This window comes from Lepisma saccharinum, chromosome 20 (assembly GCF_977018435.1).
Source record: "Lepisma saccharinum chromosome 20, izLepSacc3.1, whole genome shotgun sequence".
Taxonomy (NCBI): Eukaryota; Metazoa; Arthropoda; class Insecta; order Zygentoma; family Lepismatidae; genus Lepisma; species Lepisma saccharinum.
Genome location: NC_139248.1, coordinates 4698742 through 4770830, shown reverse-complemented (window position 1 = coordinate 4770830; position 72089 = coordinate 4698742). Strand labels below are relative to the sequence as shown.

The 72089-nt window shown below is 38.1% G+C and overlaps 1 protein-coding gene across 2 annotated transcripts; it reads right to left on the bottom strand.

Moving 5' to 3' along the window:
- Positions 1 to 40127: 40127 nt before the first annotated feature.
- LOC146003664 (uncharacterized) lies at positions 40128 to 62227 on the bottom strand. 2 transcript variants are annotated; one of them, XM_083142017.1, is made up of 4 exons: positions 62002 to 62227; positions 56433 to 56594; positions 53196 to 54007; positions 40128 to 44712 (listed from the first exon to the last, which is right to left on the bottom strand). In XM_083142017.1, exons 1-4 carry the CDS (start codon positions 62146 to 62148, stop codon positions 43380 to 43382), a joined length of 2454 nt encoding a protein of 817 aa, XP_082998143.1. In that variant the 5' UTR covers positions 62149 to 62227; the 3' UTR covers positions 40128 to 43379. The 2 variants fall into 2 exon arrangements, with proteins under 2 accessions (XP_082998143.1, XP_082998144.1); XM_083142018.1 differs by having other exon boundaries at positions 53196 to 54004.
- Between the last annotated feature and the right edge of the window lie 9862 nt (positions 62228 to 72089).

The window sequence follows — 72089 nt, the reverse complement described above, 5'->3', positions numbered from 1 at the left end:
TATGATCAAAGTAATAAATAATAAAAAAATAAAACTTCATCTTCGCCTTGCTTCCTCCAGATACGCACGAAATTATATCGACCTTTTTAAGTGGGTCCACACTGCAATACCAGGAAAGAAGAAGACATGCGGAATTTTATGTTTGATTGATAAATTTTAAAAAAATAGATTTCGCTTTTCTTCACTTCGCAATGATGATATGATGAAAGTGATGAATGGACACTCACAAAAATACCCATGCTCAGACCGGGATTCGAATCCGGGACCACTGCATCATAGCGCACTGCGATAACCACTCCGTGAGTAATTTGATGTGCCACTTTCTTTATTATATCACATTTTTTACATAGCTGTCATCTTCAAATAATGCAATGTATCTAAAATAACCATTTTTAATTTGTTCTAATTAATAACGAGTATTCACAATCACTACCATACCGAGGTGACCAAATTTTAATCAGTTTTGTAGGTTTGGAAAAAATCTATCGAATTACTGAATCAATATTATCATGGACGTCCGCAGGATTTTTTCCAGGGAGGGGCAAGGAAGGTATTTTTTTCGGGGGGGGGGCAAAAAAGTCACATTTTCCCCCAAAAGAGTGTTGTTCCCTAAGAAAACATTGCTTAAATTTGAATTTATGGTGTTCATGCAATAATTAACACATATTATTGTGGCTAAAATGAAATTTTATGTGTGAAATACATAATTTTTGGTTGACTTTCATTTTCCAGGGGGGCCACGGCCCCCCTTGCCCCCCTTCCGGACGCCAATGGATATTATTAGTGGTTATTGCTATTTACAAGTTCTCTTCCAACATATAAATTTTCACTATCAGTTATGCAGTTCTTATGATTAACTTGCATGAATTTCAAAGAGGAAGAATGGGGTGGAAAGAAATCTTGACTCGAGGGTGTCAGAGACCTACGTACAATGAGGCAGCCAAAAAGAAGAAAATTGCAAATAATCCAGTAGTAATCTATTTTTAAATCCACATGCTAAAATAGGCTAATTGTCACTAGATCTCCATTTTAAACTGTAGTCCTAACGAGTGTGCATTGGCCTTCCACTGGAAATCGAACCCAGGACTACTTAATACAGAAATAACTCCGTCAACCGTATCATTTTATCATAAAATAAGATGCGTCCATTTACATAAGAGGTGGATTACACTATTATTATGATTGGCCAATGGATGTCCACAGAATTTTTTCCAAGGAAGGGCAAGCATGGTAATTTTTCCAGGGGGGGCAAACTAGACATATTTCCCCCTTAATAGTGCTGCCCCCTCAAAGAATCACTGATAAAAATTGAAGCTCTCATGTTCCTACAACACCCACCCTTCCAATAATTAACATAAATTACTGTGAATGAAATGCAATATATGTGTGTAATGTATAAGTTTATGGTAAGATCAATTTTCCATGGGGGGAAATGTCACTTTCTCCCCCTTCCGGACGCTCATGGATTGGCCGCCTGAGATTTAAACTATTTATTTCACGTACGGACAAAAATATTTGAGACTTGTATAAATCAACGTCGTTGTTCGCGGAGTTATCTGTTTTGATAAAAAATGAAGCCTTGTGGAGTTAAAATTACTACCTCAACTTTCGAAGTGGTATGAACTGTTGATACTCTATTTGTGGAAAGTAATCAAGACTGATTTGACTCATTGTTATATTGCAAGTCGATTATCTGCTAGTTTTGTGACCAATGGTGACGGTGAGGTTGAACACTAAACACTAAAAGGAATATCTTGACTGCGGTTACAGGCACCAGAGACTCATTTGCCTCCAAGAATACAATTTCCAGAGTGTATTATTCAGGAGGGAGGTTGACATTTGAGTGTGTTCGAAACGGTCACACTAACAGCACAAATAATCTGTGAAAAAGATACGAATTACTGGATACGATGATTATGTTTGATGAATTCCTTGCTTTCAAATCGCTTTCTACACAAGGTAAGAGGGAGATCTCGAGTGAAAGAGGGAGAAAGACAGAGAGGGGGGATACATGTTAGTCAAACTCACATAATGCCTTACGTTTGTACTGCCCACCCTAATTTATCAATATACAGCTTCTGCCCACCCGGTCGAAAAATTCTGGCGCCGCCACTGATGAAGCGACTAATCGCAAAGGACATAATCAGCTCAGATCCTATTACTTCTTCATGGTATGTGACGTAAAGTTCCCGCCCAACCGTTTGACGGCGTTAGTGGCTATCACATCTCCTTTTCCACAGCCTGTAGTACACATCCTCATCTAGACATTGTTCTTGTTCTGGTGTTTAATATCTGCATACTGCAACACTGTCGTTTTGTCATTTCACGTGACTTTACATTGAAGTGATGGATTCACTTGGCCGGTCACACGTCATCGCAAGCAAAAACTTCAACCGTTACCATGGTTTTGGGCCAGGGCTGGGGAGAACGAACGATCTTTTCTGACGTCATTACAGGAATGTATCTCATATGCAATTTCAACATTTGTTTCTTCCTCTAGCCACTGGTCAAAAAGTTTTTCTTGCGCACGTAGTGATAATCTATTCAAGCACGTTATGGGTTCTGTGTAACTATTGTGGTAGCCTGTACCCGGGAGTCAAAAGGTAATGAAAAGTCATGTATTTCTTTGCGGAACCTTGAAGACAATGATGAACAGAAAACGCATTTTATTTAGAATTCCGTTGACTTTTTTTATTTTACTTTTTGGCCATGTTTCCGTATTTTATACTTTTTACTGTTATCAAGATTTTTTTAACTGCATTCATATTTGCTTCACCCAGAATTTTGCAACGGATTTTTTTAAATCAACTACAGAAATTAATTTAAATTAAAGACTTAACGCTGCAGGTAACTACAATTAAAAAGGATAATAACACTTGATTGTATCTTCGTTCTTGTCTTCAGAATTTAAACAATCAAACATCCGGAAGTGTCCAGTGGCGTAGCAGCCGCCACCGCAAATTCCGCGATGCGGGTGGGGGGGAGGCAACTGCAGGGGCCTCGCTATGTTCTCTCTCTGTGATCCTGAAATTTTATATAATCCCAGAAATTCAGCAGTTAGTGTCACTTATTTAAAAATGGATTTACGAAACAGAAAGTTGGTTCCCAGTAACATATCATATGACGACGTCTGCGATAATAAGCAGTGGTGTGTTGTCTCAGCCAGAGGGCTCCGGGCAACTTGACACTATGGGTCTCCTCCAAAATTCAGAATTATGTTATTTGCTCATAGATGGCAATCGATAGCAAACTTCTCTAATATCATGCCTTTTTGTGGTTTTCGAAATAATAGTGTAGTGTAGCGTAGTACAGTTGTAAATCGATTCACAAGATTCAGTTCCTCAACCGGTCGATGCCTTAATGTTACACAATACCTAAACAAACAAACTTGATAATTTATGACCTTTTTTATTACCAGTAATATTACGTGATATTTAAAATGTAACTTCCCACCAAATATTCTCAAGGGGATCCCCAAGCCTCAGTATGAGATTGAAATAAGATCTGAGATAAATTTCCCACAACGTTTACACCTCTTATGTTTTACTTCAAAGGGGCCCAAAAACTCAGGATGTTGAGCCCAGGGGCAATTTTCCCTTTGCCCTTAGGTCCAGTCGCCCCAATTCCGCCACGCAGGATACACAACGTATACAGTGCTCAAAGTGCTCCAATCCCTCCAATCGGCATCTCATTGAGTGACAAATTTTCAGTGAATAAAATCCAATAAAATCCAGTCGCTGCTTAATTTTCTATCTTTCAAGACTTGAGTCCGTTGCTATTTCTTCGCAGCAGATTACAATTGACCTTTTGATGTTGGGTCACCATCGACAATCTAGATGTCCAGTTCATCCCCCGTAACTGAAATGAATGTTTGCTTGAGTATATAACTCACTGTTAGTATTATAAGCGTAATGTGAACGGCATTTACGATGAACCTTGGTCTGGCATAGCCAGAGGATGGCTTTTTTTTGGGGCTAAAAGGGCATCCACCTCCAAGTCCAATAAGTCCAAAAAAAGAGTGTTTACTATCTTTTAAACAATTTACCCAAACAGTATTTTTTTAAATATATGTATTATATGTAACCTACATTTAAAGAAGAAAAACGTTTCGAACAAAAAATACAAAGATTCACGAGCAAAATAGTTGGCTGTATGAAGCCTCCACCCTCCTTAAAAAAAAAAAGAAAGAATCCTGGCTGTGCCACCATGTTGAATGAGAAAATATTTCTAATTTCATCGTCCAGTTGTTTATGAGAGATTCAAACCACCCTTATTTAGTTTCGACAAACTACTAAACTGAAGTAGAATGACAGCACTTCGTTCCTACACGTCAGCAAAAATTTGATACGGCTGGTGTTATGTTACATCCGGTCGTAGCGGGCCACGAGCGGTTTTATTGTTGAGTCAGCAGAACGTGTCTGATCACGTTGAAGACATCGGAAGCGGTGGGGGGAGGGGGTCAATGGATTTGTCACGTTGTTTCTTGATGTATGCTAACCTAACACGTGCATATGTTTGTGTGTGTGTGTGTGTGTGTGTGGAGGAAATGCGCGCGCAACCATTGCGTATGATGGAAAGACATGAAGAAATGATTTAAAGATGGCGCCGAAGGTGCTGTACCCCCCGAAAGCTTAGCGGCTAAGGTTATTGCTCTGTAAAACAAGAGGCGTCGAGGGTTCGATTCCTGGTAGAGTCAATATTGATCGATTGATAGATTGAGTTAGTTTTTTTAAGTCCGTTTTATGCACGGTAAAACTAATCAGGATTGGACCTACAGTTGAAAAGTGGTGATTCGGACCACTATGTGCCTCCACCGAGTATCGAACCTGGGACCCTTTGATTACAAGGCGACGATGTCAATATTGAATGGTCTCGATTAGTCTGTGTGTAAATAAAGGCAACAAAATGGTTGAGTTCGAAAATCGAGTTGGGTTAGTGGTTAATGTTGTCACCTGGCAATGAAGAGGTCGCGGGTTCGATTCTCTAGGTAGTTAAATTAGGCCAATTGTTTAGTCCCGCCATTATAGGTCCCCGATTAGTCCATCTGTGCATAAATAGTGTTTGAATAAAATCAATATGGTGGCCTTGGGTTAGTGGTTATTGTTGTCGCCTGGTAATGAAGAGGTCGCGGGTTCGATTTTCTAGGTAGTTAAATGAGGCCAATTGTTTTGTTCCGCCATTATAGGTTCCCGATTAGTCCATCTGTGCATAAATAGTATTTCAATAAAATCAAAATGGCGGCCGCGTTTTGTGTTTAGCGGCGGCGGCGGCGGGGCGGCGCGGCGCGGGGGGTGTTTTTTATTCCGCGAGATGTTTTAACCAAGTGGTTGAAGGTTCGATTCCCAATGTTGGTGAAAATTGGATATTCAATTGTATTTGTTTAAAAGTTCCGATTAGCTTTTTGTACACAAAGAGAAAATGAACTAATTGGAAATAGGATGTTTATGCTGTAATGAAAAGGTCCCCGGGTTCGATTCACAATGTCAAATTGGCTGATAATGATGTTGTTTTTAAAATAAAAAAAAAAGAAGTGTGAATAAATTAGAATCTGTTGTTTTGCCGTGTGGGGCCCCAGTAACGATTATCTTAAATGCATAAAGAGTAAGTAAAATAAGCAAGATGGCCGTCACTATTGTTTTGTGATCAAAGAGGAGTCACAGGTTCGATTCAATCAAAGGAGGCAACATTCTATGTTTCAATTCCATGTAAAAATCTAAAGTCATGTTTCGATTAACCTCAATGCATAAAGAGGAATTAAACAAAAACAAGCAAAATGGCGACAGATGTGATAAAAGAAAAATTGAATTAGTTTTTTTTATAGTGACAAGAAAAAATAGCGAATCACTGTTAGAAATAGAATGAAAATAAAGATACTTGCCTTTGCGTGTCCAGCGCTGTGCAGAAAAGCTCTCATGCTTTATCTCCGACAAGTCCACAATACACAATTTTTTTATTGTATAGTTAATTATTAATGTTGTTATTAACACAAATTCTTACAAGTGTGAAGAAAAGCTCTCATGCTTTATCTCCGACAAGTCCACAATTCACACTTTGTCATTATATAGTTAATTATTAATGTTGTTATTAACACCGATTTTTACCAGTGTGAAGAAAAGCTCTCATGCTTTATCTTCGACAAGTCCACAATACACATTTTTTCATTATATAGTTAATTATTAATGTTGTTATTAACGATTGTTACCAGTAAAAATATAAACCATGAGGATTTTTAAAGGGGTGATAAATGAAAAAAAAAGCCAAGACATATATTTTATCCCTGTTTATTACCAATATTTACAAAATTCAAAAGAGCCGCACACACACACACACACATACATATGTAAAATGTTTATATTGTGTCACCAGTTTATCAGCATGTTATTTAACAAGTTTTTATTCTTCAAGTTTGTTCACTCACCCACATAAGGAATTGTGTCACTATCATATCCATTTTCTGCTGCAACCACTGAATTAAAATGTTTCACTATTTTTTCCACAAGCATGTTCTCGCAAAAAAGAAACACTTCTTTGGAAAGTCTTTTTCCGTCGATGTTTTGTATAGACAAAGGCTCAGGTTTTGTACATCCATGTAGATGGGAAAGCACAAACTTCTCCTTATTACATGCATGGACAGGGGAAATATCTGTGCAACCGAAACATTGTTCGCGAAGGTCGAGAATGCAAGATTCCACACAGTTTCCAAAATATGATTTCAGATACGGCGACACTGTTTCACACATAACTTTCGCATGCTCGATGCACACAAATATCTTCATAAAGTTCCGCCACGAACTTTCTGCGATGAACACTATCTCCAGGGAACCGTAAGCTGGTTTTTTTCTTATAATGATCTGACGACGATTGTACAGTGTGGTTATCAGCAATTCATGTTGCGCACTTAGTGGGTAGGAAACACGAGGCTGCTCACCTGGAATAGCGATGTAATTGTCGATTACTGGAAACAATTCCTGAAGAGCGTGCCACTCCTGCAACTGTAGTTCAACACCGGCCGCCCCGCTTCTGTGTAGCCTGACCACAGGTTGGAAATCCAGATGAGAGGAAAGTCCGATTGAGATAACCTTTGTTTTCGAAGCATTCAAATAGTAGACGTGATCAAATAATATCGACTGGCGTATAAGACTAGTTACTTGTTTTTGTTCTTCAGGTAAATGCTGATCGCTCTCTTTCTGAAGAACCCCCTTGAAATTAGTGTACGGTTGAAATCTTTTTTTCAGCGGCATCGAAATAGAGGATTCCATGACTAAGAACTGCGAGATACTGCATGTAGCAGCGTGCAGATATACATTTGAAGAAATGCGTGGGTGTGTTTTTGAGACGCATACGCGCGTAGCAAACCAAGCATGTGCTGGACAAAAAAGGTGGAGGGGGCGGGGCGTTACAAAGATCAATGGTGAGAGAAAAATCAGCAGAATATCATAAACGTCATATTGAGGAAATATTGGATAACAAATATTAATTAATTTAATTAAAGCATCAACCGCATTGTCGATCTGAAATTAGGTTTATAGACAGGGGGCACAATGGAAAATATCGACGATGTTCTAGTATTGGATTGTTTCTGTATTTCCATCGGTATAATCCTCCACCACATTTGAAGCATACTGTTTTATCCTGTTTTTGAATGTAAAATAATCCTGCTTCGGACAGAGCTTCTACAAACGGGAATTCTTTTGATTGCCAGTTTCTGAAAGAGGACAATCTAGCATTGAAAGATCCCATCTCTGGATATTGCGTCATTGTTCTGTAAAGACACAAAACAAAATAAAGATTATAAGTAAGCTGTTGTAAACTGTAACGCTACAAAATTATTAATATACTATTAGGACTATATGTAACTTGTATAAAATTTCAAACAGTATTTACTGTCAATATGTTCTAGTATACGTACCGAGTATTATAAATTTAATTTACGAGTCAGCAAATAAGTTGTTATAATATTGTCGTTTTTTATCGGTACTGGGAATAAAATTTGAAATTTATGCATGGGTTTACCAGAGGCTCTATGGAATAAATACAGAAAACAGTAATGCCCACAGTACACAGACCCGTAACTTTGTATCTGATGAGTGTTGTACGTATAGAATTTAGAGTTACTTTCCAAAAATCGCAAATGGTTATGCACATGTGGAGGTTTTCCGTAACTATCAAAAAATCCCCCCCGGGAGTTACTGTCTATGTAAATTGCTACCCAATGCTTCCCGGGGCTATCTTTGGGGTCTGTATTTACAATCAACGCTGCTGGTAGTTCCACATGTACAGGTAATTCATTAGCTGCGAAAACCCCAACATGATGATTGTCAAAGGCTCTATTTGATATTAACCCGTGAAGCAAATTTAAAGTCGACAGCATTGCTGGACACTAAATAGTAATATTGTGCAACTCACCTTTTTATACTTCAAAGTAGACGGTACACGTCACAGTAGATTCCAGAACCAATTTGATCTGGGCTACCAAGCTGTTTATCGTTGTTGAAACAATGGAGAGCTATCTAACACAACGCTGATGCTCGGAATATGTAGGCGGGGTTTACAAACGCGCATGCGTACAATGCTATCTGGCATTTGTTGTGCTGTTGTAAAATGAATTTTGTACTATAAGAAAATTGTCTGTATCTGTGTGTCTGTGTGTGTGTGTGTATATATATATATATATATATATATATATATATATATATATATATATACACAGACACACACGCATATTTATTTATTGATGAAGTGTATATATATATATAATAGAATACAATATAATATATATATATGTAATTTGAAGATACAACATATCAGTAAAATCTAACAACTAGAAAAATATTCATAACATTCGACTTTTATATTATATGTAATTTAAAACATTCTTCACAGTTTGAGAAATGGAGTGCTTGTGGAAACACCCGTTCTCTGCAATATTGGCTGGTCCATCAGGATGTGGAAAGACATATTTTGTGAAGCATTTTCTCCAGTGTTTACCCCAAATGGTAAATGTAAAATTCAACAATATTTTGGTGTGCTACGGGGAATGGCAATCTGCATACAATGATTTCCCTGGTTTTGTACAATTTCGGGAAGGAATGCCTAATATTGACCAATTTGTGCCAAATTCTGGACCTCATCTTATTATTATCGATGATCAGATGATGGAATGCGATCAGAGTCACAGATTTATTTACAAAAGGGTGTCATCATCGTGATATTAGTCTTTTCTTTATCACTCAAAATCTATTCCATCAGGGAAAAGGGAATAGGGATATATCTTTAAATAGTCATTATATTGTATGCTTCAAAAATCCAAGAGACAGAGCCCAAATTAATTATTTATCTAGACAAGTATACCCGGAGAATCCAAATTTTATAAAAGATGCATATTACAATGCCACCGCTGAACCCCATGGATATTTGCTGTTTGATCTGAAGCAGAACACTCCGGAAGAAGTACGTTTTCGGTCGCGGATATTTCCCGACGATGATATCAATTATGTATATATTCCTACAAAAAAAGCAAGCATAATCACTAGTCGTTTATTCTGTCATCATGGCTCCAAGAGTGAAACACGCTAAAGTGCTCCAAGTTTTGTCGGATGCTAAACCAGCACTTCGCACAGCGATATTACAAGCTGCTGATTCTTCCTTAGTTAATTCAATCTGTGAGTGTTGTTACAATGTTCTAAAAGGGAATGTTCCTCTTTCAACACCTCAGAAAACAAGATTGAGCCGGTACAAGAAGGTGATACGTAATCTCTCTGCCAAAGGACACTCTACAAAGCAGAAGAAACAGATACTAGTGCAACACGGAGGATTTCTACCTGCGTTATTAGCCCCTTTAATAGGAGGTGTGTTATCAAGTTTATTTAAGTGAAAAAAATCTGAACATGGAGCATGCCAAAAAAATGGTTATAATACCTCAAGAATTTATGGATAACATGAGACATCCTGTTATGTCTGCACCGTCTACATCCTTATCGCAATTGGATCAGGATATGCAAGTAATTTTGAATCTCAAAGGTCTTTCGGATGATGAAAAATGGAATCGTTACAGTATTGTGCTCCAAAAATTTCTGTCTATTACTCGAAAACAAAGAGAACCTGTGTCGCTACCGATTACAGAATCTACTGAGAAGTTGACTGATATAAAAGAAGAAATTCTAGCTGCTACACCCAGCATGTATCGTAGAAAAGCCGAACTGTTGTATGAACGTCTTTTACATAATAGTAATATTGATTGGGATAAATATGGGGCAGTTTTTATTAACAATAATAAAATTGAAGGCTCAAATATTGTCGATCTAGTATCGGATATAATTCGACCACGAAAAACAAGCAATCCTGCTGGGTGGCAACTATTCAATAGAGCTCTGGCGTTATCTAATATTCCTCAAGAATATATTGGAAACCCCCGGAGACAGGAGTTTATTCTACAGATTGTTTTTGGCAACCCCGGACGCCATGTTCCGCTGTCCGGAGCTAACCAAGAAGAGGCACAAGAATTAACAGAAGAAGAAGAAGAAGAAAAGGAACCAATTTCTTTTGTATCATCATTTCCAGGGCACAGACGTAAACGTACTGTTCCAGTTTGGTCAAGATACAAACCATGAGCGAAAAAATATTAGAGAATGTCTGGTACAATCCATCTCATCCAGCATCCTATTCTACAGCTTCAACACTATGGAAAGCTGTAAAAAAATCCATACCATTGTCAACAATCAAACATTGGTTGACAAAGCAAACTGCATACACTTTGCATAGACCTGTAAAGCGTCGATTTCCGAGAAACTTTTATTTTGTGCATAATATCGATGACCAATGGCAGGCTGACTTGAATGACATGCAGAGTTTGCGGAATCACAACAAAGGGTACAGATATATACTCACAGTTATCGATATGTTTAGCAGGCATGCTTGGGCTGTCCCTGTAAAAAATAAAACTGGTGTATGTATAAAAAAGGCTTTCCAGCAAATTTTCAAACAAAGCAAAAGAAAACCTTTGAAATTACAAACTGACAAAGGCCGTGAGTTTACCAACAGCATTGTGCAGGAATATCTCAAAAAACAAAATGTAATTTATTTTACAACAAAGAATCCTGATATTAAAGCTAGTATTGTTGAAAGATTCAACAGAACTTTAAAGGAACGCATGTGGAAGTATTTTACTAAGCAAAGAACCAGCTGTTATGTTAATGTACTCCCAAAGCTTTTGAAAGCTTATAATCATAAAATTCACTCGAGTATTAAAATGGCACCAGCAGATGTTACTCCTGAGAAGGTTTTGAAAGTATGGCACAATATGTATGACAAAAAACTCAAATCTGATTCATCTCCACTATTGTCATTGAAGATGCCATTCAAAATAGGAGATACAGTGAGAATAACAAAAACCAAAAAACGCTTTGACAAAGGTTACATGGAAAATTGGAGAAGAGAAATATTTGTGGTGGAACGTATTTTGAAAAGAAATCCTCAAGTGTATGAATTAAAAGATCTACAAGGACATAAAATCGATGGAACATTTTATACGGAAGAGTTGCAATTGGTCCGCTTACCGGATATGCATGAAATTGATAAAATCCTTGCGACCAAAGGTAAAGGAGCCAGTAAAAAGTTGTTAGTTCATTGGAAAGGTTACTCCAGATTATTTGACAGTTGGATTAGCGCATCGTTTTTGGAGTCAAAAAAAGAGAGAGAGAGGCATAAATTTTTGTAGGTATTCTCATCAGTGGTACAAATAACCTTCATAACACATCATGAGAAAAGCAAACGCTTTCTACCTTACTTTGCCTAGTAACAGTTCCATGAAATATTTCCCAAGTAATACTCTAACTAATTACACCACAAAGCTTCAGAACCGTGTGGAGTTGGACACCAACAAATGGGAGATGGCATTGGTAGAAGTGCATTATCCTTATTCAATACTAAACATTACAAGATTTAACAACTATATTCAATATAAATCTATGGATGATGTCAAATGGAACGAACTTCGAATATCCGAAGGCTATTACGCATCTATAAACAGCATTGTTGCAGAAATCAATAAATATTCTGAAACATTAAATTTTAGTCTCCGAAATCATCCTGCGTACAAACATGTGACTGTTGATATATCTACCAAGCAGAAAAACATAAATGTACGATTGTCACCTCAACTGGCACGGATATTAGGTTTTAAACCGACCGATGATCTATCAGAAGTAAAAATTGGACGCTCGCCTCCAAATGTTGTGAGAGAAATTCCTTCCCAGATGTATATTTACACAGATATTGCGGAATCACATATGGTGGGAGATGCTGTCGCCCCTCTATTACGTATTATAAACATTAATCCTATGGAACATACTTTTGGAAGTGATGGTGTGCAAATTTTCGATTCACCACATTACATCCCAGTGCAGAAACATAATTTCGAACAAATAGAAATTGACTTAAGGGATAGCACTGGTGCACACACCCCATTCTCCTTCGGACTAGTGTGTTTGAAACTTCATTTTAGACGTTGTGGTGAAAAGCTCTGATTATGAATGACCGATATTTTCAATACTACCATCAACAAGCTGGATCTGGTGTGGTAACATATATTACGGTGCTGCCTATCAAAAAGGACATGGCATTGGAAGTTTTCTTGGAGGACTTTTTCGGTCAGCTTTGCCTCTTATCAAAAAAGGAGCGAAAGCTGTAGGGAAAGAAATGTTAAAAACAGGGGTTAATGTGTTAGGTCATGTTGTAGACAAAACATCCCTAAAACAGTCACTACAATCCAGAATTTCGGATGCCAGATCAAATCTTAAAAGAAAAGCTGAAACAAAGCTAAAGGAAATGATTGGTTCAGGTTATCAGGGGCATAAACATTTCAAAAGGAATCACTCTGCTTCGGGACAGCGAACTGGAAGGATCGCTCAGAGAAAGAAGAGATCCAGTACCAATACAAACACCAAGAAAACAACCAAACGCAACCGTAAGAAAATTCAAATAACATCAGATATTTTTGATTAGATATGGCGCTAATTAGGAAGAAATCATGTGAGTGTTTTAAAAGTGAATTGGATATTTTCTCGGTAAAACCTACTCAGACAAGCATCTTAGAACACCACACCATCGGATACAAACCTGTTAGTTCTCTGGCAGATAATGCCCCCACCGAGTTTGTAATACCTGGACATGGTGATGATTATATGGATTTAGCACACACAATGTTGAATATAGATGCCAGAATTGTAAAAGCGAATGGTCAGTTATTGCTACCCACAGATAAAACAATTGGACCTGTCAATGATTTTCTCAATGCAATGTTCAGCGAAGTACAAATCTACTTAAATAACAAACTCATCTCGTTTCCATCTCACATGCACCCATACAGGTCTTATTTTGAAAAAGCACTGAACTATGACATATCTGCAAAATCATCTCATCTCCAAAGTGCATTGTGGTACAAAGATACAGCAGGCGCTTTTGATAACGTTTCGGAAGACAACAAAGGCTTTACAAAACGTAACCAACTAACAAAACAGAGTAAAACATTTGATATGTTTGGTTACTTGCATTCTGATATTTTCAATCAAGAGAAATTTTTGATCAATGGAGTGGAAATGCGAATAAAACTGATTCCTTCGAAAAACACTTTCTGCTTGATGGGATTAGATGACAGTGAAGGCAAAGTGGAAATTCTGGATGCTACACTATATGCAGTGATGTGCGTCTACGCGTAAACAACGATAGTCTACATTCTACACGTAGACAATTTTATATACGTAGATTACGTAATCTATGTAAACAACATGGCGAAAGGTGATAACTTAGCAAAGGGCGTCGTGGAATTAAAAGAAAATTATACTGCGTATCAGTTGCTGATGTGCGAAGAGAACTTTTCATACTCTTTCTTCCAAATTCGAATAATTTCTCACCTAGGAAAAAACTAATATAGGAAATATTCTAGTGTTTTATTGTAAAAAGACCACTCTTGCCTCACGACTGCCATCTGTTGTTGTTTTTTGCATACTATTTATCTTCTTCCATAGTTCATGATTGAAGAAATTTTGTTGTACAAGCAAATAGGATTCTTTTCTGTTCGTTAAGAACCAATATAGTTGAAAATGTCACTTTCCTTTCATGAAAGCCTTGAAAATTAATTTTAATGCACTGTAGATTGTCTACGTAGTCTATGTAAACTACAACCCAATGTAATCTACGCGTAGATTACGTGTAGACAACGCATGTAGACGTAAACTTATAGTCTACGGCACATCACTGACTATATGTGAGAAAAGTATCGGTCAGTTCATCCATCAAACTTAGTCACAATCGCATATTGCAAAAACATACAGCAAAATACCCTCTAACAAGAGTACAACTTAAAGCTGTAACTATTCCAAAAGATATTGTTTCAAAAACAATTGACAATGTGATACTTGGACGTCTTCCGAAACGATTAGTTGTGGGGTTTGTTACCAACGATGCATTCAACGGCACTCTGTCTACAAACCCATTCAATTTTCAACATTTCAATTACAACTTCTTTACTTTATATGTTGATGGAGTCCAAATTCCCGGCAAACCACTTCAACCAGACTTTGAAAACAACAAGTACATAACAGCATATCACACATTATTCTCTGGAACAGGGATACACTATATGGATGAAGGAAACAATATATCGCGTGAGGAATACCCCCAGGGATACGCATTACTTGTTTTCGATATAACACCAGACGCAGCTGCAAGTGCCATATCCCACTGCAGTCTTCAACGGCAAGGGGCTGTTAGCTTGGAAGTGCACTTCAAATCGGCTTTGGAATCTACTGTGACTTGTGTTATCTACTCTGAATTTGACGCTCTCATGGAAATTAATAATCAAAGAGATATTCATCTGGATTAATTGTATAACAAGGTGAGTTGCACAATATTACTATTTAGTGTCCAGCAATGCTGTCGACTTTAAATTTGCTTCACGGGTTAATATCAAATAGAGCCTTTGACAATCATCATGTTGGGGTTTTCGCAGCTAATGAATTACCTGTACATGTTGAACTACCAGCAGCGTTGATTGTAAATACAGACCCCAAAGATAGCCCCGGGAAGCACTGGGTAGCAATTTACATAGAGAGTAACTCCCGGGGGGAATTTTTTGATAGTTACGGAAAACCTCCACATGTGCATAACCATTTGCGATTTTTGGAAAGTAACTCTAAATTCTATACGTACAACACTCATCAGATACAAAGTTACGGGTCTGTGTACTGTGGGCATTACTGTTTTCTGTATTTATTCCATAGAGCCTCTGGTAAACCCATGCATAAATTTCAAATTTTATTCCCAGTACCGATAAAAAACGACAATATTATAACAACTTATTTGCTGACTCGTAAATTAAATTTATAATACTCGGTACGTATACTAGAAAATATTGACAGTAAATACTGTTTGAAATTTTATACAAGTTACATATAGTCCTAATAGTATATTAATAATTTTGTAGCGTTACAGTTTACAACAATTAAGAATAATGCTAAAATATTTTTCAAAACTGCTAAAGAGATAGGTTTGGAAGTTAACAAAGAGAAAACTAAATATATGCTTACAGGCCGAAACCAAGTGTTAGGTAATAATCAAAATCTAATTATTGATAACAACTCGTTTGAACCAGTTTCCAAATTCAAATACTTAGGAGTAATATTAACAAATGAAAATTATATTAAAGAGGAAATAAAAAGTAGGCTTAATTCAGGAAATGCATGTTACTTCTCTGTTCATAAACTTTTGTCTTCTCGTTTAATATCTAAGAAACTAAAAGTTAAAATATACAAAACAGTAATTTTGCCTGTAGTATTATATGGGTGTGAAACTTGGTCCCTTACATTGAAAGAGGAACATAAATTGAGAGTATTTGAAAATAAAATCCTTAGGAAAATCTTTGGACCTAAAAGGGATGAGGAGACAGGTGAGTGGAGAAGGTTACATAATTTAGAACTACATAATTTGTACTCATGTCCAGATATTATTAGAATAATTAAATCAAGAAGACTTAGGTGGGCAGGACATGTGGCACGAATGGGAGAGGAAAGAGGAGTTTACAGGATTCTTGTTCGGAAACCAGATGGTAAGAGACCTGTAGGAAGGCCAAGACGAAGATGGAGGGACAACGTTGAGATGGACCTAAAGGAAATCGGTAGGGATGGAAAAGAGTATATAGAACTTGCTCAAGATAGGAACAGATGGAAGGCCTGTGTTGCTGCAGCCATGAACCTTCGGGTTTAAGAAGGCTAGAGAGTTAGTTAGTTAGTTACAGTTTACAACAGCTTACTTATAATCTTTATTTTGTTTTGTGTCTTTACAGAACAATGACGCAATATCCAGAGATGGGATCTTTCAATGCTAGATTGTCCTCTTTCAGAAACTGGCAATCAAAAGAATTCCCGTTTGTAGAAGCTCTGTCCGAAGCAGGATTATTTTACATTCAAAAACAGGATAAAACAGTATGCTTCAAATGTGGTGGAGGATTATACCGATGGAAATACAGAAACAATCCAATACTAGAACATCGTCGATATTTTCCATTGTGCCCCCTGTCTATAAACCTAATTTCAGATCGACAATGCGGTTGATGCTTTAATTAAATTAATTAATATTTGTTATCCAATATTTCCTCAATATGACGTTTATGATATTCTGCTGATTTTTCTCTCACCATTGATCTTTGTAACGCCCCGCCCCCTCCACCTTTTTTGTCCAGCACATGCTTGGTTTGCTACGCGCGTATGCGTCTCAAAAACACACCCACGCATTTCTTCAAATGTATATCTGCACGCTGCTACATGCAGTATCTCGCAGTTCTTAGTCATGGAATCCTCTATTTCGATGCCGCTGAAAAAAAGATTTCAACCGTACACTAATTTCAAGGGGGTTCTTCAGAAAGAGAGCGATCAGCATTTACCTGAAGAACAAAAACAAGTAACTAGTCTTATACGCCAGTCGATATTATTTGATCACGTCTACTATTTGAATGCTTCGAAAACAAAGGTTATCTCAATCGGACTTTCCTCTCATCTGGATTTCCAACCTGTGGTCAGGCTACACAGAAGCGGGGCGGCCGGTGTTGAACTACAGTTGCAGGAGTGGCACGCTCTTCAGGAATTGTTTCCAGTAATCGACAATTACATCGCTATTCCAGGTGAGCAGCCTCGTGTTTCCTACCCACTAAGTGCGCAACATGAATTGCTGATAACCACACTGTACAATCGTCGTCAGATCATTATAAGAAAAAAACCAGCTTACGGTTCCCTGGAGATAGTGTTCATCGCAGAAAGTTCGTGGCGGAACTTTATGAAGATATTTGTGTGCATCGAGCATGCGAAAGTTATGTGTGAAACAGTGTCGCCGTATCTGAAATCATATTTTGGAAACTGTGTGGAATCTTGCATTCTCGACCTTCGCGAACAATGTTTCGGTTGCACAGATATTTCCCCTGTCCATGCATGTAATAAGGAGAAGTTTGTGCTTTCCCATCTACATGGATGTACAAAACCTGAGCCTTTGTCTATACAAAACATCGACGGAAAAAGACTTTCCAAAGAAGTGTTTCTTTTTTGCGAGAACATGCTTGTGGAAAAAATAGTGAAACATTTTAATTCAGTGGTTGCAGCAGAAAATGGATATGATAGTGACACAATTCCTTATGTGGGTGAGTGAACAAACTTGAAGAATAAAAACTTGTTAAATAACATGCTGATAAACTGGTGACACAATATAAACATTTTACATATGTATGTGTGTGTGTGTGTGTGCGGCTCTTTTGAATTTTGTAAATATTGGTAATAAACAGGGATAAAATATATGTCTTGGCTTTTTTTTTCATTTATCACCCCTTTAAAAATCCTCATGGTTTATATTTTTACTGGTAACAATCGTTAATAACAACATTAATAATTAACTATATAATGAAAAAATGTGTATTGTGGACTTGTCGAAGATAAAGCATGAGAGCTTTTCTTCACACTGGTAAAAATCGGTGTTAATAACAACATTAATAATTAACTATATAATGACAAAGTGTGTATTGTGGACTTGTCGGAGATAAAGCATGAGAGCTTTTCTTCACACTGGTAAGAATCTGTGTTAATAACAACATTAATAATTAACTATACAATAAAAAAAATTGTGTATTGTGGACTTGTCGGAGATAAAGCATGAGAGCTTTTCTGCACAGCGCTGGACACGCAAAGGCAAGTATCTTTATTTTCATTCTATTTCTAACAGTGATTCGCTATTTTTTCTTGTCACTATAAAAAAACTAATTCAATTTTTCTTTTATCACATCTGTCGCCATTTTGCTTGTTTTTGTTTAATTCCTCTTTATGCATTGAGGTTAATCGAAACATGACTTTAGATTTTTACATGGAATTGAAACATAGAATGTTGCCTCCTTTGATTGAATCGAACCTGTGACTCCTCTTTGATCACAAAACAATAGTGACGGCCATCTTGCTTATTTTACCTACTCTTTATGCATTTAAGATAATCGTTACTGGGGCCCCACACGGCAAAACAACAGATTCTAATTTATTCACACTTCTTTGTTTTTATTTTAAAAACAACATCATTATCAGCCAATTTGACATTGTGAATCGAACCCGGGGATCTTTTCATTACAGCATAAACATCCTATTTCCAATTAGTTCATTTTCTCTTTGTGCACAAAAAGCTAATCGGAACTTTTAAACAAATACAATTGAATATCCAATTTTCACCAACATTGGGAATCGAACCTTCAACCACTTGGTTAAAACATCTCGCGGAATAAAAAACACCCCCCGCGCCGCCCCGCCCCGCGCCGCGCCGCGCCGCCGCCGCTAAACACAAAACGCGGCCGCCATTTTGATTTTATTGAAATACTATTTATGCACAGATGGACTAATCGGGAACCTATAATGGCGGGACAAAACAATTGGCCTCATTTAACTACCTAGAAAATCGAACCCGCGACCTCTTCATTACCAGGCGACAACAATAACCACTAACCCAAGGCCACCATATTGATTTTATTCAAACACTATTTATGCACAGATGGACTAATCGGGGACCTATAATGGCGGGACTAAACAATTGGCCTAATTTAACTACCTAGAGAATCGAACCCGCGACCTCTTCATTGCCAGGTGACAACATTAACCACTAACCCAACTCGATTTTCGAACTCAACCATTTTGTTGCCTTTATTTACACACAGACTAATCGAGACCATTCAATATTGACATCGTCGCCTTGTAATCAAAGGGTCCCAGGTTCGATACTCGGTGGAGGCACATAGTGGTCCGAATCACCACTTTTCAACTGTAGGTCCAATCCTGATTAGTTTTACCGTGCATAAAACGGACTTAAAAAAACTAACTCAATCTATCAATCGATCAATATTGACTCTACCAGGAATCGAACCCTCGACGCCTCTTGTTTTACAGAGCAATAACCTTAGCCGCTAAGCTTTCGGGGGGTACAGCACCTTCGGCGCCATCTTTAAATCATTTCTTCATGTCTTTCCATCATACGCAATGGTTGCGCGCGCATTTCCTCCACACACACACACACACACACACACACAAACATATGCACGTGTTAGGTTAGCATACATCAAGAAACAACGTGACAAATCCATTGACCCCCTCCCCCCACCGCTTCCGATGTCTTCAACGTGATCAGACACGTTCTGCTGACTCAACAATAAAACCGCTCGTGGCCCGCTACGACCGGATGTAACATAACACCAGCCGCATCAAATTTTTGCTGACGCGTAGGAACGAAGTGCTGTCATTCTACTACTGATATATAGCCTTATTCGATGACAAAAAATGGGAGGGAAGGGTTAAAGTTAATTCATTTTACAACTGTGTGTTCTTCCCACTCTGGCATCATCTCGATGTTTCTATTCTTCACTGAAGGGGAGCCCCAATATTTTACTTGCAGGCCTCCTCCCCCAGAGAACTGCGCTACGCCACTGGTAGTGTCAAATCCTACAAGTATAATTTAAGGTCATTTTTTGAGAATTTTAAGTAATTAACTTTTTAACTCGAGTGATACTTCAGTTAACGATATACCTGATAATGCTATTATGTACAAGATGGGCTAAAAGTATGGAACCATTCCTATAACGGGCTGACGCACCTATCCAATTCAATACCCCCGAAACATGACGTGGGAAAGAAGGAAAACCCCTATAAAAGACAAATGCGCTGACAGGATATAGGGTACGGGGGAATAGTGTAGCCCATGCTACGAAGATGGGTTGGTTGGGACTTTGGATGGGCGTGTATAAGCCCATTTGTCTCTTACAGGAGTGGTTCCATACTTTTGGCCCACCTTATAGTTAGGAATGAAACTGTTCATTGCAGCGTTTGTGTTTTCTATGCACTTTCGCAATAATGACAATGACTGCTACTTTATTTTACAGGATCTCCGTAAGAAGCACAGAATGGCTGTAAAGTCCCTTTATAATTCCTGCATCATCGGGTCGCTACTGTGCGAAGGGGCATTGAACTATTTAAGAATGAACGAAACCCGTCAGCAACAGGAGAGAGAGGATGCTCTGGACGTTCTACAGTTTGCTTCCAGAGTTTTCCAGCATTTAAACTTTGTAGTAACACTAGTGGTTCAAGGATCATTTGATCCAAAAGAAACTGATCTCCAATTTCTACATGATCGTGTATTCCCTTCCATTATTCTGCACTACCCATGTCAAGGGAGTTCAAGTGATATTGATAATGCATACCTGAAAGCGAGCAAAGGTTTCCTAATCTTTGCCAGTGATGAAAAGTCATTAGTGAGTGCACTTGATTATTTCCACCCTTTTTGGAATCAAAGGGCTGAATTCGTTGTTATCTTCAGAACCCACATATCTCGCGAGCAACGTATGCAATTGGCCAGAACAATATTTCATGTGGCTTGGGATCAAAAAATCATTAATATATATCTTGTGTATTTGTATACAAGCCAGAATTACATTTCAGAAGAAACTTTTCAAAGTTTGCCACATGGATACATGTATAACCCATTCACAGGAAAAGACTTTTCAATAAGTATAATCGAGTTCATACCTTCTACCTACCAAGATTCAAAGAAGCACATGCGATTTAATAATTTGAATAAACTTCCACTAACTGTAACCCTCTGTTATTTGGTTATCTTCAGTATGTTCACCAAGGAAGGGGGTGATATAGTAGAATATGATGGACCCGCAGGTAAAGTTTTTCAAACTTTAGTTGAAAACATGAACTTTACTCCCTTGCATGTTTATCAGCATGAACGGAACCAGGTAGGGAACAAAATACCAAATGGAACATGGACTCACATAGCAGGCGATATAATATATGGAAGAGCAGACATAACTCTCAATGTCCTGCCCGTGTACTTAGAATTAGCCCAACTTTTAGATTTTACATATCCGTTTGTTTTCGCCAGTTTAGCCATTGTGGTGCCGAAAGCAGAACCATTGCCTCAATGGATGAGTTACTTTTTTCCTCTGTCACCAATGACATGGAAGATTACCCTAACAACATTTGTATTTCAAGGGATAGTTTTCTTTCTTTTCAATTATTTGTCTTTCAAAATTCGAGAAAAGAAAGTTTACATCAGCAATATTCTCTTGTACACATGGTGCGTGTTTCTGCAAATATCAATCAAGAAACAGCCAGAAACGGTGACAGGTAGAGTCTTGTTTTTCACACTTACATACTCAAGTTTCATTATTACCGCAGCATATGCTGGAGGACTCATAAAATTCATGACGTACATAAAATGCGGACCAGAACTTGACACGTTGCACGATGTTGCCAGGTCCAGTTTGCAGATTGGAAGTGCCAAACCTGATGAAAACGCAATCAGGGACTCTTCCAATCCTTCATTGAGACTTCTTCACGAAAGATACCGACCACTGAGTGGAGAGGAGATAGTGCCCCATATAGGTAGAATTGCTCATAAACGGGATACGGCATTCTTTGGAGCAGACTGCATTTTGGACAATCTAGCCAGCAATGAGTTCGTTACTCCTGAAGGGAAATACCTATTGCATGTTGTCAAGGAGAGGATTTTCTCTTTTTATGGAGCATTACCACTACCAAAAGGATCCCCACTTTTACCAAGAATAAATCAAATTATCAGCCGACTTGTGGAAGCTGGATTTGTAGATAAGTGGTACAAGAATGCAATAAATAAAGGCAAAAAATCAAACCATTACGAAACTCGACAACATAACAAAAGTGTTCTCGAAGTAAAGCACCTTGCACCTATATTTATCGTACTTGGTATTATTTTATTCCTTGGAGTTCTATGCTTCTTATGCGAACTTTGTGCTGGACATTATATGTGTAGAGGAAAGTGAATGACGTAATTTGCCCTTGTTGGATTTTTCAACCACCATTAATGGTCAACCAACAACATATAGAAGTATAGCGCATAGGATTAGTCTGATACAATATTTAATAAAGCACTGTACTGTACATAAAATATTCTTAACAATTTATATATATTTATAATGCGCACGGTTTTTATTTTATTTCACAACCATACACGTTGCAACTGTAAATATTTAACAATAGACTTATAGTGAGGTAAGAGGAATAAAGATTGGTGATTATTGTTATATTTGAAGCGCCAGTATATTTGAAACAGACAGATTTTGTGAAAAACTTTATAATAGGTAAAAAATGTATAGAAATAGACAATTGCCGTCCATTAAAAATGAAACATCCGGAGAAAGTAACGGGTGTTTGAAATGTGCACGCACGAATATAAAGCCAGTAACAATGGAAACGGCAATATAAAGCAATGGCAGAAAATCGAAGAATCACAATTACGAAACTATCTGATGTAAGGAATTTCCTTTAGGTCAGATGAGTAATTATCACGTAAATGGTAAACATTTTAGATAATTTTGTCCCTTATTTTCACACTACACACTAGAAACATTACACCTGCCAACTTGTCGGCAAATAAAGATTCTTGCCTTGGTGGATTGAAAACAACACACGCACTACATCATGAAACAAGGAGGTATTTGGAGGTGGACATTTTCATAGGAAAGAGTTTGATGAATAGGTTTATAAATAGTGGGAATGGTCGATCCGTCTAGGAATGACAGCTCTATTGAAGAAGCATTCACTATTATCTGTTCGAAAGTCGTATCGTGTCAGCTTGATTCCTTTTTACACGTTATTTATTATTTTCTTTTGTAAGGGTATAGATATTTGGAATTATCCAGAACGAGTGCAGGAATCTAAGAGTGACAATTCTCATGTCTTGTCGAAGTGAAGGTGACAACTTTATGAACAAAGGGACGACTACGTACAGGAAACACTTAGAACTAGTGGCAACGTATGTCGCTTCACCTTTTGTCAACTCGAAGGCTTCGCAGTGAGTGCATTATTCTTTTAAGTAGCAATCAATGTTTTCATGTGACAAGTGTAGTGTAGATGTAAATAATAAAATATCAAATCAATCTGTGGAAATAAGTTTCATATATTTTAATTTAAAAACTTAGATCTTACCATTCTGTAATCACTCATCCAAATCTTCGCGATTAGCCAAAAGTGGCAGAAAACCGAAGTAAAATAAAACAAAACAACCAATCGGTGCCGTGAACGCGTATGGAAGGATGTGGAAATGGGGGCACACATTCACAATCACTGTAGTTTTTGGAAGTGATGTGTTCAACACCAAGCTCCGGTCTCCTTTACCATTCAGGATTGACCCAAGCAACCTATTTATTAGAGGCTGAGCAAATACGAGAGAAGCTCCATGCAAAAACATTGCTGGAAAAATTCCAATCTGAAATCATTCACCCCGGGAATTGAACTCAGGTCTCCAGCGTGGAAACTATATCATTACGAAATCATCTAATTAAAAAAAATGGTGAATAGCTTGTAACTTTTTTTAAAAAAACAACGTCAACTCCCATAAACGAGTAGCCTACCTACCTAACCGAACAACCTGTATGTATCTACCTTGATTACAGTTCCACGTATATCTCGTTGCCATGACAACAATGCTGCCATCTGTTATCGAAATGTTAACACAAAATTGAGCCTTAATACAGCCTTAAGCAGCAGCTAAATTTTGCTGCCAATGTTATTCTCTAAGGACACAGTTTTAATCCCAGTTTATCAGATGCGTTAAAATGCATCTCAATGCGGAATATATATATATATATATTAAAGTTTTTCAATCCTCTACATTATATAGATTCAGTTCGAATACTGTCCAGGTGCAAATGCACTAGCCATGTAGCGTTAACCAGTGTGGACAACGGAAAGCGTATTTTCATCACATTGATTCATGTGAATCCGTTTCTTAATGACTGACCTGACAAACATCATTCGATAAAAGATAACCGATTGTGGACAGTTCGACACACAAAGAGCTATTTCTGAAGCACGCAATACGTAGCCTAATTGACAACTTGTGGACGAAAATACAACAAAAATATCAAATAAATTGACATCAATCTTTAGATGGTGCACTAATTGTATGCACAAGTCGATAATAACGAAAAACAACCTGTTTCGATCAATTATGTAAATATGTTAATCGCACAGGTCACCATTGTCGCTGGGCCATGTTTAAAACTTTCTCACAATATCTGGTGTTGTTCTCTCCCAGCCGTAGGGTCTGTGCTCACACACAAGTAATCGTAGACAACGCATAAACCATCTTCACAATACATAAGCAACATGTTAGTTGTAATTTAGTAAGTATAAAGTAACTTTCTATTTCTATCAGGGATGTACAGAGCGATACGTAAGTATTGTTAGGCAAATAACCCATGACTATTTTCATTAATTACTTCTCTTACATCCTTCGCGTTTTTTCGGAACGGATTTAGGATCTATGGTGTAGTGGTAATGTCACCACCTTGTAATCAAGGGGTGCCGGGTTCGATACCCGACTGAGGGACATTGTGGTTCGGATCGCACTTTAAACAGTCTGTCCAGTCTCGATTAGCTTTTCTGTGCATAAAGTGCACTTAAAAACACAGACGCGCGTACGGGGGACCAAGAGGGGGCAGTTGTCCCCTAATACTCTCACTTAGAAATTTAGTGTAGAGGAATCTTATCACCGTTATTAAATAATATTATAATATTTACAAAAGTAAGTAAGACGACGAAAGTTCCAAGCAACTACGGAGGGGGAGGAAGGTGCATTGTTTCCTGTGGAGTTGAAATATCCAACTACGTTCTCTAGCAAATTTCTTGTTATTAACACTCCCACAAACTTTATTCGTTAATTGTGTTTCCTCTACGTGTCTGCAGAATAAATTGTTCATTCAATGGAAATCAGTAGCGGCGATTGGGTGACAAAAGTGGAGAGTAGAGTTAGGGGCAGTTTATTTTTTTCTTTGTAGACAAGGCTCAGCATTCAGTGCAAAAAGTGTGGAGGGCAACTGTCACCTCCACGCTCCCTTAATTACCGCCACTGTTGGAAATAAATAAATTATGCGTAGTTGTTTTGAATCTGCTGCACGAAACTATGTTTATATGTAAAATAGTCTCTGAACCAAAGAAAGGGAGGGGGGGGGGGGACAAAGAACATTGGTGCCAAGAAGTTTGAATTCTTCTAATACAGTGATTTTCGGTGGGTCCGGATACACACTATATGCGTCCCTGTTCCATGCCCATCAATACAATAAAATAGCGAGATGAAATGGGGTTTTCTTTCTCCGATTTAAATTTCATCAATGCCTTTGTCACCCTAATCAGAGGGTCTGCGCATGCCTATGCATAAAAACAAACTCAAACATAAGGAACGGATTTTTACGAATACTGATGAAGAGGTTGTCAGTCAGAGCGTTTTGATACAGAGAGAATAAACGTGGCGATGGACAATTTGCTTGGTAATACCACACTTAAGTATCTTACTATATTTGGGCCGTGTCCGAATCGACAAGTACACCGTCACGTTCTTTCCCGTCGCTTTGCTATGCCGTCCAAGTCGTCCGAAACTAATGCTGCCTTGCAGTACAGCTTCCACTTTTCTCGCCAGGTGACGGTTCGAAAGTCACAAATCATGCTCTGGGGGCACAGGCGCACACTACGGAAGGAGAGGCGGCACCCAAACATCAAAATGCTTTCCAACTATTTACTATTTGAATTGTGATTGTGGCACGTCATTTCATCTTTTTTCTCAATGCAGTGTTATCTATAAAATGTCCACGTAGCACTGAATTTTAGATTGTCTATGTTCTAAATGTTGCCTCTACAAAGTGAAAGTTGTAATATGGCTGCCGAGCATGGTGCTACAGAGAGTTGAAGCGTGCATTTGCCGCGCCTTCCACCTCTCCCTCCAACTTCATCTATGTTGCAGATTCGGACTACAGCGGGTGGAACGATGCTCTACTGCAGACAACAGCTACCGGTTTGGACATGGCCAAAAGAAAAGATAACAATGGATGATATTCAACCCGCACGCAGGGGTCGAAATGAACCGGAGCGGCGTTTCGATTCCCGTTCCGTCTCGTCACTCTAAGGGAGAATTCACACCGAAGAGACACGCGACAGGTGACACGCGAGTTTCACACCGAAGAGACAAGATGTACGCGGCAAGCGACACTGGTTGCTTTGCTCAGTTTGCATGATGGTAGGGCTACCGATATAATTGCATTAATCAGTTTATTAGTCACCCGGAGAAAAACGTAACAAGAGACATTGTTACACGTAAATTGCGTTGTAAAATTTGTGCAAGTTATTGAAACTTGGGAGAAGCATGTTGTGCATGAGAAAACTGAAATAATATGCACTGACCTCAAACTGTATATGCTAGACTTTTCAGCCTGAATAAAGCGAATACCTAAAAACTAGAGAAATGGTTCTCAACCTTCGTGAAACCATGTCACGGTATTTTTTTTAAGGCAATGCCCTCAACCGAAGAATTTTCCTCGTAAATCTTTACAGTATTTAAGATTTTATGCATGAATGAACACGAATCTATGAAATTAAATATTGATAAATAAATTCTATTATAATCATAAAGAGCAATAATAGTTTGATTACGTGTAGGATTGTTGACAAATATAAAAATTTGGAAGACAAAGTGGTAACGTCGTCTCCTTGTAATTAAGTGATCCCGGGTTCGATAACCGGTGGACGCACCAGGCAGATCCAGTTTTGATTAGTCTATTTGTGCATAAAATGGACTTAAAAAACTAAAACTCACAACTCAAATATGATGCTGGGATTACGATAGTTGTCAACCACTTTCAGCAGAACCTTTCGCTGCTCAGTATAGTTGATACGAGGGCACGGTATCGGGTCGCGGCCCGGCTGTTGTGAAACAATGCCCTAAAGTACTTTACCATGTTGACTAATATATTTTGGACTAAAGTGCCTCCATATGCTGGCTTTTTAAAATAAAAGTAGTCAGGTAAATGGCCAAAACAAGGCCTCTTTTCACTATGTTGAAGGTAAATTACGGCCGATAACTGCATCAAAAAACTTGTTAAAGCGAAAAGAACGTTGTGTTTAAATCTTAAAACATTGTGCATATTGATACTTTATTATATCAACAAATTAGAGGTTCAAATATGATCCCGGCTGGGCTATCTTCCAGAGTCTAAATATAGCTCGTTGCAATAAAGCATTCACTGCGCATACGCGAACAACAAACTGAAGCGACACGATATTGAGAAAACGGCACAGTCCGAGACACACGTAAGCGACATACGACACGTGCATCTTGCCGTGTCTCTTCGGTTCGAAAGATTGCATTGATTACTGAGTGTTGGTTTCCAAGCGACACGTGTCTCGTGTCGCATGTCGCGTCTCTTTTCCGTGTGAATTCTCCCGTAATCGGAGACAAAAAACGGACAACAGCATGCGTTAAAAAAAGTAAAGCGTTCCGTTTCGTGAAAATTCCCATTTCGAGTCCTGTCTACACGTCATCACGCAGTGAACTTTGGGAAGATAGATTTTTATTTACTATCCCCACTTTTTGAATAATCGTGACGATAAGGATTACCGATATGAAAAAATTGATGAAGGTACACTGGCAAAGAATGCCCATGATTCGAACCCAGGACCCCCGGCGTCGTAGTGCGCACTTCGCGGTAAGAAGCAGGTGGTTTAGTACAGGGCCGGACTGGCCCACTAAGCAAAATCCCGCTACGCCCTCTCGTCTAGGCGCCATTCCGAAAACACGAATTCGGTTCCTTCACAGATATAACAGTACATAGGCGTGCGCAGACCGTGTGATTAGGAGGGGGTTGCGAAAGGAATTGATGAAAGTTCAATTGGGGAAAAAAACCTAATTTTATCTCACTGTTTTAGTTTTATTGCATTGATGGGAGTGTGCATATATTTACACCCCCACCCGACCGTTTAGCAGTAGTACTTAGCAGAGGCGTCTCGTGAACGTGTGCGGTGCATGCTGCGCATGCGTCAATTGTGGGAAAAAAAGACACCTTGCTCTGCGACGACATTCATAAGCATTTCTACATTCTAATTTCTTCATATATAGGAGAAGTATTTATTTTACACGAGAGCATACTGAACTAAGCTTATATTACGTTTCTTGGATCTGAAATGACGCATGCATCAATTGTGGGAAAATAATTATTACTTTCTTTCACTTCAGATCCAAGAAATGTAATATAAGCTTAGTTCAGTGCTCTCGTGTAAAATAAATACTTCTCCTATATGAAGAAATTAGAATGTAGAAATGCTCATTAATGTCGTCGCAGAGCAAGCTGTCCTTTTCACCACAATTGACGCATGCGTTCACGAGACGCCTCTGGTACTTACTTGTTCTTACTTCTCCCCCTGGTAATGTACAATGCAGTACAGAAAATAAATTGCGAGCGAAGCGAGCAAGTAAATTTTCAGATCCAAATTTTTGCAAAATGAAAAGAGTATTGATTTAATATGGCGATAAAATTGTCATGGAGCGCCATGGCATTCTCTTTTATATTTTTTCTTATTTAGACCGTTCGGCGACCAGGGCCAACTGCGGTCGACCCCTAGCTACGACTCTGAACTTGACAAGACTGCAAGCAAAGCAGACATTGCGAGCGAAGCGAGCAAAGTAAATTTTACGAAATGTATTTTCATCTGTAAAAAATTTGAAATCAAGGGGGTAATTTCAGCTCTGTGTCCCCCTTCAGGTGTTCTTCGGCGTCTGGAAGAAATAATGCAAGATAGACGTGAAAACTAATTCCATCTTCTTGAGTATCCTTGGTCCTGCTACTCTTTCTTTCCTTTACTTCCATGTTTGCCCCCCAAAAATTGATTTCCGTCCAAGGTTGTGGGGGCAATGCACCTTGGCCCCCTGTGATTGCGCCACTCCACCCCCTTTCCAGGTAGTTGCTTTGAACTTTCATCGGCTTGAAAATACTTCATTTTCTTTAAGAGTATAATATCGTTTAATAACGACGATAAGATTCCTGTATCCTAAATTTCTAGGTGAAAATATAATAATATAGGGACACGGACGTCTGGAAGGGAAGCAAGGATGGCCACATCTCCCCCTTTGAAATCGAATGTCAACCTAAAAGTACATTTTCACACGTATCATTTGATTTCAGTCATAGTAATTTACATTAATTATTATAATGGGGATGCAGGAATGCGATAATTTCAAATTCAAGAGGTGTTTTTGACAGGGCAGCACTATAATCGGGGTAAAATGCCTCATGGGTATATACCTTGCTTGACCCCATGTAGAAAAAAATCTGCGGACGTCCATACTTAGCCCCCCCCGGCCGCACGCCTATGTAACAGAAGTCATAAATATTTTCTTTTCTTTCCATCCTGGACTTCCACAGACCCGAGCTACTGACCGGAGGCGCTGCACTCGGGAACGGGGTGCCAAACCGGAAAGTTTTCCGTTGATGATAGCACCAAAACCTTATTTCTGATTACATAAGCGTGGCTATTTGTGTCTTAGTTTGAGTTTATTTTTAAGTCCACTTTATGCACAGAAAAGCTAATCGGAACTGGGCCTATAGTCTAAAGTGGAATCCGGACCACTATATGTGTCTTCACCTGGTGCGTTGCTAAAAGTTGGATTAATTGGCCTACTGCATAATAAATCAACAGTATATACACTGACAATTCACAAAAAGCAATATCAATATGTAAATAAAATACGATAACATTCTGTATTACAGTATAAAGATTACTATCGTGGCCTTCATGTTTAATTGTTATCATTAAAATAATAGTTTCATATTTTTTATTTAAAAAAACCTTCTCTATCAGTGGCAAAACCACAGGGAGGCATTTGCCCACCAACCTTGAACGGAAATCAAATCTAGGGGGGCAAATATTTAAGTAAAAAAAAAAAAGGAAGACTCAGAATCTAAGAGCAGCAGGACAACAGGATACTCAAGATGGAACATTTTTCCCTACTTCTTGCATTTTTCTTCCACATAGCCAAGTGCACCTGAAGGGGGGAACAAAGAGGAGCAATTGCTGCTCTCGATTTCAAATTTTATACAAATAAAAATACATTTCGTAAAACGTTCTTGCTCGCTTCGCTGGCAATATCTGCTTTTCTTAGTCTCAAGTTCAGAGCCGTTAGGGGGCGGTCTGAGTCTGACCTGGGAGCCGATCAAAATTTAAAAAATGGAAAAGAGAATGCCATTGCGTTCCCGTGAAATTATTTGCACCATATTAAATCAATATTACTTTCAGTTTGCAAAAAAAATGGATCTAAAAATTTTCTTGCTCGCTTCGCTCCCAATATATATGTATACATGTCGTATGTACAAAACTAATTGCATTCGTCATGCATTTCCTGTCTTTCAGTTTGTGTGTTCGTTTTCCATTATTAGCTAATGTGGAATTGAACGTGCTGAATAAAAATATTTCAAATAGTTTGTTCCGACAATATTGCTTTAGTACCGACTTGTCCTACCCAGTTTTTCCGTGAATCATGAAGATTGAGTTGGTGTTTTAAGTCCAATTTATGCACAGTAAGGCTAGTCGGGACTGGACCTACAGTTTAAAGTGGGATCCGAACCACTTGTGCCTCCACCGAGTATCGAACCCGGGACCCCTTGATTACAAGGCGACGACGCTACCACTCCGCCATCGGGGAGGTGCAAATAATAACGTCTTTGATATTACTACTACTACTACTGATACTACCATTACTACTAGTACTATTATTATTGGCACGTTTATCCTGGTGCTTGCCCCCCCCCGACAAAAATTTGTGGTTGCGCCTCTTTTTTCAGCTTTTACTGTATTGATAGACAATCAACGATTTCTTGGGGCGTCGTCTTAAGGAAAATTGCCACCGCCCTCATGGCAGTCCCAGTCCGGCCCTGGTCCAGTAAACAGAAAAGAAAAACCAATTCTACACACGAAAGTCCATTCTAACTAAGTAAAACTATACAACAGTGACCGTTCATCTTTATAATAAATCGGCGGGTCTAGTATTTGTGGCAACAGGTACAGAGCTATTACAAACAAAACAAAGCCTTTGCGCACCTCCCCCTCAATCTATTCAACTCGAGCCAGAAGGAAGTATGCCACACTCTACCCCTCCTACCGCAATTAGAAATGACAAATTCAAATAAAACATGGATGTTCTAAGTTTAGCATGCAAACAAGGCTAGCTTCCTTGTCTTACACGATCCCTCGAATATCCATTCACCTTAGCATCCAGAGAAAACACACAGTTGCAAACAAGAATTTTCAATTTAGCTCTCCCTATCCCCCACCCCCAAAAATTACAAATTTTCATAACAATTTAAGTCAACTGTTGATAATATTACTTCTTTTGCAAAAAAACAAAACAAAAAAAACCTCTGGTACAGTGGCAACTACTGAATTTTAAAAGTAGCTAGTTACAGTTAGAATTGCTCCAAAAAGAGTAACTGTTATATCCAAACAATACAAATAACTGATGAATTTTTGTTGCCATTATCTGATTGGTTCTTCCACTGCCATATTTAATACTAAATATGTCCCAATGCAACTGCCACAGTTCATTCAAAGCCTTGTTGCCTTGATTGTGCGTAAACTACAAAGATGAGTATCGATATTATCCAGCATTGTATTTATTTGATTTATGTTTCATTGCAGGCAGCCCACAAAGTCACTGCTGTATGAAAGATGCTTCCTTTTGGTACTTCTGTTTTCATTATGCTAGTATGTAATAAACTGGTGTGTAGTAATTACTTTAATAAATCAAATGAAGACACTCTAGATACAAATGTGGAAAGCATTCGCAGTGCCATGCAGTTTGTCTCAGAAATGCTTCATGATGTCAGGTTTCTTGCACTATTAATGAAGAAAGATTCACCAATATTATCAACGCGAGACCTTCAATTAATACACGGATATCTGGAAATGCCTCTTCTACAACTCTTCATTGACTACAATACTCAAAAGTTTGTTACGAGTAAGGAAGGAAAGTTGCAAGCATTTTTAATTCACGTTGGTGATCAAAAGTCAATATTAGAGGCATTAGACTTTGCGGTGAAAATGGATGGATGGAATGAAAGAGCTAAATTTGTAGTAGTTTGGACTGAAAGACCTTGTTATGGTGATAGACAATCTTTACTACAAATATTTAATGGTGCCTGGAAAAGAAAAATAATAAATATAGTCATAGTGTATCTACCTGTCAGTGAACACTGTACAACACAACATTTGATTGTGGTGTACACCTATAATCCATTTCCAGTTAGACACGCACACTCTTCCAGTCTTGATCTAACTATTTCAACGATACATGGTACCGAAAATCTCTCTGGTGTACTGAACTCAAGGTTCCATAACTTGAACTCTCATTCACTTCTTGTGGCTTCTTGCCCTGTTTTACTTTACAACGAGTTAATTAAAGAAGGGAATAGAATAGTTGGATATGGTGGCTCTGTGGGTAATGTTATCAACGTTTTGGTGGAAAGCATGAACTTCACAGCCAATCACTATTATCAGCATGCAGCAAATGTATTGGGAAGAAGGCTACCGAATGGTACCTGGACAGATGTGATTGGAGATATTGTCTACAGAAGAGCTGATATAAGTTTCAATGCTATCCCTGTACTCGCCAGGGTAGCGACTGTTGTCGAATTTACATATCCATTTAAATATGAAGGTGGTTTAGCAATCGCTGTACCAAAGGCAAGACACTTGCCTCAATACATGAGCTACATTTTACCATTTGAGTCAACGACGTGGATAGTAACCCTTGCTACGTTTCTCTTCATGATGTGTACTTTTATCACGTTCAGTACACTAGTGAGTAAGGTAGTTGGAAAACGTGCCATGAAGGGAAATCTAGTTCTTTACACATGGCAACTGCTGCTGCAAATATCTGGTAACAGGTTACCAGTGACTTACGCAGGAAGAATTTTGTTTATGGTGATTGCATTTGGTAGTTTAATCATCACATCTATATATCTAGGGGGACTTGTCAAATTCATGACATCCTACCACTCTGAACCAGAAATTGACACTTTGGAAAAAGTAGCTGCCTTGAAGTTACCCATTGGAGGCAACACCGTTGACGAAGAAGCACTAAGGCATTCCATAAATCCATTCATACAACAGTTATACGGAAGATACGAACCTTTAATGTCGGATGAATTCTCCTCTTATGCAGATAGGGTGGCTTCTAAACGCAACGCAGTGATCTACTCAACCTCTACTATCTTGGAGTATGTAGCCAATACTAGACTCTCGTCAGACGGGGAAAGGTTATTGCACATAGTGAAAGAAAAAATTCTGACTTATTACGGTGCATTTCCCTTACCGAAAGGATCCCCTTACAAACCTAGGATAGAACAGATCACTAATCGACTTTTTGAGGCAGGATTTATTCAGAAGTGGGACAACGAGTCACGAAACAAGAGAAACCACACATCGAATGATGGGTTTGCAAAACAAGAGCATGTAGTCTTGACGATGAAGCATCTTTATCCAATTTTCATTATGCTCTGCATTGGATTGTTAGCAAGTGGTTTTGTGTTTCTTTATAATTTGTTAAAAAGTCATATTCGATGTTCTAGTTCATAAGATATTTCCCTTAACCTAATCGACTTGTAGAATGTGTAACTAATATGTAATTTTACTCAATAAAATAGACATAAGAGAGGTAGTTCATGAACTTAACCAAATCCAACAAGGTTCTATACTCTGTTCCGAGAATCTCTGGAGCAAGTGGACGAAAACAAGTCTCTGCGCAAGTAGTGACTCTAGACGTCTTGACCAATGAACACATGAGAGGGAACAGGATTGCGTGGAGGTGGGTGACTGTAGTTACCAGCCTTTGCAGCAGGATTTATGCTTCACTCTGTTCACTTGATTTCTGCCCTTCTCTGGCGTTATGTGGGGGCTTGCTCCACAGATTCCTGGCACAGAGTATACACATCTCTGTAGTGTGTTTTATGTCTATTCAGTTACTTCATTTGAAAACATACGAGGCAGAGACGTGGCATGCATGTAACCGCTGTTACCGCAGAATTGAAGAACCTGTCTTAAAATATTATTACATACATAAACTGGTTATAATGTCGTAAAGTAACTATTGCAGACTGACATTCTTTCTGACACCGGCAAAAGCGAAGAGGAGGACTGTTCCGGTACCCTCCTGAGGCAACATGATGAAAGGGCCCACGCAAGGAAGACTTCGAGTCGTGGCAAAAACTGTTATGGCAGGAGGAGGAGGCAGGTTATTGCCATACCTGTTTAGCCGCCACAGTTGCCGGTGATCCTTACTGGATACAGATCAGTGTTGCCATATTCAATTGACAGAAAAGAGCTAAGTCATCTAATCGGGTCTATCTTACTCTGAAGGTGTCCACTCACACTGGGGAAAAGCAAACTACCAAGTGATATTTTGTATTTACACTAAATATCAACAATTACGAAAGTCCTCCTTGTCCTTCTTCGACATCATGGGCGAGGAGAGGAGAGGGATGGTCAAGGGGTCCTCTGTCCTTCTAAAAATGTCAACCTAAAATTCTATATTTCACACATATAATATTATTTCGGTTACAGGAATTTGTGATCATTGTTGAAAGGGCCGATTGAGATTTACAGGAATGCGATAATTTCGGATTGAAGCAATATTTTTGAGGTGGCAGCACTGTTTTTGGGTGAAAACATTACTTAGAAGCATAATTTTCCGATTGTTATCTTAGCATGCTCTGAAGTGTCAGGTGTCGCAGGTTCGAATCCTCAGCAAGAAATGGTTATTTAAATGTTTGTTATTATTCTTTTACTTACATAATTATAAAAATTAATAATTATACACACAAAATAATAGTAATTTTATTTCAATAATTCACCATGCATCCTCATAGTCATGATTACGATTATCCTATAAAGCGAAAGCCTTAAAGGTAGCAAGGAACACAAATAGTGGTGTCAGAAATGAGATTTCTGTGGATTTAGCGAAACATGGGAGTGGGAGTAGTTAGGAAACAGATGAAGACTAAATCTACTCTACAGAAGTATTATTTGAAACGAAATGTTTCTCAATTTGGGCAAATCTAGTTTGAAAAGAACTTAGATGGCAACAGTAGTAGAACTGGACTTCTTGCAGTGTAAGGTTCCGAAGGAAATATTGGCTATTGGGGAAGCGCCGATGCTGAGAGGGGAGGGGACCAGGAGGATGCTCCACATGTTACAAAAGTAAACAATGGTTGGCGGGAGGGACTGTGCAGTGCGAGTTTTGTGAGTGGTGCCTTTCGTCCTGGTTGTTGTTTTCGGGCATTGTCAATTAATTAACAAGCGGTGTTAATTACTTCGATTTTTCTGTAAGTATTAAATTATGTATTTCTTTATTAGGCTAATGTTTATTGTGTCAACAACCAATGTTTGCGATTTCACTTCAGTTCTTATGCCAACATTTTTTTCCTGATTAATAACTTTACCAAAATCTAGTATTGAATTGCAGCCGTACCAGAAAAATATTATACGAACTACTTGGAAGATATGGGGGGGGGGGCATGAGGTGGGGATGCACCCAAGTCTTACGGCTTATTCCTTAAATGTCCTACTGATAACCAGTAACACTTTTACAAATCCCACACCAAGCCACTGATACGAGGTCTGACAAAACAAACCATACTGGACTCATAAGTTCTGGTACTTACTACCTGTTGTGGCCATCACCTTCGAAGTAGTGGTGCCAGATCCGACAAGTAGGGGGAAGTTCCATGACAGTAATATTTTTACTCGCCAAACATTGCTTGACAGACAGGGCCTTATGGGCCGGTGCGTTGTCCTGGTGAAAAATCCATCCATTTTTCCACAGTTGAAGCCTCTTTCTCCTTGGCACAGGTTTTCCACATGTTTAATTCTTCTGTGATAATCAGCCAAACAGATTCCCTGTCCAAGTTCACTAGTTCAGCCACTGCACACACACTCAATCTTCGGTCACTTCTGATCATTTCTTGTACTCTGTTCATGTTTGTGTCAGTAACTGAAGACCACCGCCTGCCTGAACGATCATTGTCTTCAACACTTTCCCTCCCCTTGGAGAAACGTTTATGCCACTGAAAGACTTGTACTCTGGACATACACCGTATGCCTCAGTCAGCATTCAGAATGTTTCCGTTGGCGACTTTTTAAGTTTCACAAGAAACTTGATGTTAATCCTTTGTTCCACTTTCAAACGAGCAATTTTCCTCCACAGCGCAGTTCCACGTGCTCACGGAATGATGTCTCACTGGGAAATGCTAAGCTCAGGCGAGTCCACACTTCATGCAGACGGAGGGGAGGTATGGTGCTTCAACACAACACTAACCAATTTACTACAACTGCTTCCATTTGTGAAATATAAATTCTGACCTTGAATACTTCTAAATTGACTGTAATATCTAAAACAGTAATGAAACTGTAACTGAAATGACAAAGAAAGTAACTTTTTAGTAAAACTAATAGGTGTTAATATGTTTCTTGGAAAAGCAAACAACTTTTATGCACAATAAACAAGTGCTGCAATCAGTGGTGTATTCTCCCATGTTATCTGGTATACTGCCAGTACACCAACTTTTTTTACATATATATTTAGAATTTGATGCAACATTTTTGAAGTAGTCAGACTTCTGTTTTTCTTTTACCTCCATGTGTGCATTGGTGTTTTATTTCCACTATATCTAATTAATATATACAATTTAATAACAACTGCCGTGATAAACTGATTAAATTTTCAGAATATGACACTGGCTGAAATATTTTTGACACCTCAGTGTGTCTAAAATACAAGGCTCATTCAATATATAACAGAAAATATGTTGTAACAAATATTTATGACAAGCACCAAAAGAACTACAGTACTATGTTTCAACCTAATCCCCTCTAGTTCAATGCATTATGCCAGCGCTTGATAAGGGCATTGATTCCACAGGGGAAAAATCTTTTGGACCCATGTGTAACCACTCATGCACCGCTAACTGGACTTGGTGATCATTCTGGAACCTCGATCCACTTAGTCCATCTTGCAGGGGGCCAAAGGTATGGAAATCGAAAGGTGCGAGATCGGGCAAATATAGAGGGTGGGGTAAGGACTCAAACTTTAGGTCCTCGGTGGTAGACAATGTGACACTGGCAGTGTGTGGTCTTGCATTGTCATGGAGCAAAAGCACACCAGTGGACAGCAGACCTATCGTCCCTGTAGAATGGAGGGTTTTAGTTTTTCGTGCAACACGTTGGTGTAGGTGGTAATGTCTACATTATGCTTCCATCTGGGAAGCAATTTCACTGACAATAATATGCTGGTTCTCCCGTATCAAGTCCTCCACTTGAGCAATGTTGCGGAGAATCTTCAACACTGGTTATGCACTGTTTGAACTTCTCAGCCCACGCGTACACTTGTGATCGACTCATACGAGTCAATGTACTTAAATGTCATGTGGCGATGAATTTCTATCTATATTAAACAATCTCACAATACTTCTGCAAGGGTGCCGCCAACTTGCGTAACTGTTTCACAGCGTCCCGTGCACGAGGCAGGCATGTCAGCTCCATCTATGAATATCGTACAGATGCCTTCATAAAATTACAAACCCATAACAATCATGGTCGTATTCTAGATTTTCTATACTACTTTTCCGGTTATTTATTGTACTATGCATAGCTTCAATTTCTTCCTTCAATAATGGAAACCAGTTCAATTATATTTTCCAAAATGCAGGAAATTTTGGATATATTTTACAAAACTAAGTGAGTAATGTATACTCCTGTTCAGATAAAGTGGCACATTCTTCAACTGTCCAACACTATAAAGTGTGCCACTTTATGCGAGCAGGAGTGTACAAGGTTTCAAAAACTTTGTGTCTATGGACAAAACTCAAGTTGGACCACTCCAACAACTCATACAAAATGAACAGAAATAGCTTAAACTCTCATAACATTATTATGTGATGGAAAAATATTTCCAATACAGATTATACCCAATTACTTGGGGCGTTCAAAAATGATTGGCACTACAATTTTCTTGTGTTCACAGGTACCATTTACTGAACAATCAAATACAGATTATATTAAAGGTATTCCCCAGCAATGTCTATGCACTGTTGCCATCATTCTGGAGTTTCCGTATTTGCGTAGCAAACCATCCTGGGGGTATCCCGGTGCCACTGGCCGACAACTACATGAAGTTCGTCATTTGTGGTGAACTTCTTACCCCGCATGACCTCTTTCATTGCGTCGAATAGGGCATAGTCGCTAGGAGCGAGATCCAGCAAATATGGAGGATGTGGCAGCACAGTAAATCCTAGTTCACGCACGGTGGCCATTGTCTGGCGACTGGCATGTGGGCGCGCATTTTCTTGTTGGAGAAGAACGCCATGTCCCCATTTTCCTTGGCGGCATTGTTGAATGCGTCGGAGGAGTTGCAGCAGTGAACTGCAGTACCGATCACTGTTGATGGTCGTATTGGGAAGTAGCCAGTCCACCAGAAGTATCCCTTCCTGATCCCAGAACACAATTGCCATTTGTTTGTGCACGAATAGTCCCGGCCGTGACTTCTCGGGACGAGGGCTCCCAGTATGCCTCCACTCCATAGACTGGAGTTTTTTTTTCTGGCATCTCGTGGAAGAACCATGACTCGTCGATGGTGACCAGACGCTCAAAGAACTCCACTGGATCTGCACTGTAATGTTGCACCAACTGTTCGCATATCTCCACAAGCTGCTATTTCTGCACTCTAGTGAGGGGATGGGGTGCCCATCGGGCACACACCTTCTTCATCTTCAAATCCTCATGGATGATGGTGTGGAGGGTTCCCCGTGATAAACCTGTTGCCGTCTGTAGTTTGCATTGTTTGCTTTGCGTGCAGTTACTGGACGCCCAGTGCTTTTTTTACGTTTTTCCGCACATTCCCTGCCATCTTTGAACTCTGCTACCCACCGAAACACGGATCTGAGATTTGGTGCTGTCTCCCCACATATGGCTACAAACCTCTTGTGGATGTCTGAAGCAGTCACTCCTTCCCTCCAGAGAAACCACACTGTCCACCGTTGCCCATGCGTGTCTGCTTCCATGTTGTCGGATCGCTGTCCACCAGCGTACTGGCATGCCGAAACAAATGCTGCTGCTATGCGCTACCTATGGGAAGCAGCAACATCATCTGGTGGCAGTAGACAGTACTATTCTCTATCTTCACGCAGTCATCGACACACATTTCACACTGCTACTTTGCAGGAGTTATAATAGGGGGAGTGCCAATCAATATTGAACGAACTAAATAAAAGCTGTTCCTATACTGAATCTCTCAACAGAGGAAAAAAATGGTACAAATGCTCTTCTATATTTTCATCACTTCGAATGTGCAGTTCAAGGACATCCACCCAGCTCCACGCTTCCCTCTTCCTCTCTCCCACTCCTATGCATTCCCCGTGCAGCACCCAATGAGCAGGCAGAAGGCATGTGTTGGTTGTGTTTGGAGGGGAACAGGCAACTGCATGGGGAGACGATGCCGTGACCTTGAAGCGTAGTTTGGAAATGCAAGCAGTATAACACAACAAATCTTTGAGATTTAGGATGTTAGAATGTGAATGAGTTTTCAATTAGACAATAAAAAAAGTCAGTAACATTATATATATATTTATTGATAATGACTTTCATGTTTTGCAACTTACGTATACACATATATATTATACATATGATGATCTAAGTGGTGTGCACTCTCCGTAGGTGGAGAGAGTTCTATACTACTGTACTAAACAATTTTTGTCTTCTTCGTAATGTCTTTTCTTAACCATAACAAAATTTGAATTTAAAAAAAAAACAGAAACTAGTCTATCATTGCTTTCTTTGGTCATAAAACTATTATCTACATTGTACAATATTTACCAAACCTGAAGAAATATTTATGATCATCAAAATTTTGAGATAACAAAGCACAAAAATTGGAAAGAATACAAAAAAAGGGTCAAGATGATACCAGTTTTGTTAAAACAATCCAACACATAACCTTTGAAACTGAAGTTTGCAGCAGGTGTTTGATCATGTTACTCTGAAGATAAGCATGAACTACAATTGTGACCAACTGCATAATATTACTCCAGGTGAGTCAGGTGATATGAGATGCAAAACTTTATTTAGAAAGCCAATTAGTTGCACAGGGTTTTCTTCATCAAGTACATGGTTTCTATTATATTTGCAAAATGAACAACCAACAGACTCCTTACCAAGAATTATTTTTGTTAGTTTAATTATGTAAATAAAAGCAAGCAGGACAGAAATAAACTGATTTCTCTGCATTGCAGAACTACAAATTAATCACCATCAGTTCTTGATTTAATTAACACCATCACGTCTCTAAAACAGTTGTCAACTAAAGTCCACTACATGGACACCACACTTAACTTAAGGGAACCTATATGATAAAAAGTATCACTCTCGACAGAGAACTACATACAGAACAAACAAGATTAAAGAAATTCCCTAATTTACATGTAGGTGTATTAATATCGACAGGTAACACAGTATAAAAGAAAGAAAAAAGACTAGCATGCAGAATAAAAAACAATGGCCACTTTCAAAATATGACTAGTTTACCGTTTGGCACCTATCCCGGCTATTAGGTGTCAATTTTGGACTTTCATTATGAGGAAACAATTGTACTTGTACTTATTTAAGACATCAATACGAACTAAGGGAATCAGTGAGTGGATAGAAGCTGCTAGCATTACCGTTCATGTGAATTGCTACACAACAATTATCAGACATGGGAGAGAATATGTTAACGTTAGAACTCGTCCAATTTCGCTGTACTGAATGCACCAATATTAGAATCATCTAGCAACACTCGCAATACTAGACACTGGCTACTACAATCCTGGAGATGGGAAGATATTAAAAATATCAATTCGACTCCATGAAAAAAACGTGTGCAGAAAAGAACTTAAAAATTGTGATAACTGGTTAAATCGAGCTACAAATACTGGGCGAGGCCATGAATGAGTAGTCTGGCTCCAAGGTACCCATTCCAGTGTTTATTGTTAATTTAAACAGGGACCATGTTGCCAAACAATTATTTTAATAATGGCAAAAAAAAACTAGTACTTCTACATTATCTAATTGCTCGTCTGGGGCTACCTTTTCATGGCCCTCTCTGTACTTTAGGCAAACAAACAGTAAAGTTGAAAATCTAACAATCAATTCTTAATAATATTAAATTCACTTTTGAACTATCATAGTGGTATAAGCAGAAATCAGAATGAGTACTGGATAGGTCCCACTTAGTATGACACATCAGATTGGCTAATAAGGACTAACACAAACACACAAAACATAATGAAACTAGAAGAACGAAGCAATCAATATGAAATCAGGAACAGCACAACACAGCAAAATCTCAATTATAAATTTCCCTGACACATATTTACTGACACCAGAATGTACAGTACTACGAAAATGCTTCATTGTATTGCATGCATTTTTACAAATAATAACTATAAACAGGTACTAAATATTCAGAAAACAAAGATAAAAAATAAAACAACTATAGTATATACTTTAGGAACATGCAAAAAGTAAAGTTACAAAATATGCAAGTGGAATATGGAGGAAATTACTTGATAAAATTATGACAATATCATGTAAAACAATTCTTGCATTGGGTGCATTTTAAATGGATTTGCCACCAACAAAGCCTAAGTGTTATGGTTAAAAAGATAAATAAATGCATCTTGAAGTAAGAAGACTTGAATAATAATGTTGGAAAAGCAAAAATTATTGGGAGAACAGAAGAATTTCAGGTTAATGAAAATAGCAATAGAACAACAACAGAGGCAAAAGTTTACTATGCTTAGTTGTTGCAATGACCGGTATAAAAAGAAAATTCTGTTAAGAAAAAGAACAGAGCTCAAAAAATATTTTCTTCATTACTAATACAAAATACATCCCTGTTAGCCAGAATGGTAAATAGAGTTGATGAAATTTGGTCTTAGAAAATACTCATGCTCAGACTGAAATCTTTAAATATTTGCCTGTTATCATATTTTGAAACTTTGACGTCGTTGAAGTATACATTCTGGGGTTTTCGAAATAATGTAGAAAGAACAAAGGATATCCTAGTCAATGAGGTTAGAAGTACAAAATACTCGTGCTGGCAGGCATTTGGTGTTGGTTTATAAATATGAAAAGTGCCTTGAAAACACTAAAAGCTAATACTTTCATTTTTACATTCTTTGTGGTACAACTTTATTTTCTTGATACTTCAATGTTAAAAACTTGTATCTTCTTCAAGTAATATTTTTTTTATTAAATTTAAACTGTATCCACAGGCTTAATAATTGATTGTGGTGAAAGCAACAGTAGCACTTCTGACAATCAGTCAACACAAGAAAACACATTAAAAGCTGTGAAAAATGGTTACAAATTTCACCTACTGTTGTCTTCATGATAATTTATTGTTACGCCTTAATATTGTTTAAATGTAGCATAAAAAATGACTCTATAAAGAAAATGCACATTTGTGGCATAGAAACACCGCGAAAATAGAAATGTTGTACTGCACAAGCAACATATTATGTATGTAAGCCAAAGTTCACAAGATGTGAAACATGAATGAATGTAAAGAATTACCTCTTTCAAAAACTTGAAAACAGCACCTACAGTTAAGATTTTAGAAGTAACATAACAGGAAATAATTATAACTCCCAGACCTAACTCAGGTTACGCACACACTGTTCCAAAAAATTACAACCACCTTGACAGTGATAGTGACATGTTACTAAATGTACATACATGTATATGTGTCTAAACTTTCTGAACATTCCTCGTATTATATGCTCTTATAAAACTTTGATTCATAAACTGCAATTATGTTTCCAGTTATGCAAAAATTGTAATAAAATAGAACTTAATATTCCTAAGGAGTAATTTATCCTCCTTGTACAAAAATATATTCATAGGAAACCAGTCATTACGTGTTCATTTACGTGTGTTCTCTGCAAGCGAAGAATCCAACAGGGCATGATTCCGCATGTGCTGCTGTAACACATCTGCAGTGGCAAATTCCTTGTCACAAAGGGTACACTTATTATCAAAACTGCTGTGAGACGTTATCTTGTGTTTCAGCCATGCCTTGTGTCTGGCGAAATCCTTGCCACAGTGTTCGCAAACGAACGATTTCTTCCCATTCTTCGCTTTCTTGTGCATCGACATGTGGAAGGTCAGTTCTCGTTCCGCCAAGAAGTCCTTCCCGCAGATGTCGCAGAACACTTCATTGCGACGACTGCACAAGTGATGTTTCAGTTCGCTCTCCGACTGGAACAGCTGAGCGCACTTGTCGCAGGGGAAGTCCGTCCTGCAGCCCTTGCTCGATGCTCGGTGCAGCAAGAGACTCGTACTGTACGTGAATGATTTTCCGCACGAGTCACACTTGAACGGTTTCTGTCCGGAATGCAACTTCATGTGTTCCTTCAAGCCAACCTCGTGCATGTAGCACTTTCCGCACTCATCGCACTGATGCAGGTTGATGTCGTCGTGTAGCTTTCTGTGTTCTTGTAAGTTGTCAGCATTGAAGAAGGGTTTGTTGCAGATCTCGCAACGTACCGGGTCCTTTACTTTGTGACCTCTCATGTGATGCTTGTAATGGTCTTTCGAACGGAACACCTTATTACATATTTCGCACATGTAGTTTACACCCTTCAAACTGACACGGCGCACGACACTTGAGGAGCTTCGAAATACATGTTCTGCCTCTAGAATTTCTTGATTGCAATCATTTTTATTCTTTGTAGATTTCGCTCGGGACGGTTTTGCAAAAGCTTTATCTAAAACTAAATCAGACATGTTAACGAGAGACTGTGCTTCTCTAGCTTCTGGGGAACTTTCCAAATTAATTTCCTCGATGCCAGAACTGTTCAGACATACAGAATGCCTCAAAACATTTTCTCTGGCAGGTGTAACAGGCACTTCAGTAATATCAACAACTTCTACCTCATTACAACGGTAAGTGTTTCTTTTAATCTCCTTTTCACTATCCTTTCTGGAACTAGTAGCACCATATTGAACATCAGGAATGTCACTCTTCAATCGTCTGCTTCTCCTGGGGCGGGGTCTCATATCAATTGCACCATCACCATGTGTCACCGTTCTTCCAACATCTTCAACCAAATTGCTTCTATTCTCGGCATTTTCTGTAATTGGTGCTATTCTTTCTCCGGCATTATTTACAGTAGAACTACCAAAATTACTTTCAATTTCAACATTGTTCTCATGGATACATTCCACTGAACAGCATTCTTCCTCAGAGGAACATCTGAAACAAGTAAAGTAACTACTCAGTAGAATACAAGACATCACATCATCCACTAATGAAAAACCACATGGATGAACATACAGAATTAATTTTCCCGTGCATTCAAGAGAATATTGACATTGTTACGGACACATTAAGTTTTTCGGCATGGAGAATGTACATCAATATTTTCCCCTATTGTGAAAATAAAATAGATATAGACAGGGTGCACGGTTGCACTTGGCAACTGAAAAACTTTATTTTAATATTTCGAGTTTGATTACGAAAATTTCAATTGTTCTTTTTAATACCGAGCACGGTATGTGTTTTTTAATGTTAGTGTGTTTTCTGTATCACGGGCATCATTAAATCAGAATAATGATAATTTCATTATAAATTTTTGCACTAGTTATTCACTTGAGCCTTCTTTAGAAAAGCCACTCCTGTCAAAGAAATACTTGCATATGCTACGTATTACCATTTGCGTTTTATGAAATAGATCTGTTTGAGGGGGAAAAAACAACAAACAAATGTGTAGTAATTGTTTTCCCCTTATACAGGGAGGTTATTTCAGTCGTTCACCGCCAGAGTGACGGCCGTTCCGCGGACTCTTCATGCAACAGGTCCCGGCAAATTGCGTTCAGGAAGTCCGTAACAGAAACCGCTTGTTTTGTAATGTTTCCACTTTTCACAATTACAGTTACAATTACAATTGAAATAAGCACGTACCTTGTCGCAAGGATGCTGGAAAAGGTGCCCTCCCAAATACAAATATTTCTGGCACCTTATTTCTGACATCTAATCTTAGATTAGTCATCGCTACTTTATTCTCAGTTGTCGCGACAGCGCCTGCAGCTTATCGGGGGTTGGGTGAGTTGTCAGCCGCGAGAGGGCGCTTCATACTGCACGTGTCGGCAGTGATGCCAACCGTAGGGACATGTCCCTACGCATAGGGACTTTTCACTAAATTTCGCCCGCGTAGGAACGTAGGGACAGATTTTGCCAAATGAGGGAAAACGTAGGTACTTTTTTCAATCTTGGTAAATTACATTTTATGAATTAGTTTATCTGGATACTTTAGCGAGGAGGAGAAAAAAGAACTAACTAACAGATCTCCATCAGAATTTTGGAACATGTTATCGGTTACCAAAAACTTTCAAGGCAAGTTCCTTTTTGAAAACATTTCCACTCTCGCGAAAATAGTGCTAACATTGCCGCATTCTAACGCGGAAACGGAAAGAATATTTTCAATGTTAAGTGATACAAAAACAAAAAAGGGAAATAAAATGGGACCAAAATTGTTAAAGAATGCAGGAAATACAGCATCACCAACCAACATCTATCTCTTCACAGCAGCAGCATGTATGACTTCAAATAACATAATCAACAGTAAACGACTCAACGTTATTCATTAGGGGTGTGCTGGATTCTTTACTTTAAAAAGTCGTCAATTCTCGACGTTTTCTGCCTTGTAAGTTTCTGGAACTTATCGAAAGTTGTAAGTTTTTATTCTAGAAATGCAAAAACAATCACTTAAAGTGAAAATGACTTGTAAAATTCGAGATTTCCAGTGCTTCGGGAAATTTCGAACATTTCCCGTCCAGAAAATTTTCCGACTTGGTCGGGAAATTGCAAATTTTTCAGTCCCGAATGTCGGGATTTAAAAAAATTACCGTCCCGATCCCGTCCCGACCCAAAAAATTCAGTCCAGCACACCCCTATTATTCATTAAGGCAAGAATTTACAATACCGGACCCTTCTGTAATTTCTATGCTACGTCTTATACTCACGAAATAATTATTCGTGATTATTTATCTCAAGTTAACATGTTGGGGTGAGGGGGAAAAAATGTTCATTAACGTGTAGAAGTTGTAAAATAAGCTTTTCAATTCTCGCAATGATTCTCCGTATACAAGTATGGTAGCCATATTTGTTGATATGAACAAATTAAAATTAGTTACGCTGTCTACAGCGTTGCCACACTGTTGATTTCATACTTGGAGAGCATGGATCGTGTAAGAATGGCGGAAGAGAACAGTAAAAAAGTTGTTAATGTTGTACAGATTGTTAGGTGGAGTGTGCAGGAGGATGGCTGTGGACTAATTAATAAACTTATGGATTTCAGTATATTGCCCAAAGAACGTGCTTACATGTGACAGCGACAATCACGATGTAGAAGAACTGATTTGATTACAGGTAAATTTGGCAACAGTACATCAATCATAAAATTGCAGGATACGAAAATGGCGTCTTCGATGATGAACGTTTGCCGTTAAAGTGCTACGAAAATAAGATTTTTTATCGGTTCGTAATCACCATTAGCGCAAAACCATTCACGGATAGCCCCACTGACAATTCTCGGTAAGGTTAGGTTAAGTTAGGTTAGGCAAGGCAACCATAGTTAAAATTTGGGCTCGAAAAAAACATGCACGGGTAGCCCAACAAACCATTGACGGATAGCCCCACGAACCATTCAGGTACGGTTAGGTTAGGTTAGTATAGGCAAACATAGTTAAAATTCGGGGTCGTAGTAATATCAGGAATGTATATTTCGTTTTTTAAGTATTGGAAACACAAAATCTTCCGGTAAATAATAAGCAATCGTGCCGATCGCGGACCACTCAATGTCACTTATTTTGCAATTTCTACACGTGACCCCCCAAATTTTAACTTCAAATTCGTGATTAGGAGGCCTCAATTAGTGAGTATGCGAAATATTACAAAAAATCGGGGAGAGGTCCTGTATTGTAAATTCGCTCCTTCATTAATTGTGGAAGCACCGAGCAGAAAGATTTGGTAAGTAAATGTGTATATTTTATCTTCTGTTTGCATGCTCATGAGGTGTTTTTTTTTTAGTCACTTTACTTGGCGTAGGGACATTTGGTCAGTTGTAGGGACATTTTGACTACGTCTGTAGGGACATTGCCGAAAAATGGTTAGCAACACTGTCGGCTACCAGACGTCAGTGTACATTCATGTTCACTTCTGTTCATTTATCAGTACGCGTGTTGCTTATACTGTGTTATTGTAATGTGCTTACTCGTGGCCAGTGCTTTATTGTGTGTTAATTGTTATTCATTCATTACTTATGTCGTTAAACAAATATAGTCTTGAACATAGAGTTTTTATGTACGATAATTACGTGAAAACGAATTCTTGCAGAAAAGTGGTCAGGGATTACGATAGACAGGATCTCTTGAACCTAAGAAACGTGTTGTATTGCTGTTGAAGGAAGTCATTTTCAACATCTCTTATAACACAGGAGGTTAGTGATCATCATTATTATTACTTTTAAATATCATTTTACGCTTTCGGTTTGCTTTATGCGCCGGGATGCTGTCTTCCCTTTCTGTCAACTGAGGATAAAGTAGCGATGTCTAATCTAAGATTAGATGTCAGAAATAAGGTGCCGGAAATATTTGTATTTGGGAGGACACCTTTTCCTGCATCCGTGCGACAAGGTACGTGCTTATTTCAATTGTAATTGTAACTGTAATTGAGAAAAGTGGAAACATTACAAAACAAGCGGTTTCTGTTACGGACTTCCTGAACGCAATTTGCCGGGACCTGTTGCATGAAGAGTCCGCGGAACGGCCGTCACGCTGGCGGTGAACGACTGAAATAACCTCCCTGTATGTATTTCTTTCTAGCCATGCAATACGCGTACATTAGGTTCTGTATTTACAATGTAAACAATGAATTTCAACAACCCAATGTGCTCTATTGTAGTGCTACCTTTTCACACCAGGCGAAATTTGATTTGAAATTAGACATGTAGATTGCAGACTGATCTGATTTATTGTGCCAGCATTGCCAACATACAATCGTTCGGTGCCCAACCTATGGTCAGCAAATCTTTGTTTATTTTCACATTGTTGTTAAAGACTGGAGGTGAACTCCAACTGGTGGTTGGCTGATCAAAAAGTTGACGAGACATTAAAAAACTGGCCCTTACGCAGTAATGTTAAGGTTATTTTCTCCAAATGTTAAAAACAATGAAAAGTAGCATGCAAAATTTGTTAGCAGGATATAATTTTGTGACTGGTCATTATTGGCTGAGGTGATAACTTTTTGAATCAATACGGATACTTAAAAATTTTAACAAGTCAAAAGGGTTCAGAGTATTTATAAATTGCAATATATAGATTTTCCACTAGAACTACAGTGGAATATCAATCTACCAAATATGCGTTAAAATATGCATCATTTCACATGAGATAATCATTTAATCCAAAATCAATCACTTCCCAGGGTGGTTGGCTGACTAAAAAGTTAAAATTAAGGAAAACTGCATTTTGCATAATTTCCAGTATATTCACCTCCTGTGAAAGTGTCTAAGATAAAGGTTTCAAAAGTTAATGAAAATATCATCTTTATTTCTGGGGCTTGAAGAGAATGCTAAACCTGTAGTCTGTTCCCCTTCAGTCAGAACCAGAAAATGTTTCCGGTTTGCATTTTTCAGCCTTTTTTTTTTGGCTTTTAGGTCATTTTCAGTATATTTTGCATTTTTTAATAATTTTTGAGGTTTCTTTTTATCTTTCCATGTTGTTTCATGAGCTCCAGATCTTCTTATTAGCTTAACTTACATACAGAAATTTTCTAGCATTTTTTTAAAGCAAGTATGCTATTAATAAAAAATATGGCCAATACTAAAGCACAATATTATTTTTTTAACTGAAATCTTAGGCAATTGTGGTAAATTTATTTGTCCTCCAGGAAACCGAAAATACTATGGGTGCCTCACCTACTTTGAGGGTCCAATGCTGGCCACTACTATTGCTTTAAAATATGGTTTCAATGTCAAATAGTTACATTAAAAAAATATATAATCTGATGCATATGGAACACAATTGTATTTTCTGATGCTGACCGACTACTGTATCACACAAGGCCCACTCTGACAGGAGGTGAATGATTTATACAGAAAAACATTGTGATGTATTTTATGTAACCTTGAAGTACAAACCCCCAAACAATGTTTATTATCGATTTATTCAACCACTCTTGTAACATGAAAAAAAATCAAGATTTCAATTCAAGAGCGAAAATTATTTTTTAGCCTTCTTTTTAAATTTAAGGTCATTCTATAGGTGGGGACGTGAAGTTTTCTTTTTAACGATAACACCAAAAAGTTGAGGAAAGCAAAATAAAGTGTTTAAAATATATTAGGGTAGGTTAAGAAGGCAAAATGTCAGTGTTTCAGAATTGTGAAATTACGCGAATTATGCCATTTTTCAGAATAAAACCGAATTTTACACTTTAACGTGAAAAATGCCACGAAATATGCAATATAAACTGGTGATAACACTTCTTTTGTAAAAAGACAAAACTACCTGAAGCGCTATTCTGGCATTTATAGTCTACCTGATGATAGTTAGATTCAAGAGAGGTTATCACACTTCATTTATTGCATTTCGTCGCAGACCTAACTGAAACGTGTTTAACCTAGTCCTGAAATAGAATTCACTCCGGAGGGATCTTCACAGAAGGAAAATTTCCATGGAGAAGCAACTGTTGTTTTTTCAGATTGGGGGGGGAGGGGGCATGTATATGTGTGTGTGTACACAAAACGGTACTTTGAAGTCCCAGAGGGATATTTTGGTATCGTCAGGGAAATATGATGTGTATGATTATGTTCAAAGATTTGGGTATCATCATTTAATAAACATTTCATATTTAGTGGCTGATGAGATGAAATAGTTTTCCAAATGGAAGCAATTTGGTCATTTCTCACAAAGGTAAGGCATAATATTTTTTTGTTATTAAAACTAAAATTTGTCTAAATTTTCCAGAACTAAAACAATGCGAAAATCTTAAGCATAGAAGAAACAGTAAAAATGCATGTAAAACTAAAACGATGTTAATTTAACCATTAGTATGCCGTGCAGTTTGACGAAAGTAAGCTCAGTGTCGCCAAGGCTTTGAGCGCGAACTTTGAATTCGTATACATAATGGAGAAAAATCGTAATAACTCTGGCACTATGGGACCAATCTACTTCGGATAACTTTTGTTTTGCAGGTAGAACATCAGTGCATGCAACCATGTAAAATTTGGATGCCCCAACCGTGGGGGGGTTTACAGGCAGGGACTGCATCCCCCAAATTTCAATGAAAAAACATAAAAATGTGGAGTTTGCCCCCTCTTCTCCAGCTACTTTGGGGAGCAAACCCGAACTTTTGCTTTCTTTTCGTTCGCACTTGCATCTTGTGTAGCTACTGTGAATCTATTCCTTCCCTGTTGACTCGGCTCTTTGTGGAAATATGTCCGGAAGGAAACGATTGTGCATTAGGGAGATCGATGAGCTGTTATATGATACGAACTGCTCAGAACCGATTATGTCAAGGCCTTTCCTAACAGAGGAGCCTTTGCAATTGTTTGTTTTGTCTATACTTCTGGATTGACTCACGCTTCTGGCCTCTGGCTATTATCAAGCTTCATTGCAGTTCTAACATAGAGGCGACAGAAAGCTGACACCGCCAAACCTCATCCAATCCCTCCTCTCCTTGACCCCCCCCCCCCGCCACTAATTCAGCTGGATCACCAGGTCCAAACACAAAGAAGAATGTGTGCCTTATCAGTACTAAATCACAGCGTTGGAAGCTTGGAGGAAAACAGCATCGTAAATACCAAGCATTTATTGTGTCTGTCAACTGAGGAACCCAAACACGTGACATATTCCGAGAAAGGGGGGGGGAGGAAATTTTCGTAAACACGATTGCAAAACATGTTCCGGAATGAACTGTCAGTGTTTCAACCTCAATATACAAATATAAGTGTGGCAAACCCTCGAAAATTGTATCTAAAGCTGTTTGTTGCACATCTGCAACGGCGGCGACAATGGACATATTTTTTTGTTGCATATCTGCAACGGCAGCAGACTAGGGTTTTAATAACATCGAATGTAGCCCTAAACCGGAAAAAATAACACAGAATTGCAGTAAAAAAACAACAGAAATTTAGGGAAAAACAAAACTCCACATCCCTATTTTCTAGGACATCAACTTCTCGACTCTTGTCATAAGACAAAACACTCAAATTATGGAAAGTATCAGCCTACATCAGCAACTCAAATTCCTAGCTCTCCATTCCTGATACCACTGGTAGAATCTGAACAAGCTTAAAAACTTTTCTTTTAATTTATGGTTGTTAAAAATGAAGCGAACAGCTTTCTTAATATAATGTTTCAGGAGACAACAAGGTGCAAGCAATAACCATACCCCACCACTGTAAATAAGAAAATTGAGTTGCTGCTAAAATCACTCTAATCATTTCAATTCTCAGCATACTATGATTACAGGGGTTACAGATTTGAATCCTGACCTGATAGGGCTTTCCCAATAACATGGTGGTAGCATCACCATATTGTAATCAAGGGGTCCCGGGTTCAGTACCTACTGAAAACAGAGTGATTCCGATCAGATCCTACTTCAAACTGTAGGTCCAATCCCAATTGGCCTTTCTGTGCATAAAGTGGACTTAAACTCAAACGAACCTGGACATGATTGTTCCTTGTGAGAGTTCCTTTATCAAACTCACCATATTGTCGCGATTAGCAGAAAGTGGCAGAAAGAGTAGCCACACAACAAAAATAAATTCAAATCAAACCTCAATTCACTTGGCAAACGTGTTTGTCGGACTTGTTCTAAAGTCTTGAGAGAAAAAATTAACTGAAACAATGCACTAAAGTCAGGAATAAGGAAAGAAGATGGATCACATCCTATAATCATGGATGCCCGCAGGATTTTTCCAGGGAGGGGTAAGCAAGGTAATGTTTTTCCAGGGAGGAAAAGGATGCATGTTTTCCTCGTAAATAGTGATGCCCCCTCAAAAAACATTATTTCAGTCTGAAATTATCTCATGTTTCTTCAACTTTGAATTTGAATTTAAAATTTTGGGTGCGTCAGCACTAAGGCTATTTTGCACCCGTCACATTATACGGGGTCCAGCCAATTATCATTACACATAACAACTCTATAGTTGCATAACTAAAATCATAAAATATTAAAATCTTCTGACGTTTGTTAAAAGCTGAGGCTGTAAAGGAGCAATCAGGACAAAACACAGGACAACACAAAGAAAATTATACTGGCCATGGGGTCAGTCGCCAGAGCCTCGTTAGTCTGCAGTCCAGGGTGTACTATGTGGGAGTGAGGTTGACTATTGGGTGCACTACATGGGAGGAGCACCCCTTACCCCCTCATGTTTCTTCAACGAATTTATAATAATTAATATAAATTTCTGTGACAAATGAAATTATGTGTGAAATATATACTCCAGCAAACTTGTTAAAAACAACAAAAAACACACAAACAGCACGATAAAAAACACTTTAGGAGTTCTTCCAAGCTTTTGATTCCATCTCGGAATCATCATCAGGGCTGGTCGAGAGACAACAAAAGGGACACGGTTTAAGTTCCTCTTCTTATCGTGTTGTTTTTAACAAGTATGTTGCCGGCACGTGACATAAGAAGTTTTTTACTGTCATAATACCACAGCAACTTACCTTTGAGTAATAGTTGCCTCTGCTCTACTCCCACCTTCACGCAAAGACCTTCTCAAATTCGTCATGTGGAGACTGAAACGGGTAGGTGGAGCCTTGGAACATTTCACAGCTCCTTGCAACGGCATTGCGAGTGGATCACTTTGGTCCATGTTATACATTACTATAGACATCTCTGGCTCTGTACATGCTGATGTTTCTCCACGCTGCGACAGAATTTCACTTTTTACACAAGGTAAACCGTCATCGTCAAACTTTACGGTTTTTCTCTTGCGCTCCTCTTCTCCACTGTGTGACCTTTTTGTATTCTTTCGTCCATCTGCTTCCGTAAATTCACCGAGCAAACTTCTGTTTTTATCCCAATTGTCAGTTTCACCTTGAACATTCACTGGCTTTTCTTCAGTTGTACGAAGCACTTGTAGCTGCGACTGGTCATCATATTCTAATTGTACTTTAGAATTTTTCTGCTTCTGTAAATATTCATCAATAAGAAATGATGCAACCCTTTTCACGGAATTTTCATCATGTGTGGTTTGGAAGTCAGCTGTACCATTAAGTGCATGTTTTCCCCTCACTACATTATTCTCACTTCTGTCAAAATCACTGTCTTCATCATCTGACACAACATCACAGCTACTAACATTTCCACTTCCTCCAGCAATGTCCAATAAGCTGATATCTACGGCATCGCAATCATCTTCATTATTCTCTGCATTCCTCTCCTCAATCTCACCGTTCGCTGCTGTACCCTGACTTGTAGATTGTATCTTCGCAATAGCTGCATAGGGCACCATATGCAACTCCACATTACACTGCTGATGAAACAAAGAAATTACGCAAATAGAGAATATCAACAATTAAAGTTGCACATTTATTTGTATACCCACGGTGAAAGTTTGAAAACAGACTTCAGTATTATTAATCTACATTTGACAATTAACGTTTAACACTTAGGCACTGACAAAAGTGAGCTGACCACCTAGTAGGCAAAATCACACAACATGTATCTTGAAAGGTGAACTTATTAGGTCACATGCAGATTTTCAGAATCTCACTAATATTTGACTATTTGAGATGCCCAACTTAATTTCATTATGTTTTAGCAGACGTAAGAGCTGTATCTCTAGCTAATTCCATAGTTATGTTACGTACCCAATAGGACCAAGTAATGTAAATAGTTTGCTAAAGAGGAATAGAGATGGCAGCACCATGCATGCAAGATTAAGAATTGGCATAATATATGTGAATAACCTTATAAATAAGAACAAAGCAAATTGGAAAGATGAAAAACAATAGAATCTACTATAAGAAGATAAAGAAAAAATATAAAAGAAATAAATTAATATATATATTGGATAAATCAAATCAGTGATCATACGTAAGTTAATATGAAAATTAAAGAAGTCAAAGTACTGATACAATTTTTTGCCTTTGAACAGATATTACATCTGTCTGATTGATTTATCATTCCCATAGCGGAAATTTTGTTTACATCAGTGGCGGCTTGTTCCAATCGATGCCCCACAGCACTTTTTGTTTGTGCATTTCAACCCTAGCACCTACTTGGATGCGTGTGTCAGTCGTTTGCACCAAGTATACACTCTGTTGTACCCAGTTAGTGTTGGTGCGTTCCAATTGCAGCCGCAAGGGAGGATATTACTATTATTCCCAAAGTTTAAAGGAAAAAGCTGGAAAAGGATAAATAAATAAAATCGTCAAAACATAAATAAATTGAAATCCAGAAGGAAGTCCAGATCCAGAATGCCCATTACGAAGGAAGTTCAGATATAAGAATATTCAAATAGAGAAAAGAAATAATAAAAAGCATATTGGGATGAAAATTGACTGTAAACGAGAATTATAGAAGAAAATTACTCCATGTATCCTGTGTTTAAATAATATATTCATTTAATCGTCTCCACTGGAAGGCATCCTGCCTGGTTTAGTTGTCTATAAAGTACCCTACCCTGTAGATATTCTAGCTGAGGTTTAAGATTAAGATTCATGCACCTTGCACCAAATAGAGGTACCAGTTATGAATGTAATATTATCAAGCTTTATCCTTGTGTGTTCTTTAACTGAATCATTTGAAAAGTTTTATTTTATTTTACAAAGTTAGTATTTTTTACTTTACAATTTGATTCAGCTAGGAGATGCATCGTGTAGAATTCCAGCGAAAAATTCCAGTCGGCCTGGACTCAAACCTGGGTCTGTAGCATACCTTGTTGTTTCTCTACCTACTGAGCCACTAAGTCAGTATTGATTTGGTCTGATTTTTCACTCTCTGTGCTTTACCTGCATAAATTTTGTGGAATTTCTACATAATATATTTCCTGTGTGCCATTAAGGGAATTTACAACTCTGCGCTGTAAGAAACTAGACACTGTCTACGTCATCATTGTTTCAGAGGGAACAGGTCTCCTTGAAGCAGCACCAACAAAGCGGGGTTGGGAGTTATTTGTGTTAATTATTTTATGAGTACTAAGTTTGGTGACACTTTCTTTGGCACTTGCTTTTTCACTTTCTGGATGCGCATACAACTGATTTTTATGAAGAAAAAAAAAACCTCCAAGGCCATACTTGGGAATCAAATATCTTCGTTATCAGTGGTCTTCACACCCTGAAACATAGTACATAAACATTGATATCTACTGATTTAAAAAAAAAATTGACACAATTCTCAAGGGGGTACAGTAGTTACGGGGACCCATTAATATTACTTTAGAAGGTTAATGAATCAGTTTAACACAATAAAAAACACTTTAGGATAATAGTTTTTCTTGTATGTACGCATTGCTTGCATGATAGAATTATTTTCCTGTAGTTTACGGTTATTACAAGCATAAGAAACGTCACAAAGAAAAAACTGTTTTCTTATGCTTGTAATAACCGTAAACTACAGGAAAATAACACTTTAGGAGTTCTTCCAAGCTTTCCGATTCCATTTCTGAATCATCATCAGGGCTGGTCATGAGGCGACAAAAGGAATGCAGTTGAAGTTCCGCTGGCATTACTCGTGACACATTGCATCTTTGGGGAACATTTGCAATTTCATATTGGATTGGTAAATTTTTTGTTATCCACAAATTTCATATCAGTACTTTTGCATTGATGGTAACAATTGGGTACCGATTCATCACTAATAAATAATAACATCTTGCAGCCCTATTTAAAAGTCACAGTCTCATTCAAAATTAATGATTTGCAAATACAAAAGAAAATAAATACTTTATATCTTACCGTATACTTGCTGTCTGGGGGAATAGCACCAGTCAGAAGCAGGTAATTGTGCATCAGGATATTCTGCGAATGATGGCACTTCTCTCGGAAACTATCCAGCAACTCCAAAGTGCACACACAGCTGCAGCACAGAGTCTTAGGAAGAGGGTCATTTTCAGAAATCTACAAGAAAAATGGTTCTATGTTAGCAAAGTCTTCAAAACCCTCAAAACACCACAATATTCGAAGTTTTCGATATCTATCAAAAATTGTGTAACTACTAGTTTCAGTAAATTCTCATCCTTTATATTGGAGAACATGTGTTAGAGTATCTGGCTCAAGTTCCTTTTATTTTATTGCTATATTGTTTATGCTACAAATGCAATTTTAACATGGTTCAATTTCGATTTACTTCTGTTAACATATACTGCGGAATTTTAACGCTTACTTAAGATTCTCTTCAATATATGCCTTTGTAGTTAGGTTAGGCAGGCCAGGTTTGGTTCTCTTAGCATTAAAATAAAGTCCCTAAATACATTCTTGTAAGGTTCCGATTTACTTCTCCATTAATTCCCACTAGTCTGCGATACTTCCAGTTGTTTGTCAATGGAAAGTGCAATGTAGGCTACATGGGAAGCGTGCATGCTTGCGTAAGATAATTATTAAGTTGTTTCTTTCAACATAAATAACTTTTTTCGAAATCCAAACAGTGCTCATTACTTTAACCCATTAACGCCAAAAAAATTTCTTAGATTTTTTCTGTTAAAAAAGTTTGCATTTGGTTACCTCAGCATGAATGTTTATATGAGAGAATGAAAAATGTCATAGTTTGTTTGTAAAAGCATTTTATTGGCTGATCCCCATTCGGGGATAGCGTGTAAATTAGTGACGCATTTCTATTTCCATTTAAACAACTAATTCTCAATCTCGTCTTGCATTTAAGATACATGAATACATAGATATATAGCATGGATGTATAACAACGTCCAGTGATAGTGATTAGGGGCCACTTGCTTTACCACTTTTTGTCACTTTTGCCCCCGTACCATGCTCTAAACATTATCTACCAAGGGAAATTAAACTGTCCTTGCCCCTCCCCAGTTTTGGAACCAAATCGCCGCCACTCACAATGATAAACAACACACATGTATTATTATGAACACGCAATAATGTTCTTGTATTTACAGAAGTGTTTATTTGTACCACACGTTAAAACAGTCAACATGCTAAGTTTTTGAATGAAATACTTATTTGTGGCACACTTTGAAACAACCGACTTGCAAACCTACATTGCATTTCTTGCACTCTTTACGAACACTTTTCTTGCAAACTCCACATTTTCTTTTTCTTTCCCTCTTCAGTCCTTTGTATGAAGTGTCCCAATAGGTCTTTTTGAATATTCTGTCAAACACATTTTGCTCCTTTAGGATAAGATGGTGTCCCTGGGATTTTGATGTCAGCTAAAGAGGTCAGCTGATGATACACTCAACAAATCATCCGACGGAAGGTGAGAAGTGGCAATTTGTCTTAAACAAATAAATACAGCACATGTCTATTGACCACAGCTACGTCAATTGCTTTTGTTATCAAAGGAAAATACCACTTTTCCCCTCAAAGTTTTGTGCAATATTTCTGAAAAGACCATTCAAGCATGTCGACTCTGCCCATATGCTTCTTACATTTAGAAATTGCTTTTGGTTGGGAAAAGGTCACATATTTCTTTTCAGGCTTTGACCATTTTTTCATTTGCGGAAATGAATGCAGTCGCTGATGATTTGACATCACTTTCACTATGTTGTTGCCTTTCAATGTGATAGTGAGGACCTCATTGCTAATGTCAAATCTAAAATCATGTGTACCACGAGGTTCTTTCTTCATTATTTTGTCTGTTTTATACTGGCAACTTACTCATTCAATTGATGCGAACAGTTGTTGTAGCACATATTCCCATTTGTTTCAGTTCAAATAATGTACTCAAGGGATCCCGGGTTTGATACCCGGTGGAGGCACATAGTGGTTCAGATCTCACTTTAAACTGTAGGTCCAGTCCTGATTAGCCTTGCTGTGCATAAAGTGGACTTAAAACACAAACTCAATAAATCAATGAAATAATTTTCATGTCTTCTGGCAGAATTTCCACAATATTTATTGTACCACAATGTTCTTCATCTGAATCACTGCCACTAACACCAAAGTCCAAAAGATCTAAAGCTTGATTCAAGATCAGACACATGTGCCAACTCACACAACTAACACGACTCAGCCGAGAAACACCATTGTTGCATTTGTTGCACAATTCTATAAATATTTCTGGAGCAAGTGAACGAAAACAAGTCTCTGTGCAAGTAGTGACGCGAGACAGCTTCACCAATGAATATGTGAGAGGGATTAGGATTGTATGGAGGGGAGGAAAGTGACTGCAGTTACCAGCCTTTGCAGCAGCGTGTACTGCTATGTTCTGCCCACTAGATTTCCCCCTCTTCTCTGCCTTGCTCCAGAGATACATGGGGCAGAGTATAGCTGTTTTTATGAAAGAGTCCATTATGCTTACTGTAGGCAGGAATGTTCATGTTGCTAGGTAGTTTTTTCTTGCTTGAAATAAAATACCAAACTCTTATTGTTACACAAAAGGGAAATTTACGTCTACAGAAAAGTTACATGACAAATTGCACTGTAGAGCAAAATGGTGTATCATATACATGAAGATCTTGATGAAGGTGATATATAGAAAGTACAAACATGCTATGTTAAAAAAATTGAACTCAAAAACTTTATACAACTATATTTAAAAATTATTATTAAAATGAGAAAAATTGACTGATGAAAATATTGCATTTTTGAACATAATTGTATCAGCAAGTAAATATATTTAAAATTTCTGTGTTAACTCTCTTTTTCTTTGCTTTGTCATGCAAGAAAAAAAATTGTCAATATATTATTCTCAGTGAAGCAATATATGTGTGATCCCCAAATGGGTATCATGGGCATTAATGGGTTAAGGAAGGTTCAAATTTTCTGTGACAATGATTGCCAAAATTCTACGATAATTAGTCTTCCTGCTGGGAGAATTTGGGTAACGGTTCTGATTGTTTTATGATTTGTTTCAAATTCTCCTAGCAAGAAGACTAATTATCACAGAATTTTGGCAATCATCATCACAGGAAATTTGAACCTTCCTTAAAGTAATGAGCACTGTTTGGATTTCGAAAAAAGTTATTTATGTTGAAAAAAACAACTTTATAATTACCTTACGCAAGCATGCACGCTTCCCATGTACAATGCATTTTCCGTTGATAAACAACTGGAAGTATCGCAGACTAGTGGGAATTAACGGAGAAGTAAATCGGAACCTTAGAAGAATGTATTTAGACTTTATTTTAATGCTAAGAGAACCAAAACTGGCCTACCTAACCTAACTACAAAAGCATATATTGAACAAAATCTTAAGTAATCGCTAAAACTCTGCAGCATGTGTAAAGTAGATCTAAATCGAACCATATTAAAATTGCAGAGCAATTTTACTATACTGGAAACTTCCCCAATTTATTTCATATTTCGCATACTCAATAATTTAGGCCTCATAATCACGAATCTGCAGTTAAAATTTGGCGCTCAAGTGTAGAACTTGCAAAATAAGCAGGTCTGTGATCGCAACCGACACCCTCGATTTCTCAAGAAAACCAATGGCTATCGCAAGATTTTGTGTTTCGAATACTTAAAGAACAAAATATATATTCCTGATATTACTATGACCCCCAAATTTTAACAATGTTAGCCTAACCGTGCATAGTTTGTGGGACTATCCATGAATGATTTCTGGGGCTAACCATGCATTGTTCAAGGGGTGTAAGGCTAATTGCACAGCATAATGAATTGCGAACGTCACTTGTTCATATCAGAAAACATGGTTCCCAATCATTGTTTCTGTATCGAGAATCATAGTGGTAATTGACAAGTTTATTTTACAACTTTTACACATTTTTTTTACAATTTCTACACGTGAGCACCAAATCTTAACTGCAGATACATCATCAGGCATTTTCTGGTATTGTAAAATCATACCAAAATTGCATTCGTAGTATGATGAAATCGCAATAAACAAAATGAACTTGGGCCAAAAAATGTAATTGTTGTGTTTTAGATTTTTCAGACAGTGGTACAATTCTACCAATACTTAGTCTTTCCAATATGAAACTTTGGGTCCGTGCTCACATTCTACACCCTCGATTTCGCAAGGAATTTTTTTTAATGAAGATTGTGTGTTTACAATTGTGAAGAACCAAATTCTGGAGAGCGGAAACAAGTATTTACAACTGTACAGCCGTTTGGAGTTGCGAGGTGGAAGTCTACTTGGGGCCATGTTATTTTCGTTGCACACGTACCGATGGATGTATGTAAACGTCGGTTTTTCAGGGATAAACACCAAGAAATGTCGAAGTTGAATTTGGAAGTCCAAAAGAGAAGTAATTCGTATGTCAAAAATCTTTTGTCCATTTCCACAGAATACTACCCTCTCCTTCCGTTCCGTCATAAAAATAAGAACTCGCAAATTATACCATACCACAAGTCATTCAGGAAATACAACCCTCTCCTTTATGGCCTGCAGTTGCCAAAAAGAAATGTGCACGATTCCACAAGATAACGTATTTACACACCCCGCCAATACATCACACAACTAACATATCGCAAATTATCCCATTGAACAAGTCAATCATAAGAAGAAAAAGAAAATGTGCAGACATGCACCTGTAACATGAATCCATGTAAAAGTAAAGTGTTCCCCTGTGCTTAGCACCACGCCATGAAGGCGTATAGGGGGTGTGGGGGTAACATGAATCCATGATGGACCTAAAAAAACCATATTGACATTACATATGTAAGGAATTTTAATATTAAGAAAACGTAAGTTTCGTAGCACGTAGATCTAAAAAATTACCTTCCGTGCTATAAGTATTGAAACACCCTTTGTTATAAAAAAACTAAATTTTTGTGACGAAAATATTCTAAATGTGCGGGAAATCGAGGGTGTAGAATGGGACCACGGAGCCGAAACTTTGAAAAAAATCATTAAACATTCGGAACCACTACCGATTTTTCACCAATTAACTTGGAACTGTTACTTGCTTCATTATCCTCGTTTACTTTTGGTATTTGGGAATTATATGAAAATTTTAATATTATGTCCTTAGTATTATACTCTTTCATGTCACAAAAGTCTCAAGAAGTGCAGTTAATACTTAAAAATGAATGACACACAAACTGATTGGATCTGTCAACTCAGGGGTTACAACTTTGTTTTGATTGAATTAGGTTACCGTCGCTTTCTGCCACTTTTGTCTAATTGCGACGATGGGGATAAGTGATGGTATGATTAAAGGGACTAGCAAAGAACACCCATTGACCCAGGCCTGAATTCGATCATTATGTCCATGTTCACAATAAGAATAGCTTTACCAATAATTGTGCTTACACTGGTTGGCATAACCTTTTTGCATTTAATTACTATTAACTCATATCTAATACGCACTATATGAAAATATATACGTACATATTTAACGTCTTAACAAGTAAATTGAGGCCCGATACTTACCATCATTTGTAAACAAGTTTGAATCTTCTGGTAAATCGACCTGACGCGTCCTTCTTCCCCAAAGATATCAAGACTCTTTCTTCCTAATATTTCCGTAGTGGATGCGCACAAACGGCAAATTTTATCGAAGTCTGTAAATTCGTTCATTTTTGACGAAGTTGTTGTTATTCAACAGTTTACATTTCTAAAGAAACAGACTTGGCGCGAGCCTTCGGAGATTCCTTCTGGTTTGATTCAGTTTGATTGATGGACATAATCGACATAATATAATCGATTATAGCTATTATTTCGAGTTAATCGATCATTGGTAACGAAACGCACGTTCGAACGAAGAGCACTTCTCCGCGGTTAATTCAATTTTTTCAATTCAATTTTATTACTCCATATAAACCATATACATTGGTATTTGGAGGGTTCAGTACAGTTCATATAAAAGAAAAATATATAATTACAAATTTTCTATAATTTACAATCTAGATATTCACTAACACTATAATATTCCTTATTAACTAATAGTTTCTTTAATTTATTTGTGAAACTTGTCATACTTTCGGCTTTTATATCATTTGGTAAATGGTTGAATATTTTAATTGCCATCTGTTGGGGTCCTTCTTGAACTAATGTTAGCCTGGTGAAGTATGGCTTTAAGAGCTGTTTATTTCGGGTGTCATGTGTGTGTTCTATTGAACTTCGCAGCGCAATATTTTTTCTGGCATATAATGACATTTCATATATGTACAGAGAAGGGAGCGTTAATATTTTAAATTTCTTAACCAACGTTTTGCACGATTCCCTAGGCTTTATACCTGCTATAATCCTAATGGCTTGCTTTTGTTTTCTAAATGCTTCTAAACTTGCCGGTGAGTTCCCCCAAAATTCTATTGCATAATTTATTAGTGAATGAAACATTGCATAATATACCTGAATTAGTGAATTTGTTTGAAGTGTTTGTTTTAATAACCGCAGTGCAAATATTTTGGAATTTAGTTTTTTAACAAGTATTTTTACGTGGTTTGACCAATTTAGATTTTCATTTATAGTAACTCCTAAAAATTTTGTTTCTCTAACTAATATTACTGGAAGATGACTATTCTTTACTACATCTTTAATTTTATTGTTTTGTTTTGTGTGAAATAGCACGTAATTTGTTTTTTGTTCATTCAATAGTAATTTATTACTGTCAAACCAAGATTTCATTTCTTCCATTGTTTTTTCAATGTTGGCTTCTAACTCGTTCACATCATTTCCCTTTATTATTGCGCTAGTATCGTCTGCGTACAACAAAATCTTTGTATTCTGTATATTAAATGGTAAATCATTTATGTACAAAAGAAAAAGTACTGGGCCTAATATTGATCCTTGGGGAACTCCATATTTTAATGTCTTTAGAGTGGATTTGTATTTTCTTACGTTTCCTTCTCTTTCGTGACTAATTTCAACACATTGCATTCTGTTTGATAAGTATGATTTCATAATTTCAAGCGCGTTACCCCTTATCCCATAGTGTTCCATTTTAGAAATTAATATTTTGTGGTTTACTAAATCAAAGGCTTTTGTCAAGTCGTAAAATATTCCGAGAACTAATTTTTTATCGTTTATACCTTGCAAGATGTTTTCGATTAATGTATGTGTTGCACTTGCTGTGCTTTTATTTTCAATAAATCCATGTTGTTCTTTTGATAGTATGTTGTGTTTATTAAGGAACTGTAGAAGGCGGCGTTTTAGTAAGTTTTCTAGAATTTTGCTTAGCACAGGTAGTAATGAAATTGGTCTGTAATTTTGAACCATGTTTTTACTTCCATTTTTAAATACTGGGTTGACTTTTGCTATTTTTAGCTTAGTGGGAAAGATACCATTCGCGATACATTCATTAAAGAGATATTCTAAAATGGGTGCTAACAACTCCTTGATTTCTTTTATTACTCTGATTGGAAATTCGTCTCCTACTGCCTTTGAGTCTTTTAAATTACATATCTCCTTCGATATTTCATTTGTTGTGGTTGGTGTTAAAAACATGCTTTCTAGAGTGCGCGGTTTAGAGTTACACAAAAGTTGCAATGGGTTTTTTGCATTATTCATATTTGTTACTAAGTTATCTCCTAATTCGGTGAAGTATTTATTAAATGTTTCACACACTACAAATGGATCGTCTATTTCAATATCATTTGTGCATAATTTTATATTGTTATTTGTTTTTCTCTCTTTCATTACAGTATTTTCATTTACAACGTCCCACATTGCTTTGCTTTTGTTGTTTGAAGACACAATTTTGTTCGCATAATATTTTTGTTTGGCATCTCTTATTTGTTTTTTATAGTAATTTATGTAAAATTTATTTACTGATTTATTTATGGGAGTGCGTTGACTTTGACTTATTAGGGATCTTTTTGTTTTGCTATATTGTTTTACCTCTCGTGTTATCCACTGTTTTCTCCTTCCAGTTTTGGCTTGTATTTTTCTTTTAGGGAAAGCTTTGTCAAAAATATTGTAGAGTGTATTTGTAAAAATTGTGAACTTTTCATCACTGTCTATTTGACTTACATATATTTGGCTCCAAGATTCTATTTCTATCAAAGATTTAAATTTGTACATATTTCTTTGACTATATATTCTATTTTCATGCATAACAGGTTGTTTGGTAACACGTGTAGTTTTTTTACGTGCATTATTTGGCACGTATGATCAGAGAGACCATTCTTAATGTCATATGAGATGTCACCGTGATCGAGATTTGTAAGAACATTTCTCAAGCTTACATTTCAAAACGAATAGAAGAACTACAGCCAGCACCACAGACAGTGACGTGCACTGAGGAGTAGCTAGTCTAGCAGAGATAGATTAATCAATCTCGCATCTCTAATTATTTTCAAATCACAATATTTATTGTCTTGTTAAAGCCGCGGTGGCTCAGTCGGTAACGCGTCTGACTACCATGCTAATGGTCCCGGGTTCGATCCCGACCGGTTCAAATCCGGGAACTTTTCTAACGTTTGAAACGGCCCCGGCGCCCACCCAGGGTCGAATAACATGAGTACCTGGGGGAAACCATAGGGGGGGGGGTAAAGGCGGTCAGGGGCGTGATGCTGATCACATCACCCCCAGTCACGACCGGATCAAGAAAGTATGGGGTGTTACCCCCACACCCCCTATACGACTTCATGGCGTTGTGCTAAGCACAGGGGAGCACTTTACCTTTACCTTGTTAAAGCCACAGTTCATATGCAACACTTTCTTTTTCACACGTCTCTCGTCCCTCGGTGTGATCCGCGGACAAAACTGACCTAGCTCGCTCTTCTTCCGCCTTAGCAGTTCCAGGTAGAAACGGGTTTCCGAAGGAAAATGGAAGATTTCTGCCTCTACCTCCTCTGTCCCCTTGCCCCCCGCTGCAATGGTTGAAAGCCCTTGCTTTCAGGTCCCCCAGTCTGTCTCCTATAGGATAGGGGATTGGTTTCCATTCGATTCCTTTGTAAATCCTCTAGAGAAGTCAAGGGAAAATTTTCTGCAGTACTTATGTTCTCTGTATTTACACAACATTTTACCCGTTGTACAATATGTATGTATAATATGTGATGTAGTTTTATTATTTATGAAATGGGAACGTGTTATGTGCAGACAATAATGTTTTGCTTTCTTTCTATATTTATTTATTTATTTATTTTATTTTTTTCAAATATGGAATATATATTGATTAAATTACAAATATTGGCTCAGTCTCTCTCTCGCTCTCGTTTTAGTAGTGTTTTTTTTTTGTTTTTTTTTTCAAATATACTAATCTCTTGGCCTCCAACGGATGTATTTATTTAGGGAAGAGAACGCACGTTCATATTGTTGTTGGTTTGGTTTATTTTACTTCGCTTTTCTGCCACATTTGGTTATCGCAAAAATGAGGGTGATGTGATGAAATTAATGAAGGGGCCTCGAACAATCCAGGCCGAGATTCGAACCCGTGATGAGCGTGCATTCTTGTTCCTGTGTTGTACTCTGCAGTGAATAATGAAATAATTTGAAATGAAAAATGTATCTCAGAACTCAAGAAGCCAAATGAATATTATTGAAGAAACTACCTGTTACCTGTTTTGTTTCTGTGCATAAAGTGGACTTAAAACACCAAATCAACCAACCGTGGGGGAGTGGTTATCACAGCGCGCTTCGACACCAAGAGTTCTGGGTTCGAAGCCCGACTTGGGCGTGAGTGTTCTTTGTGTTTGTCGCTTCATTAATTTATCGTATCACCTTCGCAATTAACCAAATGTGAGGAAAAAGCGACGCTAAGTAACAAAAATCATGTCAAATCGTTGATTGATTGCTTTGATTTGGTTTATTTAAAATCGCTTTTCCGCCACTTTTGGCTAATCGCGAAGAATCCCATGGCCAAGCCGAGATTCGAACCCAGGATCTCTCGCTTAGTAGTCAAATCAAATCATTTTTATTTTGAAATGGGGGTGTGCGTTACGTGTACTTTTTTTAGTACTCATTCATCATTTTGCAATCTTTTCCTGTTATTGACGTTCTATTTTTAGGAATACTGGGCCCTAAAGGGGGAGGGGTATGAGCCACACCAACCCCTCCTTGAGCACGCCACTGATTGCTACCCCAAGTGTCGACGTCACCGCACGTCACTGATCACAGATTATACTACGCCAGCAACTGGCTGACTCTCCACTTCAATAATTTCAAACAAGTGAACAAGCGAACGAGTGAAGTAAATAGTGGCGCCAACCGAAATCCCGAAATGGGTCAGTGGGGCTAGAGCTCACACAATAATTTAACATATTATTATCATGTTTGTTATTGCGGTTCATGATGGATTTCTTGTAGAATTCAGTAATTAACAGATTTGTAAAAATAAGATATTAAGCATTGCTATCATGATCACTGGCGTACGCAAAGGGGGCTGAAGGGGCTACAGCTTTCTCCTAAAATTTGATGTAAAAAATGTCTTCAAATGAAAGCGGTGAATAACTCGTGAAGAACAGAGTCAAAAATGCAAATTTGCCTTTAAAATAACGCCCTTCGCCATTTTTAATAGTGGAAAGTTCTTAATATTCTAAATATCTTATGGTGTACGCCGCCACCTAGAAAGCAAATATGTACTATCCATCTTTACAATTCCAGCCCCTCCCGATAAAAAATCCTGCGCACGCCAGTGATCATGATACAGGATTTATGAGATTTTTGTGAACGTATAACGTATAACTCAAGTGTTTGAGCACGTCCAGTGGTGTAGCGGGCGCCCTCGAAATGCGGAAGAGGGGCGAGGTGTAGGAGCCCTGTAATGTTCTCTCTGTGCTCTTGAAACTTTATATAAATCTATATATTCAACATGTAATGTAACTTATACATAGAAACAGAGTTGTAGCTGTATTGTAGGAGTCAACGGGCACCACACACGACTTCACTACTCTTTTATTATTAAAGTAATTCTTGAAGCTTTCCGGCGGCGAATGATGAAGAAGTTCTCTCAGGATAACAGCCGAAGATGAGAGTGACGTTAGCTCTCGAAACTCGGAAGCCTATCCAGAGATCGCCTGGTTGATATCCCAAGAGAACTTCTTCATCTTTTATTATTGTTTTCTTTTTTTTTTTAATGTGTGGGAAGTGGTCTAGAGCGGTGGTATTCAACCTGGGGTACTCGTACCCCTGGGGGTACAGGAAGACTTTTTAGGGGGTACACACAATTTAAAATAATTATAAATAATGAAAACTGTTTCTGACAGAGATAACTTGAATATGTAATAAAGGGAAGCAAAGAAAATTGACATTTCTTTGTCAACATTTTCCTCAGAGTGCGGTTGTTATCGCGAGGACACGTATTGACTCGCCTTTTTGAACTGAAAAATGAAATAAAATGTTTCCTTTCAAAATTAAAATCCGATCTGGTGACGTATTTTGAGAATGAACAGTGGCTTTGCCAACTAGCTTACTTGACGAATATATTCAACAAATTTAACGATCTCAATCTTCAACTCCAAGGCTTCGACAAAAATATTTTTAAAGCCCGTGAGAAAGTGAATGGATTTTATAAGAAAGTATTACTTTGAATTGATTGCGTTAAGGAAGGAAATATTGTGTTGGAATATTGTGGACAAAATGATGTTAGTATTGCTGGTGAATAGTGTTGCCCACGGGACGAGACGGGACAGGCTTTTAAAAATTCGAGACGAGACGAGATTGATCATGTGTCCCTTTGACAAACGAATATTTTCGAGACGAGACAGCATTTCACAGCATTTCCACGAGACGTGGGCAACACTACTGGTGAACTTGTGGAAATAATCAAATTCCACCTAGAAAATCTCAGGTTACAGTTTTATAAATAATAACCCATAGCGCGACAGCCCTTGAGAGCCTTGGCTTACCTACCGACTGCTGGTCTCCCTCCCACACTGTTCCTCCGTCACCTGTTATAGCGTGGAGATCTTAGACCAGTATTGGGGTGACGGGTGGTCAGCCCGTCGAACCCCCAGCCGTTGTAGGTCTTCTCGACCGGGTTACCGCTCACTCATTCGGAGCTCCCCAATTTCCTCACGATGGTGGGTTGCCACCGGCCCTATACGTAGGCCGAATAAATTCGAACCTACGCCGTCCCGCAGCGAACGATCTCAAGACGAGTGAACGCCTTAACCCGCTCGGCTACGGAGGAGGACTGGTGAACTTCTGGAAATAATCAAATTCCACCTAGAAAATCTCAGGCTACAGTTTTATAAATACTTTCCAGAAATTGAGAAAGACGATAGCACACAAGATTAGATTACAAATCCGTTTTCCACCACCGCCATCAATTCCTCTGATCTTCCTGTAAAATTAAAAGAAAGTCTGCTGGAAATGTCCACTGATAGATCACTTGAAATAAAATTCGAAAACGTGTCTATTTGCGAGTTCTGGGGTTACGCACGCAGAGTATATTGAACTTAGTGACACTGACATCACACACCTTCTTCCCTCCCCTCCACTTATTTGTGTGAGCAGGGTTTTTCTGCATTGACAGCCATCAAAACGAAACACAGAAATTGTCTGAATCCAGAATCACCAATGATACTCGTACTAACGAAGATTCAGCCACGAATCGAGGAGCAGAAAACAAGCTCAGCCATCTCGTTAACAGGTAAGAAATATTAGAGTTCATAATACTTTATATTTTTGCTATACCCGTAATTTTCCTTTATTTATTTTATAATTATCCTTTTTATAGTAGAACTGTATTATTTAATAGATAATGATTGATTTGCATAATTTATTTTAGATCTAGTTATGTATAATCTGAATTAAGGATAACTCGGGGAGGGGGGGGGGGGGTACACGCTTGAGTGCAAAAGTTTCTTTAGGGGTACGCGGAGAAAAAAGGTTGAATACCACTGGTCTAGAGGATAGTAGGGCAGCGGGTCCCATCCGAAATGCCATATTAACTTACTTGCTCGCAGATGGCCATCACTAGCAAAAAAATATCCTCCATCTCATACCTTTATAGCACACTGCTTGTCGTGAACTTATAGAGTGTAATTCCTGAATCACACAATCTAGATTTTTCAGTTGAGCTTGGACTAGTTGTGTGGTATTGGCTCACCTGTTAGTTTTCGCTTCACACGATACTTGTTTTGCCGTACTTGTCGTTATACTTTTGTTCCCACAAGGCATTACGCAGATCAGACAAGCTAAAAAGATGGAAGAGCGTTCTATTATAGAAAAATAGCTACTGCTGCTATTAAAATTAAAATTAAAATATTCTTTTAAAAAAAGTATGGGCTAGAAATTGACTAAGGAATATATGGTAATCAACAAGGTATATTTAACAAGCCTTTTAATGAACTCGGGTATGCATATTCATGTATGAGATTCGCAGGATTCATTCATTAAAAATATTTTGTTTAACTAAATATGCCAAACATTGCACTGATAATACTAAGCACATTGTCGTGTACAAATAGAATAGAATAGAATAGAGTAGATAGTAAATATGCCTTTGAGGCCAATTCTGATTTCTTGACCAAACGACCACAAAAAGTTGAAAAACTCACTTTCTCTCCCTGTTCCGCGCCTCATTATTGCGCTGACGATGTTTCACGGGCGCAGAAAAGCAGTGATGAGTGAAAGATGAGCTCTCATCCTCTCATCCTCTCATCTTCTCATCTTCTCATCTTCTCATCTTCTCATCTTCTCATCCTCCAAAATGTTTGTAGATCGTGACCTTTGTAAACCTCTCTCGAGAACGATGTGCCACACACATACAGACACACATACACACATACACTCACTTTCTCTCCACGTTCGGCGCCTTATTTATTGCGCTGACGATGTTTCAGGGCGCAGAAAAGCAGTGATGAGTGAAAGATGAGCTCTCATCTTCTCATCCTCTCATCCTCTCATCTTCTCATCCTCTCATCCTTGAAGGACCAAATGTTTGTAGATCGTGACCTTTGTAAACCTCTCTCTCGGGAACGATGTGGCACACACATACACTTATTTTCTCTCCACGTTTCGTGCCTTATTTATTACGCTGGCGATGTTTCAGGGCGCAGAAAAGCAGTGATGAGTGAAAGATGAGCTCTCATCTTCTCATCTTCTTATTCTCTTATTTTTGAAGGACCAAATGTTTGTAGATCGTGACCTTTGTAAACCTCTCTCTCGGGAACGATGTGGCACACACATACACACGCGCGCGCGTGTATCATTTTCTCTCCCTGTTCCGCGCCTCATTATTGCGCTGACGATGTTTCACGGGGGCGCAGAAAAGCAGTGATGAGTGAAAGATGAGCTCTCATCCTCTCATCCTCTCATCTTCTCATCTTCTCATCTTCTCATCTTCTCATCTTCTCATCCTCCAAAATGTTTGTAGATCGTGACCTTTGTAAACCTCTCTCGGGGGAACGATGTGTCACACACACACACACACACACACACACACACACACACACACACACGCGCGTGCGCGTGTATTGTGACGCAAGCAAACAGACAAAATAATAATAATTGTTGTTTTTTAGGATTCCTGGCCCCCTGGCGTGGTGCCCAACCAAAAAAGTAAAGGTTTTCCCGTATGGCCTTCGAACGTAGAATTGATTGACGTGCGGGCGAATCTCTTCTGGAATGTTTTTCAATTCGTACATCTGACCATACATGCTATTCATCATCAATTTAGCTGTGTTCTGTTTGGCGTCCATTTCGAGCAGTTTGCCTGGCGGTAAAGTCTTATTGTTTTTCTTTAATTTTTTGATTTTTTACGCAAGGCCATGATCTTGCGTATGCACGTGGCGTTTAGCGTGTCTCGTGAAAAATACACGTGAAGATTAGCTTCCGTACAACCGGCTGGATTTGTAACGCTGCGATAAACATCAACTTCCGTGCCGGGCAGAACGCCTGTTCCGGCGTGGAATTTGCGCCACTCCCAAGTTCACGTTGAAAGGGGAGAGGCCAGCTGCTACTTTGGCCATGCACATGCCCCCTTAACTTGCCCCGTAGGACATGTTCTGTTCTCTTACGAGAATTAATATAGTTTGTCATAGAACCCTCCAATTCATGACTTAGCAAAAAAAATCTGTTTGCGGATTCATCACGTACGCCTATATGTGAGAAAAAGTATGAATAGAACCTATGCTCGGAAATCCAAAATGGCGACCGGAAGTGGGGTTATCTTGGAAACAGTAAAACTTAGGAGAAATCTGTTTGTAGTTTCATCATGTACACCTATATGTGAGAAAAAGTATGAATAGAAGCTATGTTCGGAAATCCAAAATGGCGACCGGAAGTGGCGTTATCTTGGAAACGGTAAGACTTAGAAGAAATCTGTTTGCGGATTCATCACGTACACCTATACGTGAGAAAAAGTATGAATAGAACCTATGTTCGGAAATCCAAAATGGCGACCGGAAGTGGCGTTATCTTGGAAACGGTAAGACTTAGAAGAAATCTGTTTGCGGATTCATCACGTACACCTATACGTGAGAAAAAGTATGAATAGAACCTATGTTCGGAAATCCAAAATGGCGACCGGAAGTGGGGTTATCTAGGAAACAGTAAAACTTAGGAAAAATCTGTTTGCGGATTCATCACGTACACCTATATGTGAGAAAAAGTATAAATAGAACCTATGT

Bases quoted from the DNA above. Each gene is read 5' to 3' on its own strand.
- LOC146003664 (XM_083142017.1), bottom strand. From the start codon at position 62,148: ATGAACGAATTTACAGACTTCGATAAAATTTGCCGTTTGTGCGCATCC. The intron at 54,008-56,432 runs GTAAGATATAAA...TTGTTTCATCAG, and splicing joins CCCCAGACAGCAAGTATACG to CAGTGTAATGTGGAGTTGCA. The intron at 44,713-53,195 runs GTAAGTTGCTGT...TACTTGTTTCAG, and splicing joins GAGGCAACTATTACTCAAAG to ATGTTCCTCTGAGGAAGAAT.